This window comes from Bos grunniens, chromosome 23 (assembly GCF_055505025.1).
Source record: "Bos grunniens cultivar Pamir isolate PY7600 chromosome 23, Bosgru_T2T1.0, whole genome shotgun sequence".
In the NCBI taxonomy this organism is placed as follows: Eukaryota; Metazoa; Chordata; class Mammalia; order Artiodactyla; family Bovidae; genus Bos; species Bos grunniens.
In genome coordinates, this window is record NC_141187.1 from 31,136,906 (window position 1) to 31,208,994 (window position 72,089).

A 72,089-nucleotide genomic window follows, 5' to 3' on the forward strand; every position below is an offset into this window, starting at 1 on the left:
TTAGGTTATACAAATTAGAGGTGATAGAAACTATAAAAACTACAATTACTATTATAGGTAGGTTTGTACGTCTCATCTGTATTGTTCATTATGTCTGTTACCTTGTGATAATCTGTAAGTTCTTGACAAGCAATGTTCTCCCATTTAAAGTAGAATAATAAGGCCATCAATAAAAGTATTTTATTGATCAAAGTGCATATAAGAAATGTATAGACTTGTACAATTGTAGTTACTTATTTAATCTTATATTAATAGTATTGATTAATTGGGGGAATTTCTCCTGGGAGATTTTTTTTTAACCATTTATCATTTATTTTTTTTTTTTAACTTTACAATATTGTATTGGTTTTGCCATATATCAACATGAATCTACCATGGGTTTACACATATTCCCCAATCTGAACCCCGCTATCACGTCTCTCCCTGTACCATCCCTCTGGGTCATCCCAGTGCACCAGCCCCAAGCATCCTGTATTTTTTTTTTAATGATCTTCTTCCTTGGATAATTATACAATACACATTTAATTGCTAATGAGTAACCCAATGTCCCCAAGGTCTTTCCAGACTCAACCAATTTTATCACTGCTGGTTTGGGAAAACTACTTGTTATCTTCCACACTGAAGATGTTTTCTTCTCTGAAATGTATAACGGTAAGGGTCTTCTTGAATGGGTACATGAACTGCAAAAGATGACAGGCAGTGGCTGCCTCCTGCCATTATCACATAGGATCTCAATGGCAGGTGGGAGGAATGGTATAATGAAATAAGTAATGAAGAATTACATATTTAGTCTTATTTAGGGAAAGAGAGAAAGAAACATTTCCTACTTTAGAAGAGTTCAATTTTTCTCCTCCAGAAAAGTCTTTGGTTACATCACCACCACAGAAAACTCACTAAGCTTAATTAGGGTAAGTGGGGAAAGAAATTACGCTGTATTTAAAACATTTGATAAGATTTCCAATTTAAAGAATTTGCATAAGAGTTTCTGGTTTCTATAACAATTTTCTTTTCTTCAAAGTTTGAAACATACATTACATCCTAAATTGATTTCACTTGAAAATGTGTATTTGTGTTTTTAATTTCTACCCCCCCCCCAAATTCATAAATTCATTTTAACAAACATTTGTTAAGAACTTAGGAGATACCTTATGAGGTGGCTATATGGATAAAAAGCTTTTGTTTTAAGATATAAAAGAGAATGAATTCAATTTTGCATATATGATTGATATGGGAGTAAAACCCAGTGGAAATCCCACAGATTAGCTAAATTTGTACGTTTGAAGCTGCAAAAGATGAAAGGACCATAAAAAATAGAATTCTTAGTTATGTGTACAGAATTAATTAGTAACTGAAGTCACAGAGGCAGAGGAAATATGGGAGGAAGGGGATTCCATTAGAGAATGTTGTTCATAAATGCAGGAAGAAAGGCGGGAAAGAATGGAAATTCCACTGAGGGAAATGTTAGTGACAAATTGAAAAGAACTATTTATGAAGGCAAAGGCCAGGTCTAATATAGAAGAAATTAACCTGCCATTGAGAATTCAAGCAGGAAAATAATTTTAAAAAGACCACAGGTTTAGAAACTAGGAATCCATTTGTGGGCTTGAGAGACATTTTCTTAGCAGAAATGAGTTTGCAAAAAGACACTAGTTTTGTTAGATAGGAAAAGAAATGTCCATGTGTGGTCATCAAAGTCTCTTTGGACCAACCTCAAATGTTTACATACTTTTTTCTGTGCTAATCCTGAGAAAAGTCAGTAGGGATATAAACATAAAAATAACACAATCCCCCCTCCTGAAGTCGTTTAACATTTTAAATGCATAAGTAGTAGAACTGGACCTCCTGCAAGATGAGGGATAGGACACAAATAAATATTAATGATTGAGATAAAACTAAGAAATGAGTACCTTTTAAAAGAATTACTTCATAGGAAATGATATAATTTGGAATCAAAAGTACAGTTGAACCACAATATTGTAAAGTAATTAGCCTCCAATTAAAACAAATAACATTTTTTTTAAAAAAAGAAAAAAAAGTTGTGTCCGCAATGAAAAAGGGAGAACACTGTTTCTGGGGAGTGATGGAAAAAGAAAAATAATGTTTGGAAGTACAAGTTTTTAGTTGAAAGTTTGCATTTTAAAATATAAGATCAGAAGATTGATATAGCAGAGTGAACATGGACAGCAGGATTGAACCTTCGTGCTTAACTATTAGAAAAGTCGTAACAGTTATGCAGCCTTCATTTTCTATGAACCCTTGGATGAAGGAGGCAAGAATTTGTTGCAGATTCCCAACCCCCTTTCCAGCATCCTGATTTGTAAAGGGAAGTCCATCTGGCTTCATTCAACCATTTTTCTCAGGATTTTCTTCTGAGACTTCTGCAGGTTTTTGCCTTGACACAGAAGGAGACAAAGTAATTGAGAGTATAAACTCTGGAGGCAAAGTGCCCTTTAGATAAATTTTATACCAAATTGGATAAACAGGAAAGTTAGAATAATTATGAGGTTTAAATACTAACTTTTTAATTGTGTGATGTTTATCTTAGCAATATATACATGTGATATTCTTTAAAAATATATTCACTATGGTTTCCAATATGTTAATATTTTATGTTCACAGCTGATATTAAGAAAATAAGAAAATGATCAATGATAGCTACTTTGGTGGTTTTATACTCCTTGGTTTCCCTGGATGGCCTCAACTGGAGATGATCATCTCTGGGGCTGTCTTTTTCTTCTACACTATTGCCTTGATAGGAAATATTGCCATCATCCTGGTGCCATTACTAGATGAGCGTCTCCAAATTCCTATGTACTTCTTCCTCAGAAATTTGGCCATCTTGGATCTCTGTTATACCACAAATATAGTCCCACAGATGTTGGTCAATGTTTGGGGTAAAGACAAAAAAATCTCTTTCAGCAGTTGTGCCTTCCAACTTTTCATTGATGTGACATTATGCACAGTTGAATGTATGCTTCTGGGTGTGATGTCCTATGACAGATTCAATGCTGTCTGCAAGCCTCTACATTATATGACAATAATGAGCCCTCAACTCTGTCAAGGCCTAGTGATCATGACCTGGATAATTGGTATCATTAATGGTGTGATCCTCTCTCCCTATGCTATGAGTCTTCCTCGATGTGAAAACCACCACCTGGATCACTATTTCTGTGAGATATCTGCAATGGTCAAAATTGCATGTGTGGACACCAAAGTCATGGAAGAAATGTTATTTGCATCGTGTTTTTTCATTTTCCTCCCACCACTTCTTCTCATTCTGGTTTCATATAGCTTCATTGCTGTAGCTGTGCTCAAGATCAAGTGTGCAGCAGGGAGACAAAAAGCATTTGGGACCTGTTCCTCCCATCTCATTGTGGTATCCATCTTCTATGGGACTGTTATCTACATGTACATACAACCAGGAAACAGTCCATCTCAGGATGAGGGTAAACTACTCAGTATCTTTTATTCCATTGTTACTCCCAGCTTGAACCCACTGATCTATACACTAAGGAATAAGGAGTTCAAGGGGGCCATGAAGAAGCTGGTTAGAAAAGAAAAACCTTCTGAAGAAACAGTAGGACACTAACATCTTTTCACAAGGCATTTCCAATAAAGAAATTGGCCTCGTGTAACCTTTAATTCATTGTGAAATTATTTTAGTAGTAGCCATTACCTAAAAGTAAAAATAATACCTAGAAAAATGTGCTTATATTTTAATGTCAGTGTCCTATAATGCCAAGGGTTGATTCTAAACTAAAAATGCCTTTCAAAGTCACTAGCCAATGGCCAACAGGCACATGAATAGATGCTCAAAATCATCAATTATTAGAGAAATTCAAATCAAAATTACAATGAGGTATCACCTCACACCAGTAAGAATGGTCATCATTTAAAAGTCTATAAATAATAAATGCTGGAGAGGATGTGGAGAAAAAAAGAACTCTCTTACACTGTTGATGGGAATGTAAGTTGGAGCAGCCCCAATTGAAATCAGTGTGGAGGTTCCTTTAAAAACTAAAAATAGAGTTATTATATGGGCATGTATCTGGAGAAAACTCTAATTCAAAAAAAGAAATATATGCACCCCAGTGCTCAGGTATGTGTATGTGCTCAGTCATGTCTGACTCTTTGCAACCCTATGGACTGCGGTTCTCCAGGCTCCCTTGTTCATGGGGTTTCCCAAGCAAGAATATTGGAGTCGATTGCCATTTCCTGCTCCACCAACCAGTGCTCATAGCAGCACAAGTTACAATAGCCAAGACATGGAAGCAACCTAAATGTCCATTGACAGAAAAATAGATAAAGAAGCTCTGGCATATGTGTTGTAGGTTATTATAATATAGGCTAACATAGGTTATTCTTGTTGTTGTTCAGTCATCCAGTCTTGTCCTACTCTTCGGGACCCCATGGAGTACAGCACACCAGGCTTCCCTATTCAACACCAACTCCCAGAGCTTATTCAAACTCAAGTCCATTGAGTTGGTGGTGCCATCCAACCATCTCATCCTCTGTCATCCCCTTCTCCTGCCTTCAATCTTTCCCAGCATCAGGGTCTTTTCCAATGAGTCAGTTCTTCGCATCAGGTAGCCAAAGTATTGAAGTTTCAACTTCAGCATCAGTCCTTCCAATGAATATTCAGGACTGATTTCCTTTAGGATTGACTGGTTTGATCTTGCAGTCCATAGGTTATTACTCAGCCATAAAAAAATGAGTAAAAACAAATGAATAATGCCATTTGCAGCAACATGGATGACTTAGACATTATAATACTAAGTAAAATAAGTCAGACAAAGATAAACGTTATATGATATCACTTATATGTGGAATCTAAAAAAATGATACAAACACACTTTTTTACAAAACAGAAATATGCTCACAGACATAGAAAACAAACTTATGCTTACCAAAGGGGATGCGGGGAGCTAAAATAAGAGTTTGGGATTAATATATATACACTAATATATATATAATAGATAAACAAAGACCTACTGTAAAGCACAGGCAACTATATTCAATATCTTATAACAGCCTATAACCTCTAATGGAAAAGAGGTTATTTTGTATATATGTATACATATATACGGAGAAGGCAATGGCACCCCACTCCAGTACTCTTGCCTGGAAAATCCCATGTATGGAGGAGCCTGGTAGGCTGTAGTCCATAGGGTCGCTAAGAGTCGGACACGACTGAGCGATTTCACTTTCACTTTTCACTTTCATGCATTGGAGAAGGAAATGGCAACCCTCTCCAGTGTTCTTGCCTGGAGAATCCCAGGGACGGGGAAGCCTGGTGGGCTGCCATCTATGGGGTCGCACAGAGTCGGACACGACTGAAGCGACTTAGCAGCAGCAGCAGCATACATATATACATATGTATACATATATATATATATATATATACACACACATATATATATTTGAATCACTTGGCTGTATACCTGAAACTAACACAACAGTGTAAATTGACTATATTTCAATTTAGTTAAAAATGGATGAAAAGTAAAAGAAAACGTCCTCACTCATCATTCCTAGTCTATAAATCATGTGCCATTCTTTAAGCATTTTCCTTATAGTTCAATTCAAGCTTTATCAAGAGGCTGAAATATTTCAGCACTGACCACACAGTATGAGTCAGATGATTCCATCCTCAATATAGTATCACAGAAACGTGAATTTTGATAAAATTTTCTACGTAGTGTCCTTAATAAAAGAATAAAATGCATTGAGGAGGGCATAAGACATTTTCACAGCTGAATCGGGTTTTAAGTATAAACAATAAATAAACAGATACAAAAATCCAGTAACATTCAAAGGCAGATGAAATAGGTATTTGAATGTTTTTGCAGAATAATAATATTGTTGTTAAAGTATAGGCTATCTTGGTAGAGAGAGAAAAGAATCCAAAAGGTAAATTTAAGCCCGATTGTTAAAAAACTGTGGAGTCTATACTCTCAAATATTTCTCTGATGACTAGTGACTTTTGCTTTTATTGTTCTTATTTGCTCTTTCAAATGCTGTTCTTACTGAATTCTCCTTCTATTCACCTGAAAAGGGGCAAGATTTATAACTTTTATAATAGCCACGTTTTAAGTGCTACTTTTTTCACGTATATCTGAGTTTCTATGGCTACACACTAAAAAAGGCACACATGCAAACATACACAGGTACATATATGAACATACTACTGATTATGGTTTTTATACTGGTGAACATATATTCCTGCCTTCTAGCAGGTCCTATGTTCAGGGCTTCGGGTGGATTACAGGACAATATATAAACAAAACTTACCATGCAACCATCAGAAGGTTCAATCTACCACCATCTACAACACACGTGCCAGAATATGACACTAAATTTCAAAGGAATAGAATGCCTGAATCCATAATATAGCCTGCCTTTTCCTGAATTAGTCACTTATACAAGGAAATATTGATTATCTAGACTATCTATGAAGGAATCAATATTTTCTGACTTTTTTGTGGTTTTATAACAGTGCCTGGGTCTCAGTATATATTCCATACAAATTTGTGATTAGAGTGAAAAAAAATCATATCAACAAAAAAGACAGTACAAAGCTAAGTCCACAGTGCCTCTGATCACTATTTCCTCACTCATCTCCCCAAACGTAAATGCATTTTGATCATCTACATTTTCCATGCTGTTATTCCCATAGTGGAATCCCTTTCCTTTCCCACATGCCTGCCCTTATCCTTCCTAAAACCTTCCAAGCTACCATTGTGATCTCCTATCCCATAATTAATAATTCACCTATATCCTCAAATAATTTACTTAACATTTTCTATACCTCCTAGTTTTAACTGAATTGAGACCCTCTTTTGAAGACAACATTTCAACCACATCTCCCTTATGAGAAAATAATCCCACCCTCACTTCTTCAGAAAGCGGGATTTGAGCTATCGGTTTTATTCTACTTCTAGACCATTCTTCCCTTTGCTCCTATATTTAAAACACATGGATTAATTTGAAACTCATGTCATTTTGGCTGAGCAACTATCTAGACTGGAACTTCCCACAATAGGTCTAGACAGCTTGCATCAAAAAGGGAACCGTCTTACACTGTTGGTGGGAATGCAATCTAGTACAGCCACTATGGAGAACAGTGTGGAGATTCCTTAAAAAACTGGAAATAGATCTCCCTTATGACCCGGCAATCCCACTGCTGGGCATACACACTGAGGAAACCAGAAGGGAAAGAGACACGTGTACCCCAATGTTCATCGCAGCACTGTTTATAATAGCCAGGACATGGAAGCAACCTAGATGTCCATCAGCAGATGAATGGATAAGAAAGCAGTGGTACATACACACAATGGAGTATTATTCAGCCATTAAAAAGAATACATTTGAATCAATTCTAATGAGGTGGATGAAACTGGAGCCTATTATACAGAGTGAAGTAAGCCAGAAGGAAAAACACCAATACAGTATACTAACACATATATATGGAATTTAGAAAGATGGTAACAATAACCCGGTGTACGAGACGGCAAAAGAGACACTGATGTATAGAACAGTCTTATGGACTCTATGGGAGAGGGAGAGGGTGGGATGATTTGGGAGAATGGCATTGAAACATGTAAAATATCGTGTAAGAAACGAGTTGCTAGTCCAGGTTCGATGCACGATACTGGATGCTTGGGGCTGGTGCACTGGGACGACCCAGAGGGAGGGTATGGGGAGGGAGGAGGGAGGAGGGTTCAGGATGGGGAACACATGTATACCTGTGGTGGATTCATTTTGATATTTGGCAAAACTAATACAATTATGTAAAGTTTAAAAATAAAATAAAATTAAAAAAAAAAGAAAGTGAAAAAAAAAAAGAATCACTCATGGTGCTATTTAAAACATCCATCCCAGGGCACAATCAGATGCTTTAAATCAGAAATTCTGAGTATGAAACACAATACTTTAATTTTTAACAAGTATACCATGTGAATCTTATGAATTCTAAAGTCTGGGGAACAGTATATCTTCCCTTCTTACTGCTATCATTAACTGGTATCATGGCCTCTCTCTACATGCATTTACATTTTGGCATCAGAGGCACAGCTTTCCTCTTACTAAAGGCCTTGGTATCATTTCAGGCTGTGTCACAAGTAAGATGAACTTTTGAATATGCCAGCATCCCTGTTTCCATCTCCAAGGTAGATAGGACTTCTCAGTCTCAGGAACTCATTATTATGTCCACATCATAAATCTCATCACTCCTAGAGCTGCTCCAGCTGTACAATCTTAAAGCAAAATATCACAAAACAACCTCTATCCTTTTAGATTTCCTTCCATTTACTCCTTTTAATCTTTGAATTGAGTAAAAAGATAACAAAATTATTATATAACCATTGTTCTCTTATCAACAGTGAGAAATATTATGTTATTTCTAACCAGTTTACTGTTGGTTTGAGCAACAATAGTTTTTTAAGTTTGCAAATAAGAATTTAAGTTTTAAAAAATGTTGATATGAAATCTCCAAATCAGAAACAAGTGGTACAGTTTATCAGTACAGAAAATGGGATGGAATACAGCCTAATACTAATTCCATCTATTATGAATTAGGCATAAGCAGATAGGAGGCATATTTGATTAGACAATCTTACAGGAGAATCAACAATTTATACCTGGATTTCAGTGAAATAAACTAGAGTAGTGAACACTTATAAACAGTAGCTAAAAAGCATCAATAAATAAATTTTGGTGGATAATATTCAAAACGCACGTGGCATAGTGATCAGACATAGGCAGGAGATGAAGAACAAGTCTCTCTATTAAGCTGATAAATTAAAAATACTTTGCTTAATATCTCTTCATACCATTGGACAGTAAGTTCCATGATGTTGATGAATATTTGTATCTTATCTACCATTATATACCCAGGATCTAGTACAAAATAGGAGCCTAATTTAAAAAATCAATAAATATCTCTGAGATGAATGAATAAGAATTGGATCGGATAAAAATTATGACAGAGACTCAGAATGAAGAAAAAAGAAGTCTATTCCCATAATTGGTGGCCCATACTGAGAAACTTGGACACACCGGGTTGTAGAGCAGCAGCAGTACCAGGAACAATAAGTACTGACCTCTGCTTGGCAAGTACATTTGCACTGGGGATTTCTAGTACATTACACATAGACAAAGGACAGACTGAGGCAAGGAGGCAGAAGTAACTCAGAACCAAGAAGCACTGATTAGATGTCCTGAGTGTTTATTAAACAATCTCTGAAAATGTTAGGAGCCTTGTTGGGACGAGATGGTTAGATGAAAGTAGTGGTTGGGTTTGGAGGAAAATAGACCAAAGCAAAAAGAAATAAATGTAAAGGCACGAGACATTTTACTTGGTCTTTTTTTTGCAACCTTATGTTTCTTTTGTTGCCCCAATTCAACTATATTATGTGCTCTTTAATATGACTAATAAATATATTCATTTCTACCACATCAGTTCAGTTCAGTTCAGTCGCTCAGTCATGTCTGACTCTGCGACCCCATGAATCGCAGCACGCCAGGCCTCCCTGTCCATCACCAACTCCCGGAGTTCACTCAGACTCACGTCCATCGAGTCAGTGATGCCATCCAGCCATCTCATCCTCTGTCATCCCCTTCTCGTCCTGCCCCCAATCCCTCCCAGCATCAGAGTCTTTTCCAATGAGTCAACTCTTCGCATGAGGTGGCCAAAGTACTGGAGTTTCAGCTTTAGCATCAGTCCTTCCAAAGAAATCCCAGGGCTGATCTCCTTTAGAATGGACTGGTTGGATCTCCTTGCAGTCCAAGGGACTCTCAAGAGTCTTCTCCAACACCACAGTTCAAAAACATCAATTCTTCGGCGCTCAGCCTTCTTCAGAGTCCAACTCTCACATCCATACATGACCAAATACTGTGCCTAAATCAGCACCATGAAGGAAATAAGGATCTCAGCTGAACAAAATGCAGCTCTTTACTACTTTAAGGTTGGGAGGTATATCTTCCGATTTTTTGAAGACCTCAGAAAGAACGAGGTCATTCTCTCTTCTCAGGTTAAGCAAAAGTCCAACATTTTTAGTTATTCCAAATACCCCAGGTCCTCCTCCCTAGTCTTATTAGTGATCCCTTTACCTCCTTGTTCCTTAGAGTGTAGATGAGCGGGTTAAGAGTCGGGGTTACAACAGTGTAGAAAAGGGTGAGAAACTTGCCCTGTTCATGAGCATAGCGACTCTTGGGTTGAAGATAGACAGCTGTGACAGTGCCATAGAAGAGGGACACTACAAGAAGATGAGAAGTGCAGGTGCCAAATGCTTTCTTCTTGCCTGAAGTTAACTTTATTCTCAGCACAGCTTTAGCAATAGCAATGTAAGAGGAAAGGATAATGATCAAGGGCACCACCAGGAGAATAATACTGGCTATGGACATCTGGATTTCATTAGAGATGGTATCTGCACTAGAGACCTGAATGAGGGCTGGAACTTCACACACAATGTCATCCACCCTCTGGTGGGAGCAGAAGGGTAACTGGAGGGTAGCAGGAGACTGAATCAGAGACTGAATCAGGCCAGTCCCCCATGCAAAGATGGCCAGCTGCAGACAAATTTTTGGGTGCATGAGAGTGGTATATTGCAGTGGATGACACACTGCCACACAGCGGTCCACAGCCATGATGACAAGAAGGATACATTCAGTGGCCCCAAGCCACAGGAAGACATAGAGTTGAATGGCACAGCCAGTGTAGCTGATGGTCTTCTCTGGACCCCAGAAATGAACCAACATTTGTGGAACACAGCTGCTGGTGAAACAGAGATCTAGCAGAGATAGGTTGGAAAGAAAGTAATACATCGGGCTGTGGAGTTTGGGATCCTTCAAGGAGATAAGAATTATGACCAAATTTCCTGTAATAGTCAAGCAATAAAAAATCAGAATCACCCAGAAAAGTGTCTTCTCCAAATATGGCTTGTCAGAGAAGCCCAGGAGGATGAAATCACTATGGCTGTCATTACAAATGGTGAACATAGCTTCTGGAGCAATTGTCTTTTGAGGCAATGGTTCAAAAGTAGTTGCTCAAAGGCCTGCACAGAGATAGGGAGAAGGGCAGTATGATTACTTTCTACTCAAGGGCTCAAGGGTGAGATTTTTCCCTCCTATATTTAAAAAAATACAAAATTTAGTAATCTGTTTTAATCATTCATACCCATAATTCATTTTCTTTATTTTTGTTTCCCACCTTGTTCATATTTTGTATCTGATTAGAATTTTATATTATAAATATTACATAAATAAATACTGAATACCTTCTAGTCAAAATATCTTTGCTAAGTATTATGAGATTATTTTTATCCTTGCTCTCAAAGACTACACATTTATTACCTTTACTACATAGATTTTTATATAACTTACTGTTCAATAACATTCTCTTTCTCTTTTTTCCTTTTGTTCTCATTTCTATCCTTTTGGTTTTTTTTTTATTTTATTTTATTTTTAAACTTTACATAATTGTATTAGTTTTGCCAAATATCAAAATGAATCTGCCACAGGTATACATGTGTTCCCCATCCTGAACACTCCTCCCTCCTCCCTCCCCATACCATCCCTCTGGGTCATCCCAGTGCACTAGCCCCAAGCATCCAGTATGGTGCATCGAACCTGGACTATCTCAATTTGTCTGAATACCTTTCTCCCATCCCTCAGTCTTCATTCCTCTCTCTTCATCCTCCCTTTCTCTTCTTCATTCCACCTTTCCACTATCTCTCTTGATTTTTGAGCTTGAATTATTCCTCAGACACTTTATGATATGTGATCTAAGGAAGTTATTTAAACTTACTGTTCTTATTTATTTCTTTAGATTATCTTTGGAAAAACAGAGGGGAGGTGGAGGAATCATAGAACCTACCGATGCCTGTTGGAGAAACTGAATATGCGGACTTCCCTGGTCATCCAGTGGTTAAGACTCTGCCCTCCCAAGGCAGGGTGTGGGTTCCATGCCTGGTCGGGGAACTAAGATCCCACATGCCATTTGTGGGATGTGGCCAAAAAAATAAACTAATGTGAAGACAGTTCCTGGCCCATAGTAACTGCTCAGTGTTTATTACGTATCATAATCCTGATGATGATACTTTTCAGTTGATCGTTGTAGCAGCAAAACATCAAAATATAGAAGCAAAGTTTTACAGAGAGTACAAGTTATATCATTTAGAAAAAAGAAATCTCATATATCTACATTTTCTCCCTTGAAAAGTAATTGCACCCACTTCTCATCACTTTAAATAATCTATCTTTATATTGCAGTACAGACATATCAGTTTTTAATATGCTTTTCTTCCCATAAAACCTGAGATTACAAAACAAATTTGAACTATGTACTATCTATTACTTATCTTTCCAGCAGATTAAGAAAAGATTTGGGGAAATATTCTTTCCACTCAATCACCGGTGGTATTTTCTTAACATCCTAAAGAAAGATGACGGCCTTTGTGCCTTTTCCTTCTTTCTCCCTTTTTCTGTTGTTAATTTTTAAAGATTCTGTACTCTCTTCCTTCACCTTCATGCTTTTCTGTTCCCTACCAGTTTTCCTATTTGTGTAGCATAACAAAATCTGTCAGCTCTTCAACTTTAATACACTTAAAGCTTGATACACTTTTTACATTTCTAAGTATTTTCATTTACAATAAGCTTTTGCCAAGGGAGTCTCCCATCAAGACTCACAGAAGGAAAATAATCAAAGTTAAAGATTTGAAAAAGATTTTACAAGTCTATGTCTTTCAGTGACTCCCTTTAGCTGCCAGTCCTTCAAGAAATGTAAAATCTTGGACTCCATTCTCTTATCCAAATCAATGTTTGATAAAGTATTACTTATGTCAACATTTAAATAAAAGCATTCCTTTTCCAAAACAGTTACTTCCCTGGTGGCTTAAACGGTACAGAATCTGCCTGTAATGCGGGAGACTTGGGTTTGATCCCTGGGTTGGGAAGATGCCCTGGAAGAGGGCATGACAACCCACTGCAGTATTTTTGCCTAGAGAGTCCACATGGACAGAGGAGCCAGGCAGGCTACAGTCCATGTGGTCACAAAGAGTCAGACATGACTGAGCAACTAAGCACACAAACTAAATTATCATAATTCTGATGGCAAATTTCAGGCACTGTATCTATCTCTTTATTCATAATTTATTACTTATATACCAAATCATTCCACAAACATAGACTTAAGAAAATGTACATATAGTCAATGGATAGAAAGAAATTTTAATCGGAGATCCATAAACTGAACAGACATTGTTAAGCAGTAGCAGCATCAAAGCTCTGCTTGACTGAGTTCTTACCATGTAACTTGATAATTTGATAAGTAGCTTATCTTATTTAATCCTCACACATACAAAAATGTATCAGGTGTTGAAATATGTCTGAGTTATCTTCCTATATTTTGTCAGCAATTGTGCTATATATTTTTATCACTTTAAAATAATTGTAAAAATGAAAATGTGAACTAGAGGAAATCTAGCAGATGCTTTACCCTCTGAGCCATCAGGGAAGCTCCAGAGGAAATCAAATGCATGGAAATGAAATGTGTTGAAAACATTTAAAATCATATGGTAAAGAATCTGCCTGCAAGGCAGAAGACCGAGGTTCAATGTCTGGGTTGGAAGATCCCCTGGAGAAGGGCATGGCAACATACTCCAATATTCCTGCCTGGAGAATTCCATGGACAGAGGAGCCTGGCAGGCTACAGTCCATGGGGTCACAAAGAATCAAACACAACTGGGTGACTAATATTTTCCCTTTCTTTTCAAAAATAATACATTGTGTCAAATGGACCACTCAAGCCAAGATTCTAAGAAAAATTATGATATGCCCTGATATTTACAATCTATTATATGAATTCATAGGGGTGAATTCTTAATCTCAGTCTAATATAGTTTCAACAACATAATATCATGCAGCTTTTTACATCAGTATATGTTTTTACTTTTACACAGCTGCTAGAAGAAATTTCCTGAATATTCTGGTCTTATTGTTTTCTATCTATCCACCTTACTCTTACCCACCTACTGTGAATTACATTTGATTTTATCTAAATACTAGAAGTAGATATATTTCAAGTTTTCTCTCAATCAATAGTTCTCAGTATCTCTTACAGGATAGTAATCTACAAGGACTCACAAACACAAATATTTTGAAAGGAATTAAGATGCACAAGATCCCTCATATCTCATATTTTTAATTTACTTAGCTTTTTTTTTCTTTAAAATGATACCAATTTTTGAATTGGTATCTGAACCTTTGTTCTTTTTTCTGTGCCATTATTCCTTTATTTTTTGTAAACTTTTGCAAACTAGAGTTGATATGTTACCACTTTGATTAGGAATCTGAGTTCAATATTTAGTAGAAGAAAAAGTTAATGTTTTAAAAACTCTGAGTTGATGATTTTCCCATCTCCAAAATCAAAACACCTCCTATTCCATCCTATGATTTTATCTACTTCAGTAACTTTTGGCTTGTGTTCCTTGTATAAAGCTAGGTTGTTCTACTTTTCCTGGTTTTCTTTGTCTTTTAAAAGATATTCTCTGTATGTATATATCTATTTATATTTCTATCTAATACATTTGTGTCTCTGTGCATCTATCTAAGTTCTTGTCTAATTACAAATCATTGGAAGAGGTATCCCCTGCCCTGTTCTGGATCAACTATTCTCAAAAGATTCTTGGGTAGGAAGAGAGAGTCTTAGTTTAGCTCATATTCACTATGCAAAATACCACAAGAATTCTCTTTATTTCTGTTGAGATTGTCTTCTCACAAACGTCAATTTTGTCTGTGCTTTTCTTTTACTTCACCTCCTCTGCTTCTGATACAGCATCTAGAGGAGAATCTGTGGAGAACCAATGCATTCCAATTAATGTGGCTGCTGCTGCTAAGTCGCTTCAGTCGTGTCCGACTCTGTGCAATGGCATAGATGGCAGCTCACCAGGCTCCCCCGTCCATGGGATTCTCCAGGCAAGAACACTGGAGTGGGTTGCCATTTCCTTCTCCAATGCATGAAAGTAAAAAGTGAAAGTAAAGTCCTTAGTCGTGTTCGACCCTTAGTGACCCCATGGACTGCAGCCTACCAGGCTCCTCCATCCATGGGATTTTCCAGGCAAGAGTACGGAGTGGGGTGCCATTGCCTTCTCCAATTAATATGGCCACAAATGTGGAATACAATATTTACATCTCACCTTCTAAAATAGATGCCTCTGGTGAAGTATATCTCAATGCACAGCCCATCTCTGATTTCAGCAGAACTTTAGTGGACAGTTCTGTGTGAACTCAGATTCATCTCACCCACCCTGACAGTGTCTTAGCTCAAGCGTGCTGTATATGTCTTCTTGGTTGGTCCCAGGCCTTGTGTAACACTGTGGGACTGGACTTGGCACAAAGACAAGTGCTGCTCAAAAATGCAAGAGATTTAATGACCCAAGAGGAAACTTTCAAACAAGGGAGAATAGTAGCAAGTGGATAAGTATTCCAGCAAACCTTCCTTCATGTGAAAAAATCTTATGTTTTCCAAGAGGTCCCGGGAGAATTGATCTCCCATTGTACACATTGACTAATATGCCCTAATACTATTTTTCTTACCTGTCTCAATTTTCCTGTCCTTCACGCATTATTCTTGAAGTTAGTTGCCTGAATCTAATTTCTATTCTCAAGCTCTGCTTTCTGTAGGACCTAAATGGAATTGGTCTGAAAGCAGTATTTGAAAGCAGACTCATAGAAGAGTATTCAGGCAGTAAATCACTCACCAGTCAAATTGTGACATGCCCTCCACTGATAGGGGTAAATGGAATAGTGGTAACTCAACATGCTCTAACATTCAGTTGAGTTCAGTCGCTCAGTTATGTCTGACTCTTTGCGACCCCATGAACTGCAGGACGCCAGGCCTCCCTGTCCATCACCATCTCCCGGCATTCATTCAAACTAATGTCCATCGATCAGTGATGCCATCCAGCCATCTCATCCTCTGTCATCCTCATTTTCCTCCTGCTCCCAATCCTACTCAGCATCAGAGTCTTTTCCAATGAGTCAACTCTTCACATGAGGTGGCCAAAGTACTGGAGTTTCAGCTTCAGCATCATTCCTTCCAAAGAAATCCCAGGGCTGATCTCCTTTAGAATGGACTGGTTGGATCTCCTTGCAGTCCAAGGGACTTCCAAGAGTCTTCTCCAACACCACAGTTCAAAAGCATCAATTCTTTGGCACTCAGCTTTCTTCACAGTCCAACTCTCACATCCATACATGACCACAGGAAAAACCATACATTGACTAGACAGACCTTTGTTGGCAAAGAAATGTCTCTGCTTTTCAATATGCTATCTAGTTTGGTCATAACTTTCTCCCAAGGAGTAAGCGTCTTTTACTTTAATGGCTGCATTCACCATCTGCAGTGATTTTGGGGCCCAAAAAATAAAGTCTGACACTGTTTCCACTGTTTCCCCATCTATTTCCCATAAAGTTTTGGGACCAGATGCCATGATCTTCGTTTTCTGAATGTTGAGCTTTAAGCCAACTTTTTCACTCTCCTCTTTCACTTTCATCAAGAGGCTTTTAAGTTCTTCTTCGCTTTCTACCATAAGGGTGGTGTCATCTACATATCTGAGGTTATTGATATTTCTCCTGGCAATCTTGATTCCAGCTTGTGCTTCTTACAGCCCAGCGTTTCTCATGATGTTCTCTGCATATAAGTTAAATAAGCCGGGTGACAATATACAGCCTTGACGTACTCCTTTTCCTATTTGGAACCAGTCTGTTGTTCCATATCCAGTTCTAACTGTTGCTTGCTGACCTGCATATAGGTTTCTCAAGAGGCAGATCAGGTGGTCTGGTATTCCCATCTCTTTCAGAATTTTCCACAGTTTATTGTGATCCATGCAGTCAAAGGCTTTGGCATAGTCAATAAAGCAGAAGTAGATGTTCTTCTGGAACTCTCTTGCTTTTTTGATGATTGCTATTACTAATAGTCTTCCATGTTGTGGTTTGGCATACAGATAGAAGGGAGCATTAGAGTACATCTAGCCTTTGAAAGATATGAGAGTAATGATACTTAGATAATTGTCAACATTGCTGGCTTTCATTCATTATCTTGGAAGCTTTGAAAAAAAAAAAAAAACAGAGTAGTATGCTCCAGTCAGTCAGCCAATTACCAGCCTAAGGCTATGGTTCTCAAACTGTTAAAATTCAGATTTCTGGGCCTCACATCCAGAGTTTATGATTCCTTAGGTTTTGGGTAAGGCACAAGAATTGGCATTTCTAATAAAGTCCTAGTTGATGATAATGAGGCAGGTCCAGGGAGCAACTTTGAGAACCAATAACTAGGGAAAGCTATAAAAGCAAGTAAACTTCCATGGAAGCACTTAAAGAGATTTTCATACCCTACATAGGAAAGACTGTTGAAAATCAGACCCAGGATTTGGTTATAAGACTGACAGGCAAAGAATAAAAAAATGCACATCTCAACAGACTGTTTATATTAAAGTCAGGACCCTGAAAGGGATGAAGCCATACCTTTACACCTAAGATGGTGGATGTGTGTACAATTGCACCTCAAAAACATGAACTTCCTTTCAGATTTCTCTGGACCTCTAAAACTGACAAACGCAGTCTTTTCCCTCTTGTTAGAGGAGAGAAAACTCCACTTGCCAGAGATCATGTAAACTTGTTCCTTGCAAGATGCTTCAGACCTTTTCACAATCTCTCATTGTCCTTACTCAACAACTGCAGAGCAATAACTATGATCCTAACTATAAGAGAAAATAGAGTATTCTAAAATCTGTTGTACCTGGCTAACATGTACTATCAGTAACCTCTCTTAGAGGAGAAACAGAATACAAATCTGGGTATGGAAAAGTTTATAGACATTAGAACAGTTTTGTAGTACTTAGGAATTCAACTTCTTGAAAGGAATGCTAGATTCAGTCCTAATATATTAATACTTCAGGGATATAGTATAAAACTTTTATAGATTTATATGTTCCTTGGTAGGACTGATGTTGAAGCTGAAACTCCAATACTTTGGCCACTTCTTCTCACCTTATGAGAAGAGCTGACTCATTTGAAAAGACCCTGACATTTGGAAAGATTGAGGTCAGGAGGAGAAGGGGATGGCAGAGGATGAGATGGTTGGATGGCATCACCGACTCAATGGACATGGGTTTGGGTGGACTCCAGGAGTTGGTGATGGACAGGGAGGCCTGGTGTGCTGCAGTTCATGGGGTGGCAAAGAGTCAGACACGACTGAGCGACTGAACTGAACTGATGTACAGTGAATATGATAGCATTGCTACAGTTGCCTTGACAGAATAATAAAGTGTAACATGGCTCAGAGTTAGGAATGTTAGAATGGATTTATGATGTACCAACAGAGAATCTATCATCTAACCACACTTCCTGTGATGTCGCAGAGGACACACTCTATTAAGTGACTAGAGAATGTAGTCGTAAAGGGGCAAAGTATTTTTGGGAAGCTTAATGTTCTTTGCAGACCAAGGTTAACAATAGGAGATGTTTTCAAGAAACTGAGATCCTTGCTAAGAATGTGAATGATAAAATTTCAAATAAGCAGAGGCAAAATGGCAGCTCTTCAATACCCGAATCCACTACAATTAACAGAACGGACAGTGGGCTGGCTCAGCAGTGAGAGAACCTTAATACACAAATATTTATGGTGATGGCTAATAGATTATAATTTTCCTACGGTTGAGACATATGTAGAGACGATTACAAAGTTGCTGGAGTAGATATGTCAAAAATATTGAGTTGGTGAAACGGAAATGGGAATGGCAATAAAAATAGTGATCCTTCACCCAGGTCATATCTAGTCTGTTCTCAGACCTGGATTCCATTAATTAAAGGTCCCTTGAAATGCCACTTCAAAAATATACAATAAATATTCTACTTAACATTTCTCCAATGCACTCTAAGGCTTCCCTTGTTGCTCAGCTGGTAAAGAATCCACCTGCAATGCAGGAGGCGTGGGTTTGATCCCTGGGTTGAGAAGATCCCCTGGAGAGGGAAAGGATACCCACTCCAGTATACTGGCCTGGAGAATTCCATAGACTGTATAGTTCATAGGGTCGCAAAGAGTCAGACACGACTGAGGGACTTTCACTTTCACTTTTCTAATGCAACCTATGGCCATTTACCAAATTAACTGAACAAGGGGAAAGACAAGTACTGAGACCAAAGTGTGAGGGCCATCCAATATCGAGTCTTATTTGATGCAGGACATGCAAAATGTCATAATCACCCCCAATGATAGCAAAGGCTTAGAGGCATAGGAGATAATTGGAGTCTTGGCCTAAGTTCAGTTTACAATTAGTCCAGAAGGCTTGTGAACTTGTTCCATGGTATTTAATGGTCTCTGAATGCATAATGAGGACAGATATATTTAGCCAATGGAAGAATTCTCTTATTGATGCCCTAATGGGATAAAAGCCAAGGGAAAATCCATAGACCTGCCTTTCATCAGCCAAGATCAGAAGCAATACTGTGTCCTGAATAAAATGCGTGGATTAGTTCAGACTTTGAACCAGAAGATGGAGAATAAATTGATAATGGCTCCCATCTACTTAGTACCAGAGATACTAAGGCACGTGAAATTGCATAACCTTAAACCTAACAAATGGTTGCCCCATTTGCAGCTGTGTATCTGTTGTAGAATCTTAACAAGAGAAGATTAATATAGGCTCTAGCATATGGTTGATCTATTAAGTATATCATTTTCAATCCCCATCAGTACAGAGAATTAAAAGCAATTCACATTTATGTGAGGACAATAGGACATACTCACTGTTGGATCTAAATCAACTCTCCCTTTTCTGACAAAATACAGTCCGTGAAAATCTTGACTGTCTTGATATTTCACAGAACATAATTATTCCACAATATTGATGGCAGCATCCTAATCAGATCCAAGTGAAAGTGAAATCTGCTCAGTCGTGTCCAACTCTTTGTTTACACAGTCCATGGAATTCTTCTGGCCAGAACACTGGAGTAGGTAGCTTATCCTTTCCCCAGCAGATCTTTCCAATCCAGGAATAAAACTGGGGTCTCCTCTATTGCAGGTGGATTCTCATCAACTGAACTGTCAGGGAAGCCTTAAATCAGATCTAAAGAGCAAGAAATGGCAAGAAGTCTGAATATACTATGGCATGCATGTCAAAGGGTGGAAGATAAACCTTACAAAGATTTAGGGCCCTCCACATTAAGTGAAGTTCCAGAAGTTCAATCATCTTAGGTGTGCTTGTACATTCTCTCTAATATTAAGAAAAACATATTTCATTTTTGCTACTTAATACAAAGAGGCTCAGCATTTGATGGAATCCAGTGGATTTGGAGGCAGCACATGCCACATGGGATATTCTGCTATAAACTATCAGGTGACTGAGAAGGCTGTAAGTTATAAATGGAGCTAAGAGCAAGAGAGAAATTTCTAGCAGGTAGAAGCAGTGGTGAAAGCTATCATGTTGCTTGAAACATGTAACAAAATATATTTGTGGTGCTAGGAGTATCTGTAATAGGTAAGCACTTTTCATATGGTATCTTTGAAAGCCAAAAAAAAAAAAAAGAGTGGCATACAGACTTTTAGAGTCTTGGACCAGGGAAATGCCTCACACAAGAGAAAATTAGATGTATTAGGTTAGTGTAAAAGTAATTGCTGTTTTGCATTGTTGAACTTTGTTGTTGATTTTGAAATACATTCTTAAATAAATGTGGTTATGTTATACATCATTTTAATTGGCATCTCTCACTTTATGATTTTTGCTAATGACATTCCTTGCTATTTACTTTATATTTATTTTACACTATAGAAATGACATTAGACAAAAAGCAAATTTGAGCAATTCACTTTATTCAAGTTCAAAATGGGTTTTAAGTGGTGGAGACAACTCACAACACCAACCCATTTGGCCCAGGAACTTCTAACAAACGTACAGTGCAGTGCTGGTTCAAGAAGTTTTGCAAAGGAGACGAGAGCTTTGGGGATGAGGAGCAAAGTGACTGGCCATCAGAAGTTGACAACAACCAATCGAGAGCAATCATCAAAGCTGATCCTCTTACAACTACATGAAAAGCTGCCCAAGAACTCAATGTCGACCATTCTGTAGTCATTCGGCATTTGAAGAAAATAGGAAATGTGAAAAAGCTCGATAAGTGGGTGCCTCATGAGCTGACTGAAAATCAAAAAAAATCATCGTTTTGAAGTGTCATCTTCTCTTATTCTACACGACAACAAACTGTTTCTCAATCAGATTGTGATGTACAACAAAAAATGGATTTTATATGACAATGGATGATGACCAGCTGTTGGTTGTACTGAGAAGAAGTTCCAAAGCACTTCCCAAAGCCAAATTTGTATCACACACACACACACAAAAGGCCATGATCACTGTTTGGTGGTCTGCTGCTGGTCTAATCCACTGCTATAGCTTTCTGAATCCCAGTGAAACTATTACATCTGAGAAACATGCTCAGCAAATTGATGAGAGGCACCAAAAACTGTAATGCCTGCAGCCAGCATTGATCAACAGAAGAGGCCCAATTCTTCTCCAAGACAATGCCTGATTGCCCGTCACACAACCAACACTTCAAAAGTTAAAGGAATTGGGCTACAAAGTTTCGCCTCATTTGCCATAACCACCTGACCTCTCACAAATCGACTACCACTTCCTCAAGATTTTGACAACCTTTTGCAAGGAAACCACTGGCACAACCAGCAGGAGACAGAAAATGATTTCCAGGAGTACACTGAATCCCGAAGCACAGATTTGTATGCTATAGAAATAAACAATTTGGACTTCCTGATAGTTCAGTTGGTAAAGAATCTGCCTGCAATGCAAGACACCCTGTTTGATTCTTGGGTTGGGAAGATCCACTGGAGACAGGATAGGCTATCCATTCCAGTATTCTTGGGCTTCCCTTGTGGTTCAGCTGGTAAAGAATCCGCCTGCAATGCAGGAGACCTGGGTTCAATCCCTTGGTTGGAAAGATCCCCTGGAGAAGGGAAAGGCTACTCACTCCAGTATTCTGGCCTGGAGAGTTCCAGGGACTGGGTCGCAAAGAGTCGAACATGACTGAGCTACCTTCACTTTCACTAAACAGACTTATTTCTCATTGGCAAGAATGTGTTGATTGTAATGGCTCCTATTTTGGTTAATGAAGATATGTTTAAGCCTGGTTATAATGCTTTAAAAATATTTACATTCCGAAACCATAATTGCTTTTGCATTAACCTAATACTTTCAAACTCCAGTACTCTGGCCACCTAATGCAAAGAGTTGACTCATTGGAAAAGACTCTGATGCTGGGAGGGATTGGGGGCAGGAGGAAAAGGGGACAACAGAGGATGAGATGGCTGGATGGCACCACAGACTCGATGGACATGAGTTTGAATAAACTCCAGGAGTTGGTGATGGACAGGGAGGCCTGGTGTGCTGCGATTCATGAGGTCACAGAGTCAGACACGACTGCGTGACTGAACTGAACTGAACTGAATACTTTCAAAGCTCCTATTCTGATGTAGTATAGACATCAAGTGATTATGCAACTGGGGCTTCCTATTAAGTTTGATATTGTCAGATCCACCATTGCATAAGGTTGGATTCATGCAGTAAAAGTTCAACATACAACTGGAAACCAAACATTTGGATCTGACCAGAGCATGTCCAGAGGACATAAATTATGTGAACTAATAGCACAGATACTTATCACCTACCTCTGTTATCAGTGCTGCACTCTTAAACTATACTTATGGCCTCATGAGGATCCCCAAATGACCAGATATTGGAGCAAAAAAAAAATTCAGGACTTACGGCACAATTGCACTCATCTCACACTCTGGCAAAGTAATGCTCAAAATTCTCCAAGCCAACTTTCAACAGTACCTGAACGATGAACTTCCAGATGTTCATGCTGGATTTAGAAAAGTTTGATTTAGGACATCAAATTGCCAACATCCATTGGATCATCAAAAAAGCAAGAGAGTTCCAGAATAATATTTTTTCTGCTTTATTGACTACGCCAAAGCCTTTGACTGTGTCCATCACAACAAACAGTGGAAAATTCTTAAAGAGATGGGAATACCAGACCACCTGACCTGCCTCCTGAGAATACTGTATGCAGGTCAAGAAGCAACAGTTAGAACCAGACATAGAACAATGGGCTGGTTCCAAACTGGGAAAGGAGTATAACAAGGCTGTATATTGTCACCCTATTTATTTAATTTATATGCAGAATACATCATGCAAACTGCTGGGCTGGATAAATCACAAGCCATAATCAAAACTGCTGGGACAAATAGTAATAATCACAGATATGAAGATGATACCACCCTTATGGCAGAAAGTGAAGAGGAACTAAAGAGCCTCTTGTTGAAAATGAAAGAGAAGAGTGAAAAAGCTGGTTTAAAACTCAACATTGGAAAAACGAAGACTGTGACATCCAGTCCCATTACTTCATGGCAAATAGATAGGGAAACAATGGAAACAGTGAGAGACTTTATTTTCTTGGGCTCCAAAATCACTGCAGATGGTGACTGCAGCCATGAAATTTAAAGACACTTGCTCCTTGAAAGAAAAGCTATGACAGAGCTAGACAACATATTAAGAAGCAGAGACATTATTTGCCAACAGAGGTCTGTCTAATCAAAGCTTTGGTTTTTCCAGTAGTCACGTATGGATGTGAGAGTTGGACTATAAAGAAGGCTGAGCACAGAATTGATGCTTTTGAACTGTGGTGTTGGAGAAGAGTCTTGAGAGTCCCCGGGACTGCAAGAATATCAAAGCAGTCAATCCTAAAGGAAATTCACTGGAATATTCATTGGAAGGACTGATGCTGAAGCTGAAACTCCAATACTTTGGCCACCTGATGCAAAGAACTGACTCTTTGGTAAAGACCCTGATGATGGGAAAGGGCAGGAGGAGAAGGGGACGATAAAGGATGAGATGGTTGGATGGCATCACTGACTCACTGGACATGAGTTTGAGCAAGCTCTGGGAGTTGGCGAAGTACAGGGAAGCCTGGCGTGCTTCAGTCCATGGGGTCACAAAGAGTCAGACATGACTGAAACTGAACTGAACAATAGGGACAAGTGTTAAGAAATGTAATAATTTAGAAAATGATTATATTCTACACGGATGATTTTACAATTTATTAAAAATGCATTATACAAAAGAGAAACAAGTGAAAACAAATACATTAAACTACTAGCATAAGATGTTCTTTGATATTATATCTATGCTTATGCTCAGTTCAACGTCATCATACCATCTTAGGTGAGCACATATCAAGTTATAAATCAACTTATTTTCAAAAACTATTGCTGTTCCAATTCCATACATTTCTACTACAGTTGACCCTTGAACAATGCAAGAGTTAGGAGTGCTGACTCCACACTCAGTCAAAAATCCATGACTTTTAACTTGCCTAACTTAAGTGCTACTAGCCTATTGTTGACTTATTGATAATATAAACAGTTTATTAACACCTGTTATATGTATTCTATAATGTATTCTTTACGACAAAGGAAGCTAGAGAAAAGAAAATGATAAAAGAAAAAGCATAAAGAAGAGAAAATACATTTACAGTATGTACTGTATATATCGATACCATAAGTTTACATCCTCTGGTTACAAGATGAATCATCTATCAGCACCTACATTAATATTGCCTTATATGATACAAAACACTGTATACAATTATGTAGAGTTTAAAAATAAAATAAAATTTAAAAAAAACCACTGTATACATGTATTACTAGAAATCAAAAAATAAAAAAACAATTCAAAAAATAAATTCATATTTATTTAAAGGTATAATGACTTATACACTGATAAAAAAAGGAGCTAGATAATTACTTTATGTTTTATAAATAAATAAATAACATATAATTGCTTCACAGTAGCCTACCTTATACACTAATAAGTGAATCATTATAAAATGTTTATGGTATATGTTATACAGTCATAGTCATAATACAGCATTGAGAATACTGTTGTTTTTTTTTTTAAACTACTTACCTGTGATGATAAGCTGAAACATAGTTTCTTTCACTGTGAAAGAGAGAAAAAAGTATACTGTATGATAATGTAATTCTTTGAAAGCAAAGTTACAAGCAATAAAAAAACTGAATTATTAATTTTATATTAAGTATCACTCATGCCTATATGAGGATATGCTATCCTCTTCCACACAAATCTTACACACGATGCTCTATACATATATTTTTATATATTTATTGAAAAAAAATATGTGTAAAAGTGGATTTTGCAGCTCACGCCCATGTTGTTGGAGAGTCAGCTGTAATTCTGCTCCAGTGAATTCATGCTAATCCTAAATTTATGTGTTAATTTTTATGTTGGAACTTTGTATGATATAGTTTTTTTAATGTGGAGCTCTCTAGCAGATTTCGACCAAACACATTCATCACAAAACCAATAACAATAGAAATACTATTATCCCATATACACCATCTGTGGTCTCAGTATTTGACCCTGAGACTATTTAAAAGAATGGATTAAAAGTTCATGTAGTCTTGTATTTTTCTGATTAAACAATCCCAAGCTTATTTTTCATGATTACTATTATGCTTCATGAGTGGTATTTTGAATCTAGTTTTTAATATGTGTGAACAACCTATGGGCCAGTATTATGCTACCTGTACAGGTGGGACTAGAGTTCACATAGTTTCACTCTGGACACAATGACCAATTAAACCTGAGGGACTCTGGAATCCCTAGGGCTAAAAGAGCACAGAGCTTGGTATGAATGGTAAGCCCTTCAGTTAAAGGTTAAACTCTCTCTCCATGACTCTGTCAGTGTTGCTGGTATTTATAAAATCAGCTTCTCATTGTATTAGGAATTAGGTGAGAAGAGCCAGGCTCAATCAAAAACACCTAAATGACTGAAGACTCTATATCTAATATACTTTTACCTCAACGTGTGAACTTTTCTCATATGTTTTTGAAGCAGTCCAATTATGTGTTAATTACATTTTCAGTCTGTGGGCAAAATGTAGCTGAAGAAGAAATTCACAAGAGGTGAAATGTCAGAAAGTCACTGCATTTTTCATCTTGTCTTTAGACTAAACTTCCTTCAAAACATGACACAAAGAATGGGGTAGACATCTTTTCATCACAAGAAAAAAGAAAAGGTGAGTGATGTCTACTGAAGAGAATTATGTTACTGCCATTGAGTGGGAAAGATCTCTCAAGGTCATTTCATATACTTCCCTGCCTTTAGGTTGCTTCACATTAAATGACCAGAGTTCAATTTGCTTCCTGGGAATCTTGAAATAAAGGTCAAATATTTTCAGTGGCTCCAAAAATACTTGCTATCATTTCACTCCTTTGAATGAATGTTTGCCCATTATATTGTCATACCAAAAAAAAAAAAAAGAGTCAGCAGGATTTTTAAGCCAAAAAAATAAATAAAATTAGGAGTATTTCATGATTCTTTTAATTAGTAGAGTATATAGAAATGGGAGAAGTGTTATGATAACAGTGGGATGAAAATATCATTTTCAAAGGGCAAGTTCATTTTTCTGATAATGTAAAAAGGGAACTAAAGAATGAGCTGACATTAGTGGCATACAGAATGTGGGGAAGAGTACTGAGTAGAAGATGTGAAAAACAGAAATAGGAAAAAAAGCAGCTGATGAGTAAAGCATTTTTATTTCTCATGCCCAAAGGCAACTCAATGTCTCCTACTAAACATTGACTTGACTATCATTTAAATGGAAACGATGTTCTCAGTATTACACTAGAAACAGAGAAAAAATGATTTGTACATTTAATCATTTCATACTATAATATTATAAAGTTACAATAAGTTTTGGTTCCACCAATAGTAATTTGGTTGTCTGTTTTTTCATTCACATGAAAAGTGGAGATAATGATATATTATTTCTATTAATACTTACTGATAATAATTAATGCTCTTGATGCTATTAGTGATAACTAGTTCACATTCACTAAATGCTTACTATGTTCCAGAGCCGTCCTAAGTTCAGATGTGTAGGAATTGCTGCGTTAGATATACAATAACTCTCATTATCAATACAGAATCTTTGAATTTTGACCACAAGGATGTTCACCAATTTGCCCAGAACCATATTCAGACAGTAAAGAATCTGCCTGCAATGCCAGAGACCTGGGTTTGATCCCTGAGTTGGGAAGATGCCCTGGAGAAGGGAATGGCTACCCACTCCAGTATTCTTGCCTGGAGAATCCCATGGACAGAGGAGCCTGGTAGGCTACAGTCCGTGGGGTTGCAAAGAGTGGGACTCAACTGAACAACTAACACTTTCACTTTCGCTTATACAGATCAGATATAAAATGTTGGGAGATTCTAGCTACAGAGGCAATGTTCTGAAAAGCTAACTTCTAAGATGATTTTTTTAAAACATTACCTAGTGAGTAGACGTAGCATTTTCCTGTTTGATTTTTATTTATTGGTGAAAAAGTTGCACATTTTTTCTAATTTCACCTTTGCGTCATATTTTTTCTTCTCCAACATGTTTATTTATATCTATTGCTCTTTTTTACTAGAGTTTTAGTCTTTTCTCATAATTATTAGGTACTATTTTTGCCGTAAACACTGCACATTTTTCATCTTGCATTTATCCTTTATCACTGCATGAACTTAGTCATGTGAAAATTTAAATGTACACACAAATAAGTCAAGTCTTACATCCTTTTCTATTTTTCAACTGAAAGTGTATTATTGGTATTTACTAAATAACAATGTATCTGTAGCAAAAAGCCAAAATTAAAACTACATCTAATGGAAAGAACTACAGATCTTAGCACCATTTCTATTCATTCTTATGTAGGCATCCCATGCTAAAGTTATAGTTTATATATCAGTGTTACTAACTTGGGGGGAAGTATTCCATTCTGGTATAAAATTTGTCAATTCTTCTTATTTTATCTTCTTTCTTTTTTTAAAAATTATTTTATTGAAGTATGTTTAATTTTTAATGTGTTAATTTCTGCTGTACAGCAAAGAGATTTAATTATATATATATACATATATATTCTTTTTTTATTTTATTTTTTAACTTAACAATAATGTATTGGTTTTGCCATATATCAAAATGAATCCGCCACAGGTATACACATGTTCCCCATCCTGAACCCTCCTCCCTCCTCCCTCCCCATACCATCCCTCTGGGTCCTCCCAGTGCACCAGCCCTAAGCATCCAGTATCGTGCATTGAACCTGGACTGGCAACTTGTTTCATATATGATATTATATATGTTTCAATGCCATTCTCCCAAATCATCCCACCCTCTCCCTCTCCCACATAGTCCAAAAGACTGTTCTATACATCAGTGTCTCTTTTGCTGTCTCGTATACAGGGTTATTGTTACCTTAAGTCAATCTAGCAGCACTATCTATTTTTATGCTTGTAAATTCAAATGGGATAGGTCTAACCAATGACAATTTAAACTCACAAAGTAGGCCGAAGGACTTTAGGTGCCCTTGGGTTATATAACTAAATAACTGATAACTTCCACAGACTGAAGAAAATCAACTTTCTTTGAGTTTTCATTCCTTGATTCCATTGACTACCACTGTTGTGGCTTCCTTTTGTGCTTTCTCTATATTTAGGTGGAATTAAGGTATATATAAAAAAGAGAATGGCCTTTAAATCCTGGTTTTGAGTCTTGGCTTCAAGATTACAGAGTGTGCAATTTATTTATTCTCAATGAGTCACAGTAGCAGTAAAATGTAGATCATATCTATTACTAGGGTTTTGGTGAGAATTAGAATTATTTTGGTCTCTAACCGATGCCTGTCACATGGTAGCAAGTCAACAATTAGCTTATGCACATTACAATTTTCATCAAGGTATTTAAAGATGCCGGAAGATGTCAACTCTGAATATCATTATAAATCACAAGTTAACCATAATTTTTTTTTACCATGAATCAAAGCATCTCATACTCATGATAGCTCTTTGTGGGAATGGATGTTCATATATGTCATTTAAGAGAGGCAGCTCAAAATATACCAAGAAATTACTACTAAAACAAGTATAATTTCTTTAGATCAAGTTCAGATTTACATGATACTCTTATAACCTCTATATTACTCAGCATTTTGAGCTTGAATTAAAAATTATTCAATTAAAACAGCTTTTATTCTTAAAATACTTATTAAGGTAAGTTAGAAGTTAAGAAAAGGAAGAAGAATGAATTGAGCACATGTAACTGTCCATGTTTTACAATACAAGTTCATATTGTTGGCATTTAAATGTGATGATTGCTTCATAAAGTCAAACATAAATATAAAAATAGAAGACTTCTTTTCTAACCATACTATACACATATTATATTTCACAGGATTCTATTTAATTGACTATATATTTGACATTGAATGATTCACTATAATTATCCTAAATTCAGTCCTGTTACCATAAGAGTAGTCAATAATTATCTATTGACCACTTTCCTATTTTATATTTTTTAGGAAGTAAAAATAAGTACATCATGAATTGGGCAAATGAGAGCTCCATGAAAGAATTTGTACTACTTGGCTTTTCAGACAAGCCCTGGCTGCAAAAGCCCCTTTTTGTGTTACTATTAATATCATACACAACCACCATCTTTGGCAATGTGTCCATCATGATGGTGTGCATTCTGGATCCCAAGCTTCACACCCCCATGTATTTCTTTCTTACTAATCTGTCCATCTTAGATCTCTGTTACACCACAAGCACAGTCCCTCATATATTGACGAATATTTCTCACAACAAGAAGACCATCAGCTATGCTGGCTGTGTGGCCCAGCTCATCACCTTCCTGGCCCTGGGTGCTACTGAGTGTCTCCTCCTTGCTGTTATGTCCTTTGACAGGTATGTGGCGATTTGCAGACCCCTCCACTATGTTGTCATCATGAACCCTTGGTTCTGCTTGAGGATGATAGCCTTCTCCTGGTTCACTGGCTTCAGCAACTCAGTGCTGCAGTCCTCCTTGACCCTTAACATGCCACGGTGTGGTCATCAAGAAGTGGACCACTTTTTCTGTGAGGTTCCTGCCCTTCTCAAGTTGTCCTGTGCTGACACAAAGCCTATTGTTGCTGAGCTTTTTTTCTTCAGTGTGTTAATTCTGCTAATTCCAGTGACATTGATCCTCATCTCCTATGGCTTCATAGCTCAAGCAGTATTGAGAATCAAATCGGCAGAAGGACGACGGAAAGCTTTTGGGACGTGTGGGTCTCACATGGTTGTAGTCTCTCTCTTTTTTGGAACAAGCATATACATGTATCTACAACCGCCTTCTTCCACCTCTAAGGACTGGGGGAAAATCGTTTCCCTCTTCTATGGGATATTCACACCCATGTTGAACCCCCTCATCTATAGCCTTAGAAATAAAGATATGAAGGAGGCCTTTAAGAGGCTGATGCTATTAACATTTTACTATAAGAAGTAAGAAGTGTCCCATCATGATGAGAATCTTCAAGTCTCATTTTCTCTTGAAAATAGTAATAATGTTTGAACTGATTTTTCTATTTTTCAGGCTCTTATTAGTTTATGGAATTAGGCCAACAGTTAGAAAAGTCTTCCTTGCTTCAGGAAGTAATGCTTAGACCATAAATATATTTTTCTAAATTAAAAATTCCTTTGCTTTCTATAAAGTTCCTCAGTGTACTTTGTTTGAGGCCAAGTCATGCTAATCCCCTCCTGTCAATGCCTGACTATTCAGAACACTTGGATGGTTTACCTTCCCACTTATATACTATATGTTAGAGAACTATCTTCTCTATCACCTTGGTTAGGGATTTCCACGTCTTTCTGACTAAATAACGAGCAATCATAAGCAAGAAATTTTCCCATTGCACACAAGTTCTCATATGCACCCTTCAGTAATGTTCCAAGCATGTAGTCTGTCTCAAATCTAGTAATAGCTGGCTTTAAACCAGCTAAGTGTGTGCATCTCATCTTAGAAACTGGACATATCAGTTGATTTTTTAAACATTTCTTTTTCACTGTGCTGGGTCTCCGTTGCTACTCACAGGCGTTCTCTAGTTGCAGCGAGCAGTGCCTACACTGCAGTTGCGATGAGAGGGCTTCTCACTGCAGTGGCTTCTCTTGTTGTGGAGCACAAGTTCTCGGGCACGTGGGCTTCAGTAGGTGTGGCACACAGGCTTAGTTGCTCTGTGGCATATGGGATCTTCCCAGGTCAGGGATCAAACCAGTGTCCCTTGCATTGTGAGGTGGGCACTGAGCCATCAAGGAAGCCCTCAGCTGAATTTTATTTCCAACCCTCTTTTTAATTCATTCCTTTATTTCTGATGAATTGCATTTTTTTCCTTTCTTCCTTCATTCCCCAAATTCTTACTTCTCCCAAGCTCTGCACCAAGCACACAGATCTCCCCTAAATTATGATGCTGTTTATAAAAAATGTTAACAGGAATTTTTTTCTAATATTGATCTGAATTAATTCAATCTTTATTTGGGTAGTCACTCAATAAGTATTTATTGATCACTAGGTAGCACTAGACCAGAGAGAAAACAATCAGAGTTCCTCTACTAAAAATTATTCTATTTAGCAGAGGAAATGACTCTTTTTTTTTTTTCAAATTAAGAATTTTTATGTTTTTTTGCTTTTGGAGATAATCTTTTTTTTATTATTTTATTTTATTTTTAAACTTTACAATATTGTATTAGTTTTGCCAAATATTGAAATGAATCCACCACAGGTATACCTGTGTTCCCCAACAATCAGAGTTCCTCTACTAAAAAATATTCTATTTAGCAGAGGAAATGACTCTTAAACTCAAATACTTAAATGATTACTTGCAGTTAATAATGTAAGGGCATAGATGGGACAATATTTTAGGCAACAGAGAAAAGGTTACAAAACACATACAAAAAGAGGCTGGAGATGATAACTGAAAAGATTGGACTTTATCCAGTTATGAAAGCAGAATACTTAGAGCACAGAAGGTAGCAGTAGCACAAACTATCTAAAAACACAAGTACAGTCTACGGCAGAATATATAATAAGCATGTGTTTACTAAATGTGACATTTCAAATAAATGGGAAAGGGGAAAAGTTTAAATATATGGAAGTTTAAAATGTTTACTTAGCACAAAAAGAAAGCAATAAGCATTTCAAGACACCGTAAATGAATGAATACAATTATATCTCAGTATAGGTGTCTTTTTTTTTTTTTTTTTGATAGAAATGTGTTTGTTTATTTGAAATTTAAATTACACTGGTGAACCTGTATTTAATCTAGCCATCCTGCTGCTGCTAAGTCGCTTCAGTCGTGTCCGACTCTGTGCGGCCCCATAGATGTCAGCCCACCAGGCTCCCCCATCCCTGGGATTCTCCAGGCAAGAACACTGGAGTGGGTTGCCATTTCCTTCTCCAATGCATGAAAGTGAAAAGTGAAAGTGAAGTCGCTCAGTCGTGTCTGACTCTTAGCGACCCCACGGACTATAGCCCACCAGGCCCCTCCATCCATGGGATTTTCCAGGCAAGAGTACTGGAGTGGAGTGCCATTGCCTTCTCCAGCATATAGGTGTCTTTTAAAAAATTTCCCAACCATTTAGTACCACTGCCATCTCTTTTTGAATATATGATAGACATTTCCAACTCAACACAATCAAAAGCTGAACACCTGCTCTCTCCACCACAAAGCCTTCTTCTAAAGCTCACTATTTTATGCACGATACTGGATGCTTGGGGCTAGTGCACTGGGATGACCCAGAGGGATGGTACGGCGACGGAGGAGGGAGGAGGGTTCAGGATGGGGAACACATGTATACCTGTGGCAGATTCATTTTGATATTTGGCAAAACTAATACAATTATGTAAAGTTTAAAAATAAAATAAAATTAAAAAAAATTAAATAAATAAAGCTCACTATTTTAGTAAATGGATTCACTTGTGAATTTGCAAATCAGAAACCATTTGCCATATCTTAAGCCATCCCCTGCATAATTTTCCATATCAAAACCATTACCAAGACAAATCAGTCATTCCTCTTTTGTACCTCCCACCCCTCCATTCCTTTCCATCTTCACACTCCTGGTTACATCCTCTTTTATCTAGACCTACCTTATTACCCAGTCTATCTTTATGCACTCCTGCCAACTCTGCAACACACTTTAGGAAATACAGCCAGGGTCATTTCAATACACATATGATCATTCCACTCTTCCTACTTGCACTAGAGATACTCCATGGCTTTCCATTGCTCATGAGTTAAACATAAATGTTTATTTCCCAGCCATAGAGCCTTCTGTCTTGCACTGAGCATTTTTCCTTAAAGCACAGACTATTTGAGCATTCTTATCCTGCCATGCCTGGCATGCTGCAGACCATGGGGTCGCAAAGAGTTGGACACAACTGAGCAACTGGACTACAACAAATCCTTCCCCCTAAAATACTCTTCCCACCCATCTGTATCTAATTACTAATTGCTCAGACCTCATCATTTATCAGATCTTTTTGTGGTCTCCTTGATTTAGTCAAATACCCACAAATTTACTTGCTCACCATGTACCTCTCATTTATGGCATTTATCCTGCTAAGTGATCATTTGATAATTACTTTTATCTACTACTAGACTGTAACAAAGAGCAAAGTTTGGTTTTCCTCACCAAGACCCTCACAAAACTTAATTTTGGAGACAAAAATTAAAATATCAGTTGTCAAACCTATGGATAATTTTAGCTAATATCCAAATTTTCATTTATTCTTTTACAACAATTTTCAGAGATATAAAACTCTCTGGGGTGAGGAAAGTGGTCCTATGAAATCCCACAGTGGGATATAAACTTAAATTCTCAAAAGCTAAAGAAATTGAATTTCTCTGTAGAAAATGAAAACCTAGTGATTGTCACATATAGTTATTAGTACTCTTTTCTCTTTTAAAAATTACATAAATGCATTACCTGAATTTTGGGAAAAGCAAACAGTTTTATGGAAGAGAATTCATCCTTAAATTTACTATATTTAACTTCATCATTGTTGGCATATTAGTTTATCCCTCTAGGTATAATGGTTACGGTTTCTTTTTACATGCATTAAATCTTACTAGTATACCAAGATTCTTTTATTAAAAGAAAGTTTCTTTAAATTTTGTAGTACTTTACAGTTTTCAAAAGTTTCACAAATACATCATTCCATAAAATCCCATAAAAACCCTGTTCATCCCTATGCCTATGTTGCACTTTCCACTTTCCTCTCCTCACTGATAACTACTAGTTTGCCCTTTGTATCTGTGAGTCTGCTTCTTTTTTGCTACAGTCACTAGTTTTCATGTTTTTTAGGTCCCTCACATAAGTGATATCATACAATATTTGCCTTTCTTTATCTGACCTATTTCACATAGAATAATGCCCTCCAAGTCCATCCATATTGCTGGAGATGGCAAATTTTAATTATTTTTGCTATATCTCCTCAAGCAAGGGAAACAAAGGCAAAATTTAAGAGGGAACTACATCAAAGAAAAAAATCCTTTCCACAACAAAGGAAACTATCAACAAAACAAAAGACTGCCTACTGAATGGGAGAAAATATTTGCAAACAATATATCTGACAAGAAGTTAATATTCAAAATATACAAAGAAAGCATAACTCAAAAAATCTGATTAAAAAAATGGGCAGAGAACCAAAATAGACATTTTCCAAAAAAACTCCATACAGATGACTTACACCCACTCAGAACCACTAGTCATCAGATAGAGGCAAATCAAAACCACAATGAGATATCTCCTCACACCTATCAGAATGCTACTGCTACTGCTAAGTCACTTCAGTCGTGTCCGACTCTAATGGCTATTATCAAATGTACAACAAATAATAAATGTTGGTGAGGATGTGGAAAAAAGGGAACCCTCATGTACTCTTGGTGGAAATGTATATTGGTTTAGCCACAGTGGAAAACATATGGAAGTACTTCAGAAACTTAAAACCAGAAAATTAAAATTAAGAAAAAAATTCTAGAGCAAAACATTGTCTCAGAAAATAAATAGAACTACCATATAATCCAGAAATTCCACTGCTGGGTATTTATCCAAAGGAAAAAAAAATAACTAATTCAAAAAGATATATGTAAAACTGATTCACTTCGCTGTACAGTAGAAACTAACGTAATATTGGAAATCCAATAAAAGTTAATTTAAAAATTAAAAACTAAAGAAGTACCTCCAACCACTCAACTGCCAAAAAAAGATATATCCACCCTTATGTTCATTTGCAGATTAATTTACATTAGCCAAGAAATGGGATCAACCTACATGCCCATCAGTAGATGGATAGATAAATAAGATGTGGAATATATATATACAATGGACTATTACTTAGACAAAGAATGAAATCTTGCCATTTGTGACAACACAGATGGGCCTAGAGGGTATTATGAGAAGTGAAACCAGTCAGATAGAGAAAGACAGTGTGATTTCACTGACATGTGAAATCTAAAAATAGTACAAATGTACAGACATGACTGAACAGAAACAAAGTCCTAGATACAGAGAACAAATAGGTAGTTGCCAGATGGGAGGGGGTGGAAGGGAGGAAAAAGTAGCTGAGGGAAATTAAGGCACAAATTTACAGTTATAAAATAAATGCATCATGGGTATAAAATGTACAGTGTGAAGCCTATAGTCAATAGCTGTGTAATAGCTTCATATGATGATAGATGGTAACTAGATTTACTGTGGTGAATATTTTGAAATGTATAAAAATATGCTGTGCACCAGGAATTCATTCAGTGTTGTAGTTCAATTATACTTCAACAACTAACTCATAGAAACAGAGATCAGATTTGTTGTTATTAGGGGCAGGGTATGGGGTAGGAGAGAATTGAATAAAATGCTCAGTGTGTACACATTTCCAAGTATAAGATAAATAAGTTATAAGGATGTAATGCACAACAGGATTAATATAATTAATATCGCTGTATGTTATATATTAAAGTAGTTAAGAGAGTAAATCCTCAGAGTTCTCAAGACAAGAAAAAGTATTTTTAATTTCTTTTAATTTGTATCTTTGTGAGATAATGAATGTACACTAAATTTACTGTGGTCATCATTTCATGATATATCATTAAGCTGTACAACTTAAACTAATACAATGCTCTATGTCAATTATATCTCAATAAAACTGAAAAAAATTAGAATATAGATGTTAAAATCAGAAAAAATCAGAAGTTATTGTTTTATTTAATATTAATGACTTTGTTTCTTAATGGACTCTATATAAAAATAACTATATTTTAAAAGATAAAACAAAGTTACTGATTTAAATACTTCATCTTCTTCTATGCTATATTATGGGCACAGAGAAAATTCTTCCAGTGAAGAATCATATTAAATGACATTAAATTGAGCAAAATTCTCTTTTATACACTCCAGTCATTGATGTAGAGTTCTAGGTTTTATCAATTTCTCCATTATAATCTACATTTGGACATTTCATTTGATATTCAAAAATTTATATAATGATATATCACTTAACTATCATACCTTAAATTTTATTTTATTTGTACCATTGAAAAAATACATTTATGTGTTTGATAATAAAACTGTTATCTATATCATTCATATAATCCTGATTTGAATCTGATAGTGAAGTTTCTGAATATACCCATATGATTTCTACTATATTGATTATTCTACTTTCAGAATTGCTATTAAGAAAAAAGAAAAAGAATGATCAATGACAGCTACTTTGGTGGATTTACACTCCTTGGATTCACAGGGCAGCCTCAGATGGAGATGATTATTTCTTGGGTTGTATTTTTCTTCTACATCATTGCTCTGATTGGAAATGTGGCCATCATCCTGCTATCTTTTCTCGATGACCATCTCCAAACTCCCATGTACTACTTCTTTAGAAGTTTGGCCACTTTGGATCTCTGTTATATCACAAACATAATCCCTCAGATGTTGGTCAGTATCTGGGGCAAAGACAAGAGAATTACCTTTGGTGGCTGTGCTTTCCAACTTTTCACTGATATGGTTCTCTGCTCAGTTGAATGTATCCTTCTGGCTGTGATGTCTTATGACAGGTTCAACGCTGTCTGCAAGCCTCTGCACTATATGACCATAATGAACTCCCAACTTTGCCAGGGCCTTGTAGGCACTGCGTGGGTAGTTGGTGTTATTAATTGCATGATACTTTCCCCCTAGCCATGAGTCTTCCCCAATGTGGAAATCACCACCTGCATCACTTCTTTTGTGAAATGTCTGCAATGATCAAGATTGCATGTGTGGACACGACAGCCATGGAGGTAACCACATTTGCCATGTGCCTGATTATAGTTCTTGTTCCTCTTCTCATTCTGGTTTCTTATGGCTTCATTGCTGTAGCTGTGCTCAAGATCAAATCTGCAACGGGAAGGCAAAAAGCATTTGGGACCTGTTCCTCCCATCTCACTGTGGTATCCATCTTCTACGGAACTGTTATCTATATGTACATCCAGCCAGGAAACAGTCCAAATCAAAATAAGGGTAAACTTCTCAGTACCTTTCATTCCACTGTTACTCCCAGCATGAAACCACTGATCTATACTCTAACGAATAAGAAGTTCAGGGGGACCATGAAGAGACTGATTAGGAAAAAGAAAGTTCTGTGGAAACAATAGGACACTGAGTCTTCCTCCCAGAAATTTCTATTATGGAAATGTGTCCTTTGCAACCTTTATATGTGGACAATTTATGTTGTGGAAATATATAAAAATTATCATCAAATCTAATGCATTAATGAATAACTAATGTATGATGACACATGTACAAAAAACAAATTTAAAATAAGTTTTAAATGGAGGCACCAAACTGTGGTGTTGGAGAAGACTCTTGAGAGTCCCCTGGACTGCAACGAGATCGAACCAGTCTGTCTTAAAGGACAGCAGTCCTGAATATTCATTGGAAGGACTGATGTTGAAGCTGAAACTCCAATACTTTGGCCACCTGATGTGAAGAACTGACTCATTTGAAAAGTCCCTGATGCTGGAAAGATTGAAGGCCGGAGGAGAAGGAGACGACGGAGGATTAGATGGTTGGATAGCATCACCTACTCAAAGGACATGAGTTTGAGTAAACTCCAAGAGTTGTGAGGGACAGGGAGGTCTGGCATGCTGCGGTCCATGGGGTTACAAAGAGTCGGACATGACTGAGTGACTGAACTGAACTGAACTGAAGCAACACTAAGAATAATTTACAGTATGCACTATATACTTAGATCATACATGACCAAATTTTACTTACATTCCTCAGTTAATTGTAATATTTTCCTTTCATTATGCTAACTAGATATTCTCATAATTTTAAGGGGTTAAAAGCAGTTCTTTACTGACAGCAGTAAAACCACTATTAACCAAGAAGACCAAGACTTCTAGTTATCAATCATCTTCATACTGGTGCAATGTTAATTGACCACACCAAAAATTTCTTTCCTCTGATATGTTCATCTACCCGTATAATTACTCAAAAAAGTAATTGTGATCACAAAATGAAAGATATTTTATGTCACACACCAGTAACCATCTTTAAGATATCAAGACTAATGCTTTTATTTTTCCCCCTGATTTTCCAAATTTCTTATTTTAGGAGTCAGCATGGGGGTATTACCATGGCACCTGTTTTGAGAAAAGGTAAAATTCTTGCTCTGGAAATGGAAAAATTGGCACAAAGAAAGGTGATTTTAGCAGTCACTAAAATGTCCTCTTTTCTTTATTTGGAGAAGTATCTATTTAGGCCTTCCACCCATTTTTGGATTGGGTGTTTGTTTTTTTGATATTTAGTTGCATGAGGTGTTTGTATATTTTGGTGATTAATCCCTTGTCAGTTGCTTCATTTGCAAATATTTTCTGCCATACTGAAGGCTGTGTTTTCATCTTGTTTATGGCTTTCCTTTGCTGTGCAAAGCTTTTATGTTTAGTTAGGTCCCATTTGTGGAAAGGAAGGCCTCTAGACTACGAGCTCAGGCAACCAACAGGCAGAGGGTTAAATCTGAAAAAGTGAGCCTATGTGCCTACAAAAGGTATTTAAAGGAAGAACAGGATTTTTCTCAGCAGAATGTCCTCTCCCATATGACCTACTTTTCCCATGACCAATATCTACAATTACCTTTTCTGTCAACTACTTTCATATCTGTTATCCTGTTAACTCTTTGCAATAAATCTAGGAGATATCATTAGCCCCATCACTTGGATCATGCATTGAAAAACAGAAACTCCTTTTGGTGGAGAATGTTTTTCTGCTTCCCAGGTCCTAGGGTCAACCTCCATGTGGGTGGGGACACTGGCTCCTGTTGAAGGAGGGTACACAGCTATTACAGTCGTGGGCCTCAGGGCCCTTGGAGGCAGGTTTGGGGACCATAGTGTCTTTCCTGTAGGGTTGTTGTGAGGCAGTGTGCTGAATTTTTAAACCACATATTCATAAAGATATTTTGTAATTACTGAATGAAATCTTACTATGTCTCCTACTTTGCAATCTACTTTTTATACTTAAAAATATTAACCTACATCATAATTTAAAATGCCTATGAAATATCCCTGTATACAGATATAACAAGATACTAAATGTATTCCTGTTTCTGAGCATGTGTTTCCAGTCCCTCACTATTCTACACACTTCCATGAGTGTGCTGTTACGTCATATACCCCTGAGATGATGTGACAAGAATATCAAGACAGGTGGCACTCTGCAGTGTTCTTTCCAAAAACCCACAGCCCCACTCTAATCATGAGACAAATACTAAATCAACACAAACCGAGGGGCATTCTGTAAAATACCTCACAGTATGTCTCAAAACTGTCAACATCATTTCAAAAATGGAAAAAAGGAGACAGAAACTGTCACAGACCAGAGGATAGTGAGACATAACAGCAAATGCAGTGTGGCATCCCAGATTGGATCCTGGGACAGAAAGAGGACACTAAGGGAATAACTGGTGAAATCTAAATGAAGTCTGGAGTCTACTTAAAGGTAATGTGCCGGGGTCCAGCCCTGGCTGATTCAGGGAATTAGAAGGGGAGACAGCTTCGGCGAGTTCACTGGCTTTAATTAAATATTAATTTGAGATATAAAGAGTAATAGAATGAGGATAGCTTAGTAAGAAAATTCAGTGGAGAAAAGAGTCTGAGTAGCTTGGTTTATGCAGAAAATCAATATAACCTGTGACATCAGGTTAGCTCTGACCATGGAGGCCGGAGGCGCCCTCTCGAACAGTGGAAGGTGCCCCACCTTAGGCACCTTCTCGAGTGGGTCTTAGAAGCCCAGGCAAATAAGTGGTCACAGAGGACCTCCACGCCCCAGATGGAAACTCAGCCAGAGGCTGAGAGAAAGAATGACATGGGGAGACCAAGCTTTGGTGAGCAAGGCCCATAGCTTTATTTTCAACAGGGGCTTTTATACCATAAGTTGTACATAAAGGATAATAGGGGGTGTGAAATCATGCAAAGTCAGCAGTCTTTGATCCTTATCGAAACCAGGGTTTCTTTGCTGCAAATATATCGTATACAAATGGTTTAGGTTATTTACATCACCTTCTGGCCAGAAGGCCTATTAACATTTTATGACTCTTGACAAAGGTTTGTCAATCCATAAGACTTATTTTCTCTAAGAGTAATTATTTTAAGGTTTGGTGCCATCCTCCGAAGGTATTAGATAAAGTTGCATTCCTATAGGGCAGAGGTGCAGTGGGTTTACAACAAAGGAAAGAATTTATTACCTTAGGGGTCTAAAGTTGCTAGCACCAAGGCCACTACTTATTTTTTCTACATACCAACTATATTAATTAATACACATTCAAGGATACAAAACAGGGGATGTGGAAACTTGGCAGCAAGCATTGGATCATCTATGAAATCTTTCACTAGTTTTATTCTGACAGTTTCTAACTCTCTGAGAGACTCTAAGCTATTTGAATATCTTAAGCTTTCTGTGCCTCTTGTGGCTGGGAGACTGTAAACAATCCTATGCATAGCTGTAGGAGTCTCAGTAAACTTGTCAGGCTAGTTAGAGAGCCATCTGAGGGGTTTGGATTTAAACACTCCTAATGCCCAATGAACAGTATGAAAAGGCAAAATGATAGGATACTGAAAGAGAAACTCCCCAGGTCAGTAGGTGCCCAATATGCTACTGGAGATCAGTGGAGAAATAACTCCAGAAAGAATGAAGGGATGGAGCCAAAGCAAAAAGAATAACCAGCTGTGGATGTGACTGGTGATAGAAGAAAGGTCCGATGCTGTAAAGAGCAATATTGCATAGGAACCTGGAATGTCAGGTCCATGAATCAAGGCAAATTGGAAGTGGTCAACAAGAGATGGCAAGAGTGAATGTCGACATTCTAGGAATCAGCGAACTGAAACGGACTGGAATGGGTGAATTTAACTCAGATGACCATTATATCTACTACTGCGGGCAGGAATCCCTCAGAAGAAATGGAGTGGCCATCATGGTCAACAAAAGAGTCTGAAATGCAGTACTTGGATGCAATCTCAAAAATGACAGAATGATCTCTGTTCGTTTCCAAGGCAAACCATTCAATATCACAGTAATCCAAGTCTATGCCCCAACCAGTAATGCTGAAGAAGCTGAAGTTGAACGGTTCTATGAAGACTTACAAGATCTTTTAGAACTAACACCCCAAAAAGATGTCCTTTTCATTATAGGGGACTGGAATGCAAAAGTAGGAAGTCAAGAAACACCTGGAGTAACAGGCAAATTTGGCCTTCAAATACAGAATGAAGCAAGGCAAAGACTAATAGAGTTTTGCCAAGAAAATGCACTGGTCATAACAAACACCCTCTTCCAACAACACAAGAGAAGACTCTATACATAGACATCACCAGATGGTCAACACCGAAATCAGATTGATTATATTCTTTGCAGCCAAAGATGGAGAAGCTCTATACAGTCAGCAAAAACAAGACCAGGAGCTGACTGTGGCTCAGATCATGAACTCCTTATTGCCAAATACAGACTGAAATTTAAGAAAGTAGGGAAAACCACTAGACCCTCCAGGTATGACCTATTTCAAATTCCTTACGATTATACAGTGGAAGTGAGAAATAGATTTAAGGGCCTAGATCTGATAGAGTGCCTGATGAACTATGGAATGAGGTTCGTGACATTGTACAGGAGACAGGGATCAAGACCATCCCCAGGAAAAAGAAATGCAAAAAAGCAAAATGGCTGTCTGGGGAGGCCTTACAAATAGCTGTGAAAAGAAGAGAAGTGAAAAGCAAAGGAGAAAAGGAAAAATATAAACATCTGAATGCAGAGTTCCAAAGAATAGCAAGAAGAGATATGAAAGCCTTCTTCAGCGATCAATGCAAAGAAATAGAGGAAAATAACAGAATGGGAAAGACTAGAGATCTCTTCAAGAAAATTAGAGATACCAAAGGAACATTTCATGCAAAGATGGGCTCAATAAAGGACAGAAATGGTATGGACTTAACAGAAGCAGAAGATATTAAGAAGAGGTGGCAAGAATACACAGAAGAACTGTACAAAAAAGATCTTCACGACCCAGATAATCACGATGGTGTGATCACTCACCTAGAGCCAGACATCCTGGAATGTGAAGTCAACTGGGTCTTAGAAAGCATCACTGCGAACAAAGCTAGTGGAGGTGATAGAATTCCAGTGGAGCTATTTCAAATCCTGAGAGATGATGCTGTGACAGTGCTGCACTCAATATGCCAGCAAATTTGGAAAACTCAGCAGTGGCCACAGGACTGGAAAAGGTCCGTTTTCATTCCAATCCCAAAGAAAGGCAATGCCAAAGAATGCTCAAACTACCGCACAATTGCACTCATCTCACTCGCTAGTAAAGTAATGCTCAAAATTCTCCAAGCCAGGCTTCAACAATATGTGAACTGTGAACTTCCTGATATTCAACCTGGTTTTAGAAAAGGCAGAGGAACCAGAGATCAAATTGCCAACATCTGCTGGATCATGGAAAAAGCAAGAGAGTTCCAGAAAAACATTTATTTCTGCCTTATTGACTATGCCAAAGCCTTTGACTGTGTGGATCACAATAAACTGTGGAAAATTCTTCAAGAGATGGGAATACCAGACCACCTGACCTGCCTCTTGAGAAATCTGTATGCAGGTCAGGAAGCAATAGTTAGAACTGGACATGGAATAACAGACTGGTTTCAAATAGGAAAAGGAGTACGTCATGGCTGTATATTGTCACCCTGTTTATTTAACTTTTTTGCAGAGTACATCATGAGAAATGCTGGACTGGAAGAAACACAAGCTGGAATCAAGATTGCCGAGAGAAATATCAAGAACCTCAGATATGCAGATGACACCACCCTTATGGCAGAAAGTGAAGAGGAACTCAAAAGCCTCTTGATGAAAGTGAAAGTGGAGAGTGAGAAAGTTGGCTTAAGGCTCAACATTCAGAAAATGAAGATCATGGCATCTGGTCCCATCACTTCATGGGAAATAGATGGGGAAACAGTGGAAACAGTGTCAGACTTTATTTTTCTGGGCTCCAAAATCACTGCTGATGGTGACTGCAGCCATGAAATTAAAAGACGCTTACTCCTTGGAAGGAAAGATATGACCAACCTAGATAGCATATTCAAAAGCAGAGACATTACTTTGCCAACAAAGGTTCGTCTAGTCAAGGCTATGGTTTTTCCTGTGGTCCTGTATGGATGTGAGATTTGGACTGTGAAGAAGGCTGAGTGCCGAAGAATTGATGCTTTTGAACTGTGGTGTTGGAGAAGACTCTTGAGAGTCCCTTGGACTGCAAGGAGATCCAACCAGTCCATTCTGAAAGAGATCAGCCCTGGGATTTCTTTGGAAGGAATGATGCTAAAGCTGAAACTCCAGTACTATGGCCACCTCATGTGAAGAGTTGACTCATTGGAAAAGACTCTGATGCTGGGAGGGATTGGGGGCAAGAGGAGAAGGGGATGACAGAGGATGAGATGGCTGGATGGCATCACTGACTCAATGGACATGAGTCTGAGTGAACTCCAGGAGTTGATGATGGACAGAGAGGCCTGGCGTGCTGCGATTCATGGGGTCACAAAGAGTCGGACACGACTGAGTGACTGATCTGATCTGATATGATCTGAATGCCCAAGAACTTTATTAACTGGAGCCGTAAATTAACTCTTTTTCAGAGAGAGCGAGATGGTGGTGGGGGACAGCCCCCATAGGGTCAGAGGTGAGAGCACAAAGCAGTAAAGTAGGCAGACTCTGGTTCGGGGGTAGATGCTCGAGAATATCCAGGGGGACTCCTGAGGCTCGATCCCACCTTTGCGTATGCCTAGCCTCCTTCCTCATGACCTTTGCCACGGGCGGAGTTCCTCACGCTGGCTCCCGACAGTAATGCATTTTTTTTTTTTTTTTTAAGATTCTACATACAAGTGATACAAATGAACTTATTTACAGAACAGAAACAGACCCATAGACAGAGAAAACAAACTTATGGTCACCAAACACAAAAGCAGGGGGAGGAATGAATAGGAGTTTGGCATTAACGTATATACACTACTATATATAAAATAAATAATCAACAAAGACCTACTGTACAGCACAGGGAATTCTATTCAATATTGTAAATTAACAATACTCCAATATGAAATAAAAATTAAATTAAGAAATGAATGTTTCTTCAGACCCAGGATTGTGTGTAGAAGTGAGCTTTTTAGGCTATAATTTTATGTTGTCAACTAAGATTTTCTACATTAAGTCTTTTCACAGTGCAGTCTCACTCAAGTCCAGTGATCAAACAATAGACTGTATCTTTCAAATATCATTTAGCTCAGTGGTTTCTTCTTAGCTTTTTCTATAAGTCATTTCAGGATTAGGAATTCTCCCATTGATAATGCCTCAATTCCCGTTCCTGTTGTTTTAATGAGTCAGATAATTCACCACAGGCTATATTCACAGAGAGATAGGGGTTCTTTCAGCTATTTGCAGTAGTGGGCACCCTTTTCCTACATTGTTCCACACCTGTCTGGCCTTCTCTAATTCCAGAGTCTTTTTCTATTTTATGATCTATATTTCAGAGATCAGATTTTAAAATGAAGTTTGCATTTGTGCTTTTATTATTTTCCTTGTTGAAGAAGTTTCTCAGACAAGGAGAAGTAATGATTTTTCATTATACTATAATAGAATTTTAATCTGCCATTATAAATAACCTAAGGATCACTGACAAGGCTTACATTTTCTGATGCAGTTACTAAAACTATTCAACAGCAAAAACTGCTGAATATTATTTGGAACTACATACATATAAAATGGCAATTTGGAGCTCGGGCGGCGGGAGGAGCAGCAGAGGTCAGGCTACTCAGCTTTGCGAAGGCTCTAGGCTCACCGCGGCCCTCAGGCAGGTTCTTGCCTGCCCCTACGCCAAGATGCCCAAGAGGAAGGTCAGCTCCACTGAGGGGTCAGCAAAGGAGGAGCCCAAGAGGAGATCGGGGAGGTTGTTAGCTAAACCAGCTCCTGCAAAAGTGGAAGCTAAGCCAAAGAGCATATTAAAAAGCAGAGGCATTACTTTGTCAACAAAGGTCCGTGTAGTCAAGGCTGTGGTTTTTCCAGTAGTCATGTATGAATGTGAGAGTTGGACTATAAAGAAAGCTGAGCACCGAAGAATTGATGCTTTTGAACTATGGTGTTGGAGAAGACTCTTGAGAGTCCCTTGGACTGCAAGGAGATCCAACCAGTCCATCCTAAAGGAGATCAGCCCTGGGTGTTCTTTGAAAGGACTGATGTTGAAGCTGAAACTCCAAAACCTTGGCCACCTGATGCAAAGAGCCTTCTCATTTGAAAAGACCCTGATGCTGGGAAAGATTGAGGGCAGGAAAAGAAGGGGACAACAGAAGATGAGATGGTTGGATGGCATGAGTGGATGGACCGACTGGATGGACATGAGTTTCGATAGGCTCCAGAAGTTGGTGATAGACAGGGAGGCCTGGCGTGCTGCGGTTCATGGGGTTGTAAAGAGTCAGACACGACTGAGCGACTGAACTGAACTGAACTGAAGCCAAAATGGCGGCAGGAAAGGTTAAATCTTCAGACAAAAAAGTGCAAACAAAAGGGAAAAGAGGAGCAAGGAGAAAACAGGTGAAAGTGGCCAACCAAGAGACTAAAGAAGACTTACCTGCAGAAAATGGAGAGACTAAAAACGAGGAGAGCCCAGCCTCTGATGAAGCAGAAAATAAAGAAGCCAAGTCTGATTAATACCACACACCCAGTCTTGTCAGTGGGCCCTATTTCCCTTCTTGTACAATCCTGAGGAATATTTTTATCAACTATTTTGTAAATGCAAGTTTTTTAGTAGCTCTATAAAAAATTTTTAAAGGAGGGAATCCCACCTCATCCCATTTTTTAAGTGTAAATTCTTTTTTTTTAAGAAGTGAAATCATTTTCTGGTTGTTTATTTTTTGGTGTAACCAGAAAATAGTGGGATATTGAATATGGGAGGCTTTGATTGTCTTGGATCCTATAATACAAAAGCATACTAAATGGCAATTTGGAGTCAGTTGTGCTTTTAATGCCTTGAACACTTTAAATTCTCTTCCCATATTGTTTTGGTAGAATTGTTTCCTACAGCAAACCACTCTTTGATCTTGGCTCTCCTGGTCAGGATTTTGTGCACACTAAAACATCTATGGTCCTGGTAGTCCAGTTTTCCTAGTAACTTCGTTAATGTGCTGTGAATGATTGACAGTTTGAGTATGTAGTGTATATGATATTAAATTGTGAATTAGTGGGACTTATGATGTAACAGAATATCAATATTTGAATATAATTTATACTTGATATCCTGTTAAGAAAAACTTGCTCCAAATTTTAAGCTGAAAAGTCACAGAGCAACTATTAAGAATCACAACTACATGATTTTTTAGATTTTTGGTACAAATGTGAAGAATTGTGTACAAACTGAAATGTCTATATAGTGATCCTCAAAACAACCAATAAAATCTCAGTTATAAAAAAAATGGCAATTTCCAAGGAGTGTGTAATTGATCAGTGTGCCCTCAATGGGAGTAACAGGCAAATGTTTAAATAATAAATTACGGTTTTCAATCATAAAGCTATCCAATGATTGTCACTATAATTCTCTCACCCTTTCTATCTGTGGTAGTGAGTCTGGTACACTTCTATGAGGTTCACCTACTGTTGACGTTGTCCTTTTTTGCCAAAACTAGGTATTTCATTGTTATGAAAATATATTTGAAAGTTTAGGTGATACAAACTAGAGGTGATAGAAAAGATAAAAAGTACAGTTACTATCGTATGTAGGTTTGTGTGTCTCATCTGTATTGTTCATTATGTCTGTTACCTTGTGATAATCTATAACTTCTAGACAAGCAATGTTTTCCCATATAAAGTAGGATAATAAAAAAGCATTTTATTGATCAAACCACTTATAAGAAATGTATACTGACTTGTAAAATTGTTGTAGTTATTTATTTAATCATATATCAATATTATTGGTTAACTAGGGGAACTTCTCCTGGGAGATTTTTTTTTTTAATGATCTTCTTTGGATAATTATACAACGCTCATTTAATTGCTATTGAGTAACCCAATGTCCCCAAGATCTTCCCAGACTCAACAAATTTTATCTTGGCTGATTAGGGAAAACTACTTGTTATCTTTCACACTGAAGATGTTTTTTTCTCTGAAATGTATAATGGGAAGAGTCTTCTTGAATGGGTACATGAACTGCAAAAGATGACAGGCAGTGGCTGCCTCCTGCCGCTATCATGTAGGATCTCAATGGCAAGTGGGAGGAAATTGTATGAACTATGTAATGAAGACGGAGAAGTTGATGGCACCCCACTCCAGTACTCTTGCCTGGAAAATCCCATGGACGAAGGAGCCTGGTGGGCTGCAGTCCATGGGGTCGCTAAGAGTCGGACACGACTGAGTGACTTCACTTTCACTTTTCACTTTCATGCATTGGAGAAGGAAATGGCAACCCACTCCAGTGTTCTTGCCTGGAGAATCCCAGGGACAGAGGAGCCTAGTGGGCTGCCATCTATGCGGTCGCATGGAGTCGGACACAACTGAAGCAAGCGACTTAGCAGCAGTAGCAGCAGCATGTAATGAAGAATTACATATTCAGTCTTATTTAGAGAAAGAGAGAAAGAAACTTTTCCTACTTTAGAAGAGTTGGATTTTTCTCTTCCAGAAAGTCCTTGGTTAAATCACCACCACAGAAAAGCTCACTAAGCTTAATTAGGGTAAGTGCGGAGAGAAATTATGCTGTTTTAAAAACATTTGATAAGATTTCCAATTTAAAGAATTTGCATAAAAGCTTCTGGCTTTTATACCAATTTTCTTTTCTTCAAAGTTTGAGACGTATATTAAATCCTAATTGATTTCACATGAAAATGGGTATTTGTGTTTTTAATTTCTGTCCCCCAAATTCATAAATTCATTTTAACAAACATTTGTTAAGAACCTAGGAGATACCTTATGAGGCAGCTATATGGATAAAAAGCTTTTGTTTTAAGATTTAAAACAGAATGAATTCAATTTTGCATATTGCTTGATATGGGAGTAAAATCCAGTGGAAATCCCCACAGATTAGCTAAATTTGTAAATTTGAAGCTGCAAAAGATGAAGGGGCCATAAAAAATAGAATTCTTAGTTAGGTGTGCAGAATTAGTAACTTAAGTCATAGAGGCAGAGGATATATGGGGGAAGGGAATTCCATTAGAGAATGTTGTTTATAAATGCAGGAAGAAAGGAGGAAAAGAATGGAAATTGCACTGGGGCAAATGCTAGTGAAAAATTTAAGAGAATTACATCTGAAGGCAAAGGGCAGGTCTGATACAGAAGGCATTAACCTGCCATAGAGAATTCAAGTAGACAAATAATTTAGAAAAGACCATTGGTTTAGAAACTAAGAACCCATTAGTGTGCTTGACAGACATTTTCTTAGTAGAAATGCATTTGTAAAAAGACACTAATTTTGTTAGATAGGAAAACAAACATCCACATGTGGTCATCAAAGTCTCTTTGGACCAACATCAAATGTTTACAGATTTTTTTTCTGTGCTAAATCTGAGAAAAGTCACTAGGGATATGAACATAAAAATAACACAATTTCCCCCCTCTTGGAGTGGTTTAACATTTTAAATGCATAAGAACTGGAGGTTCTGTAAGATGAGGGATAGGATATGGACAATTCATATAGTCACATAGTCATTTGTGAATATTAATGATTGAACATAAAACTAAGAAATGGGTCCATTTAAAAGCATCACTCCATAGGAAATGATAGAATTTGGAATCAAAAACACAGATGAAAAATATGGTACCTGCAATGAAAGAGGGAGAATGCTGTTTCTGGGGAGGAGTGGAAAAAGGAAAATAATGATTGGGATACAAGTTTTTAGTTGAAAGAAATTTTGCATTTTAAAATATAAGATCAGAAGATTTATATAGCAGAGTGAAAATGGATAACAGGATTGAACCTTTGCAGCTTAACTAAGAAAAGGAATAAGAGTTATAAAACCTTCATTTTCTATGAACCCTTGGATGAAGGAGGCAAGAATTTCTTGCTGATTCCCAACCCCCTTTCCAGCATCCTGATTTGTAAAGGGAAGTCCATCTGGCTTCATTCAACCATTTTTCTCAGGATTTTCTTCTGAGACTTCTGCAGTTTTTTTGCCTTGACACAGAAGGAGACAAAGTAATTGAGAGTATAAACGCTGGAGGCAAATTGCCCTTGAAATAAATTTTATACCAAATTGGATAAACAGGAAAGTTAGAATAATTATGAGACTTAAATACTAACTTTTTAATTGTGTGATGTTTATCTTAGCAATATATATCTGCAATACTGTTTAAAAACATACTCACTATGGCTTCTAATACTTCATATTTTATTTTCACAGTTGATATCAAGAAAATAAGAAGAAATGATCAATGATAGCTACTTTGGTTTCCTGGGTGGCCTCAACTGGAGATGATTATCTATGGAGTTGTCTTTTTCTTCTACACTATTGCCTTGATAGGAAATATTGCCATCATCCTGCTGCCATTACTAGAGGAACATCTCCAAATTCCTATGTACTTCTTCCTCAGAAATTTGGCCATCTTGGATCTCTGTTATACCACAAATATAGTCCCACAGATGTTGGTCAATGTTTGGGGTAAAGACAAAAAAATCTCTTTCAGTGGTTGTGCCTTTCATCTTTTCACTGATGTGACATTATACACAGTTGAATGTATGCTCCTGGGGTGTGATGTCCAATGACAGATTCAATGCTGTCTGCAAGCCTCTACATTATATGACAATAATGAACCCTCAACTCTGTCGAGGCCTAGTGACCATGACCTGGATAATTGGTATCATTAATTGCATGATCCTCTCTCCCTATGCTATGAGTCTTCCTCGATGTGAAAACCACCTGGATCACTATTTCTGTGAGATATCTGCAATGGTCAAAATTGCATGTGTGGACACCAAAGTCATGGAAGAAATCTTATTTGCATCGTGTTTTTTCATTTTCCTCTCACCACTTCTTCTCATTCTGGTTTCATATAGCTTCATTGCTGTAGCTGTGCTCAAGATCAAGTGTGCAGCAGGGAGACAAAAAGCATTTGGGACCTGTTCCTCTTATCTCATTGTGGTATCCATCTTCTATGGGACTGTTATCTACATGTACATACAACCAGGAAACAGTCCATCTCAGGATGAGGGTAAACTACTCAATATCTTTTACTCTATTGTTACTCACAGCTTGAACCCACTGCTCTATCAGTTCAGTTCAGTTCAGTTGCTCAGTCATGTCCTACTCTTTGCGACCCCATGAATCACAGCATGCCAGGCCTCCCTGTCCTTCACCAACTCCTGAAGTTCACTCAAACTCATGTCCATCGAATCAGTGATGCCATCCAGCCATCTCATCCTCTGTCTGATCTATACACTAAGGAATAAGGAGTTCAAGGGGGCCATGAAGAGGCTGATTAGAAAAGAAAAACTTTCTGTAGAAACAATAGGACACTAACATCTTTTCACAAGGCATTTCCAATAAAGAAATTGGCCCCATGTAACCTTTAGTTCATTGTGAAATTATTTTAGTAGCAGCCTTTACCTAAAAATGAAAATAATGCCTAGAAAATGTGCTTATATTTTAATGTCAGTATCCTATAATGCCAAGTTGATTCTCAACTAATCAAAGTCACTAACTAATGGCCAACAGGCACAAGAAAAGATGCTCAATATCATCAATCATTAGAGAAATCCAAATCAAAATTACAGTGAGGTATCACCTCACAACAGTCAGAATGGCTGTCATTTAAAAGTCTACAGATAATAAATGCTGAAAAGGCTGTGGAGAAAAAGGAACCCTCCTACATTGTTGGTGAGAATGTTAGTTGGAGCAGCCAGTATGGAAATCAGTATGGAGGTTCCTTTAAAAGCTAAAGATAGAGTTACTACACAATCTTGAAACCCCATTCCTTGGCATGGTTCTCCCATGAGTTTTTAAACTCTACTTAAAAAAGATATATGCACCCCAATGCTCATAGCAGCACAACTTACAATAGCCAAGACATGGAACTGTACGTACCTTCCAGATGTTCAAGCTGGATTTAGAAAAGGCAGAGGAACCAGAGATCAAATTGTCAACATCCGTTGGATCATCGAAAAAGCTAGAGAGTTCCAGAAAAATATCTATGTCTGCTATCATGGCATCTGGTCCCATCACTTCATGGAAAATAGATGGGGAAACAGTGGAAACAGTGTCAGACTTTATTTTTCTGGGCTCCAAAATCACTGCTGATGGTGACTGCAGCCACGAAATTAAAAGACGCTTACTCCTTGGAAGGAAAGTTATGACCAACCTAGATAGCATATTCAAAAGCAGAGACATTACTTTGCCAACAAAGGTTCGTCTAGTCAAGGCTATGGTTTTTCCTGTGGTCATGCATGGATGTGAGAGTTGGACTGTGAAGAAGGCTGAGCACCAAAGAATTGATGCTTTTGAACTGTGGTGTTGGAGAAGACTCTTGAGAGTCCCTTGGACTGCAAGGAGATCCAACCAGTCCATTCTGAAGGAGATCAGCCCTGGGATTTCTTTGGAAGGAATAATGCTAAAGCTGAAACTCCAGTACTTTGGCCACCTCATGTGAAGAGTTGACTCTTTGGAAAAGACTCTGATGCTGGGAGGGATTGGGGGCAAGAGGAGAAGGGGATGACAGAGGATGAGGTGGCTAGATGGCATCACTGACTTGATAGACGTGAGTCAGAGTGAACTCCGGGAGTTGGTGATGGACAGGGAGGCTTGGCCTGCTGCAATTCATGGGGTCACAAAGACTCGGACACGACTGAGCAACTGAACTGAACTGAACTGATACCTCCTAGTGTTAATTGAATTGAGACCCTCTCTTGAAGACAGCATTTCAACCACAACTCCCTTATGAGGAAATAATCCCACACTCACTACTTTAGAAAGTGGTATTTGAGCTATTGGCTTTATTCTATTTCTAGATCATTCCTTTTGCTCCTATTTTTAAAATACATGGATTCATTTGAACCTCATGTCATTTTGGCTGAACAACTATCTAGACTAGAACTTTCCACAGTGTGGTCCTAAGCAGCCTGCATCAGAATCACCCATGGTTTTATTTAAAATGCCCATCCCAGGGCACAATCAAATGCTTTTAATCAGAAATTCTGAGTATGAAACACAAGTACTTTAATTTTTAACACCTATACCATGTGAATCTTATGAATTCTAAAGCCTGAGGAACCATGTACCTTCTTCCCTTCATACTGCTGTCATTTACTGGTATCATGACCTCTCTCCACATGCATTTACATTTTTGCATCAGATGCACAACTTTTCACTTACTAAAAGACCTGGTATCATTGCAGCCTATGTCAAAAGTAAGATGAACTTTTAAATATGCCGGCATCCCTGTTTGCATCTCCAAGGTAGATACCACTTTTCATTTCAGGTACTCATTACTGTGTCCACATCATAAACCTCAACATTCCCTAGAGCTGCTCCAGCTTTACTATCTTAAAGCAATATGTCACAAAACGACCTCTGTCCTTTTAGATTCCTTCCCATTTGCTTCCTTTAATCTTAGAATAGAGTGGAAAGATAACAAATGCTTATGCAACCATTGTTCTCTTATCAACAGTGAGAAATGTATTTTTTTTTATCGTGCTCCTTTTATTACACTCAGTAAACCATCCTTAGTATGAAATGAATGGTTAGATATATAAATATAAGACATAACATGAGAAAATCTAGGGCAAAAATCCTCATTTTAATCCAAGACCACAAATATCAGCTCCAGTTAGTCTTCATCAGCAACTTACCCATTTTTTTTTTCTTACACAAAGACAAGCTTGATAATTTAACTCTTCCTAGTTGGTGGTTAAGGCTCTAGAATGTCCTTACCTTTTTTAAAGATCATTTTAAAACCAAAGCACTAATTTGACACAGTAAAAGCACAATACAAAGATCCAAATTTCAAATCTGGCTTTTGCTAGATAGAGTTTAAGAATAAAGAAACATTCTTCCCTTTCTTGATAATAATTTAAAATATAAATAATTGTATTAAGTCCCAAGACCCATTGAATAGAGAATGTGAAAGTTTCTGGTATAAAAACTACCTTAGAAGTCTGATAGTCATTTCATTCTACAGAGGGACAGAGACTGGATTTTGTTTGCTTTCTGTAATTACTTCACAATCTCCCTCCATTTCAACATTGAGATTCACAAATGAACTGGATGCCAGCGTTTCTGGTTGATCGGACTGAACAACGGAATCAGCCTGCAGCTTATTTTGTTGGTATTGTCTTTCTGCTTCTTCTGACATTCTATTTTCTTCTTCTTCTTCTTCTTCCTCCTTCTTCATCCGGTAATACTCATCAATTGCATACTGGTATTTTGGGGTGCTGATGCCCAAAACAGATGCAATCTTCTCTCCAAGAAAGTCACAAACTGAGAGGGTGGATGTGGCAGCACGAAGCATGTGAAACCATAAGTAGGGGCCCCAGGTAAGTTTTGTCGGATCAACAGGAGGCAGAACGTCTTTCTTCTCCAGGCTGTCCACTTCATCTTCGTCTATGCTGTACTCTTCCATTGTTTCACCGCTAACAAAGTGGATGACTCTCCTTGGGACTTTCTTCTTTTTTCCTATGACTCCCAGTTCTACATTTTCAAAGCCTCTTTCATTACTCATCTGCTGTGCCGATTCCCTGAACGCCGAGGCGGCCGCAGCTCCCGAGGCATTCAGGGCTTCTCCCTCCTCACAGCTCGCTGGCTCCCGCTCCATCGCTGTCGACGCCACAGGACTGCTGGCGCGGCAGGGCCCGCCTAGCGCCAGGCCGAGAAATGTATTGTTATTTCTTACAAGTTTAGTGTCGGTTTGAGTAACTTAATGCTTTTTTAAGGAGGGAGGTGGGAGAAGGGTTCAGGATGAGAAACACGTGTACACCCGTCGCGGATTCATGTTGATGTATGGCAAAACCAATATAATATTGTAAAGTAATTATCCTCCAATTAAAATAAATAAATTTATATTTTAAAAAAAGATCACAAATAATAATTCATTTTAAAAATTTGATATGAAATCTCCAAATCAGAAACAAGTGGTACAGTTCATTAGTATAGGAAAATGGGATGGAATAGGGCCTCATACTAATTCCATCTCCTCATGCAATAGGCATCAGCAGATGGGAGGTATAGTTGATTAGACAATCTTACAGGAGAATCAAGTTTATACCCTTGATTTCAGTGAAACAAACTAGAGTAGTGAACACTTATAAGTGGTAGATAAAAATCATCAATAAATAAATTTTGGTGGATAATATGCAAAAGTCAAAAGGCATGAGGCATGGTAATCAGACCAAAGCAGGAGTTGAAGAGCAAGTGTCTCCCCATTAAGATGATAAATTAAAAATATTTTGGTTAATATCTCTATATAGCTTTGGACAATAAATTCCATGATGTTAGTGATTTTTTGTGTCTTGAAAAGTGAAAGTTGCTCAGTCATGTCTGACTCTTTGCAACCCTATGGACTATCAGTTCAGTTCAGTCGCTCAGTCGTGTCCAACTCTTTGCGACCCCATGAATCGCAGCACACCAGGCCTCCCTGTCCATCACCAACTCCCGGAGTTCACCCAGACTCACATCCATCGAGTCAGTGATGCCATCCAGCCATCTCATCCTCTGTCGTCCCCTTCTCCTCCTGCCCCCAATCCCTCCCAGTATCAGAGTCTTTTCCAATGACAATGGACTATACAGTCCATGAAATTCTCCAGGCCAGAATACTGGAGTGGGTAGCCTTTCCTTTCTCCAAGGGTATTCCCAATCCAGGGATCGAACCCAGGTCTCCCACATTGTAGGCAGATTTTTTACAAATTGAGACACAAGGGACTTATCTACCATTACATACCCAGAATCTATTGCAAAATAGATGACTAGTAAAAAAAAAAAAAAATGAATGAATAAGAATTGGATTTGATAAAAAGAAAGCCATTTCATTATGACAGAGACTCAGAATGAGGAAAAATGAAGTCAGTTCCTATCATTGGAGGCCCAGAATATTGGAGCTCAAACTAAGAAACTTGGATACAGGTTTGTAGAGCAGTAGCACCAGACAGCAGTAAGTACTGACCTCTGCTTGGCAAACACTGGTGCAATGGGGATTTCTAGGCACATCACACATCAACAAAGGACAGACTGAAGCAAGAAGGCAGAAGTAACTCAAAACTAGACCAACTGATTAGATTACCTAAGTATTTCTTGAACACTCTCTAAAAATGTTAGGAGCCTTGTTGGGACTAGATGTTTAGATGGAAGTAATAGTTGGGAAATAGAAACACTATAGTGGAGGAAAATAGAACAAAGGAAAGAGAAATCATGGAAAGGCATGAAATGTTATACTTAGTCTTTTATTTTGCAAGTTTGTGTTTCTTTTGTTGCCCCAATTCAACTATATTATGTGCTATTTAATATGACTAATAAATATATTCATTTCTACCATATACTGTACCTAAACCAGCACCATGAAGCAAATAAGGCTTAATCAATGATTGATGAATAGGACTGAAATCTCAGCTTGAGCAAACTGCAGCTCCTTTTCTACTACTCTAAGGTTGGGAGGTATATCTTCAGCTTTTTATGATAAAGTTATTTTCTTTCTCAGGTTAAGCAAACATCCAATATATGTCAACATCTTTAGTTATTCTGAATATTCCAGGTCTTCCTCCCCAGCCTTATTAGTGCCCCCTTTACCTCCTTGTTCCTTAGAGTATAGATGAGCGGGTTAAGAGTCGGCGTTACAACAGTGTAGAAAAGGGTGAGAAACTTGCCCTGTTCATGAGCATAGCGACTCTTGGGTTGAAGATAAACAGCTGTGACAGTGCCATAGAAGAGGGACACTACAAGAAGATGAGAAGTGCAGGTGCCAAATGCTTTCTTCTTCCCTGCAGTTGACTTTATTCTCAGCACAGCTTTAGCAATAGCAACGTAAGAGGAAAGGATAATAATCAAGGGCACCACCAGGAGTATAATACCAGCTATGAGTATCTGGATTTCAATGTCGGTGGTGTCTGCACTAGAGACCTGAATGAGGGCTGGAACTTCACACACAATGTCATCCACCCTCTGGTGGGAGCAGAAAGGTAACCGGAGGGTAGCAGGAGACTGAATCAGAGACTGAATCAGGCCAGTCCCCCATGCTAGGACGGCCAGCTGTAGACAAAGTTTTGGGTGCATGAGAGTGGTATATTGCAGTGATGACACACTGCCACACAGCGGTCCACAGCCATGACCACAAGCAGGACACATTCAGTGGTCCCAAGCCACAAGAATATATAGAGTTGAATGGCACAGCCAGTGTAGCTGATGGTCTTCTCTGGACCCCAGAAATTAACCAACATTTGTGGAACACAGCTGCTGGTGAAACAGAGATCTAGCAGAGATAGGTTAGAAAGAAAGTAATACATCGGGCTGTGGAGTTTTGGATCCTTCAAGGAGACAAGAATTATGACCACATTTCCTGTAATAGTTAAGCAATAAGAGATCAGAATTACTGAAAAGAGCATCCTCTCCAAATATGGCTTGTCAGAGAAGCCTAGAAGGATGAAATCACTGTGGCTGTCATTGCAGATTGTGAACATAGCTTCTAGAGCAATCGTTTCTTCAGGGAATGGTTCAAAAGAAGTTGCTCAAAGGCCTGTGAGGTTCCAGTACAGAAACAGGAGGAGGGGCAGTATGAATTATTTGATTCCTTTTTACTCAAGAATGAGAGTTTTGCATCCTTATTTTGGGAAAACAATACAAGATTTAGTGATCTGTTTTAATCTTCAATACTCATCACTCTGTTTTTCTTCCTCCTTTACATCTTCTTCATATGTTGCATTTTTAGAACTCTGCATTAGAAACAATACTTAAAATAAATATTAAACATATGTATTAGTAAAATTAACTTTATTACATATTATAATATCATTTCATCTTTGCTCTCAAAGATCATACATTTATAACATTTATCATAAAGTTTTGATACACCTTAAAGTTCAATCGTATTCTCTTTCAACTTCTTTATTCACTTTGTGCTCTTATTTCTGTGTCTTTGTATTGCAATTTGTGTGAATACCTTGCTCCCATACCTCAATCTTCATTCTTCCTTTTCCCTTTCTCTTCCTCATTCAGCCTTCCTACCACTCTCTTGATTTCTGAGCTTGAATTCTTCCTCAAATCCCTTGCATTCCTATACACTAACAATGAGAAAACAGAAAGAGAAATTAAGGAAACAATCCCATTCGCCATTGCAACGAAAAGAATAAAATACTTAGGAATATATCTACCTAAAGAAAAAAAGACCTATATGTAGAAAACTATAAAATACTGGTGAAAGAAATCAAAGAGGACACAAATAGATGAAGAAATATACTGTGTTCATGGATCAGAAGAATAAATATAGTGAAAATGAGTATACTACCCAAAGCAATCTATAGATTCAATGCAATCCCTATCAAGCTACCAGTGGTATTTTTCAGAGAATTAGAACAAATAATTTCACAGTTTGTATGAAAATACAAAGAACCTTGAAGCCAAAGCCATCTTGAAAAGAAGAATGGAACTGGAGGAATCAACCTGCCTGACTTCAGGCTCTACTACAAAGCCACAGTCATCAAGAAAGTATGGTACTGGCACAGACAGAAATATAGATCAATGAAACAAAACAGAAATCCCAGAGATAAATCCACGCACCTATGGAAAACTTATCTTTGACAAAGGAGGCAAGAATATACAATGGATTAAAGACAATCTCTTTAACAAGTGGTGCTGGGAAAACTGGTCAAACACTTGTAAAAGAATGAAACTACAACACTTTCTAACACATATACAAAACAAACTCAAAATGTATTAAAGATCTAAGCGTATGACCGGAAACTATAAAACTTCTAGAGGAAAACATAGGCAAAACACTCTCTGACAAGACCACAGCAGGATCCTCTATGACCCACCTTCTAGAATATTAGACATAAAAGCAAAAATAAACAAATGGGACCTAATTAAAATTAAAAGCTTCTGCACAACAAAGGAAATTATAAGCAAAGTGAAAAGACAGCCTTCAGAATGGGAGAAAATAATAGCAAATGAAGCAACTGACAAAGAATTAATCTCAAAAATATACAAACAATTCCTGCAGCTCAATTCCAGAAAAATAAAAGACCAAATCAAAAAGTGGGCCAAAGAACTAAACAGACAATTCTCCAAAGAAGACATACAGATGGCTAACAAACACATGAAAAGATGCTCAACATCACTCATTATCAGAGAAATGCAAATCAAAACCACAATAAGGTATCATTTCACACCAGTCAGAATGGCTGCTATCTAAAGTCTACAAGCAATAAATGCTGGAGAGGGTGTGGAGAAAAGGGAACCCTCTTACTCTGTTGGTGGAAATGCAACTAGTACAGCCACTATGGAGAACAGTGTGGAGATTCCTTAAAAACCTGGAAACAGAGGAGGAGCTAAGATGGCGGAGGAGTAGGATGGGGAGAACACTTTCTTCCCCACAAATTCATCAAAAGAACATTTAAACGCCGAGTAAACTCCACAAAACAACTTCTGAAAGCCGGCAGAGGACATCAGGCACCCAGAAAAGCAACCGAAGTCTTCGAAAGGAGAGAGAAGAAATACAGCTCCACTCACCAGAACACCGACGCAAGCTTTCCTAACCAAGAAACCTTGACAAGCCACCTGTACAAACCCACACAGAGCGAGGAAACGCCACAATAAAGAGAACTCCACAAACTGCTAGAATACAGAAAGGACACCCCAAACTCAGCAATTTAAACAAGATGAAGAGACAGAGGAATACCCAGCAGATAAAGGAACAGGATAAATGCCCACCAAACCAAACTAAAGAGGAAGAGATAGGGAATCTACCTGATAAAGAATTCCGAATAATGATAGTGAAATTGATCCAAAATCTTGAAATCAAAATGGAATCACAGATAAATAGCTTGGAGACTAAGATCGAGAAGATGCAAGAAAGGTTTAACAAGGACCTAGAAGAAATAAAAGAGAGTCAATATAAAATGAATAATGCAATAAATGAAATTAAAAACACTCTGGAGGCAACAAATAGTAGAATAACAGAGGCAGGAGATAGGATTAATGAATTAGAAGATAGAATGGTAGAAATAAATGAATCAGAGAGGATAAAAGAAAAACGAATTAAAAGAAATGAGGACAATCTCAGAGACCTCCAGGACAATATTAAACACTACAACATTCGAATCATAGGGGTCCCAGAAGAAGAAGACAAAAAGAAAGACCATGAGAAAATACTTGAGGAGATAATAGTTGAAAACTTCCCTAAAATGGGAAAGGAAATAATCACCCAAGTCCAAGAAACCCAGAGAGTCCCAAACAGGATAAACCCAAGGCAAAACACCCCAAGACACATATTAATCAAATTAACAAAGATCAAACACAAAGAAGAAATATTAAAAGCAGCAAGGGAAAAACAACAAATAACACACAAGGGAATTCCCATTAGGATAACAGCTGATCTTTCAATAGAAACTCTTCAAGCCAGGAGGGAATGGCAAGACATACTTAGAGGGATGAAAGAAAATAACCTACAGCCCAGATTATTGTACCCAGCAAGGATCTCATTCAAATATGAAGGAGAAATCAAAAGCTTCTCAGACAAGCAAAAGCTGAGAGAATTCAGCACCACCAAACCAGCTCTCCAACAAATACTAAAGGATATTCTCTAGACAGGAAACACAAAAACAGTGTATAAACTCGAACCCAAAACAATAAAGTAAATGGCAACGGGATCATACTTATCAGTAATTACCTTAAATGTAAATGTGTTGAATGTCCCAACCAAAAGACAAAGACTGGCTGAATGGATATAAAAACAAGACACCTACATATGTTGTCTACAAGAGACCCACCTCAAAACAGGGGACACATACAGACTGAAAGTGAAGGGCTGGAAAAAGATTTTCCATGCAAATAGGGACCAAAAGAAAGCAGGAGTAGCAATACTTATATCAGATAAAATAGACTTTAAAACAAAGGCTGTGAAAAGAGACAAAGACGGTCACTACCTAATGATCAAAGGATCAATCCAAGAAGAAGATATAACAATTATAAATATATATGCACCCAACACGAGAGCACTGCAATATGTAAGACAAATGCTAACAAGTATGAAAGGAGAAATTAACAATAACACAATAATAGTGGGAGACTTTAATACCCCACTCACACCTATGGATAGATCAACTAAACAGAAAATTAACAAGGAAACACAAACGTTAAATGATACAATAGACCAGTTAGACCTAATTGATATCTATAGGACATTTCATCCCAAAACAATGAATTACACCTTTTTCTCAAGCGCACATGGAACCTTCTCCAGGATAGATCACATCCTGGGCCATAAATCTAGCCTTGGTAAATTCAAAAAAATAGAAATCATTCCAGGCATCTTTTCTGACCACAATGCAATAAGATTAGATCTCAATTACAGGAGAAAAACTATTTAAAATTCCAACATATGGAGGCTGAACAACACGCTGCTGAATAACCAACAAATCACAGAAGAAATCAAAAAAGAAATCAAAATTTGCATAGAAACTAATGAAAATGAAAACACAACAACCCAAAACCTGTGGGACACTTTAAAAGCAGTCCTAAGGGGGAAAGTTCATAGCAATACAGGCATACCTAAAGAAACAAGAAAAAAGTCAAATAAATAACCTAACCCTACACCTAAAGCAACTAGAAAAGGAAGAAATGAGGAACCCCAGGGTTAGTAGAAGGAAAGAAATCTTAAAAATTAGGGCAGAAATAAATGCAAAAGAAACAAAAGAGACCATAGCAAAAATCAACAAAGCCAAAAGCTGGTTCTTTGAAAGGATAAATAAAATTGACAAACCATTAGCCAGACTCATCAAGAAACAAAGGGAGAAAAATCAAATCAATAAAATTAGAAATGAAAATGGAGAGATCACAACAGACAACACAGAAATACAAATGATCATAAGAGACTACTATCAACAATTATATGCCAATAAAATGGACAACATGGCAGAAATGGACAAATTCTTAGAAAAGTACAACTTTCCAAAACTGGAACAGGAAGAAATAGAAAATCTTAACCGACCCATCACAAGCACGGAAATTGAAACTGTAATCAAAAATCTTCCAGCAAACAAAAGCCCAGGTCCAGACGGCTTCACAGCTGAATTCTACCAAAAATTTAGAGAAGAGCTAACACCTATCCTGCTCAAACTCTTCCAGAAAATTGCAGAGGAAGGTAAACTTCCAAACTCATTCTATGAGGCCACCATCACCCTAATACCAAAACCTGACAAAGATCCCACAAAAAAAGAAAACTACAGGCCAATATCACTGATGAACATAGATGTAAAAATCCTTAACAAAATTCTAGCAATCAGAATCGAACAACACATTAAAAAGATCATACACCATGACTAAGTGGGCTTTATCCCAGGGATGCAAGGATTCTTCAATATCCGCAAATCAATCAATGTAATACACCACATTAAAAAATTGAAAAACAAAAACCATATGATTATCTCAATAGATGCAGAGAAAGCCTTTGACAAAATTCAACATCCATTTATAATAAGAACTCTCCAGAAAGCAGGAATAGAAGAAACATACCTCAACATAATAAAAGCTATATATGACAAACCTACAGCAAACATTATCCTCAATGGTGGAAAATTGAAAGCATTTCCTCTAAAGTCAGGAACAAGACAACGGTGCCCACTTTCACCATTACTATTCAACATAGTTTTGGAAGTTCTGGCCACAGCAATCAGAGCAGAAAAAGAAATAAAAGGAATCCAAATTGGAAAAGAAGTAAAACTCTCACTGTTTGCAGATGACATGATCCTTTACATAGAAAACCCTAAAGACTCCACCAGAAAATTACTAGAACTAATCAATGATTATAGTAAAGTTGCAGGATATAAAATCAACACACAGAAACCCCTTGCATTCCTATACACTAATAATGAGAAAATAGAAAGAGAAATTAAGGAAACAATTCCATTCACCATTGCAACAGAAAGAATAAAATACTTAGGAATATATCTACCTAAAGAAATTAAAGACCTATATATAGAAAACTATAAAACACTGGTGAAAGAAATCAAAGAGGACACTAATAGATGGAGAAATATACCATGTTCATGGATTGGAAGAATCAATATAGTGAAAATGAGTATACTACCCAAAGCAATTTATAGATTCAATGCAATCCCTATCAAGCTACCAACGGTATTCTTCACAGAGCTAGAACAAATAATTTCACAATTTGTATGGAAATACAAAAAACCTCGAATAGCCAAAGCGATCCTGAGAAAGAAGAATGGAACTGGAGGAATCTACCTGACTTCAGGCTCTATTACAAAACCACAGTTATCAAGACAGTATGGTACTGGCACAAAGACAGAAATATTGATCAATGGAACAAAATAGAAAGCCCAGAGATAAATCCACGCACCTATGGATACCTTATCTTTGACAAAGGAGGCAAGAATATACAATGGATTAAAGACAATCTCTTTAACAAGTGGTGCTGGGAAAACTGGTCAACCACTTGTAAAAGAATCAAACTAGAACACTTTCTAACACCTTACACAAAAATAAACTCAAAATGGATTAAAGATCTAAACATAAGACCAGAAACTATAAAACTCCTAGAGGAGAACATAGGCAAAAAACTCTCCGACATACATCACAGCAGGATCCTCTATGACCCACCTCCCAGAATATTGGAAATAAAAGCAAAAATAAACAAATGGGACCTAATTAACCTTAAAAGCTTCTGCACAACAAAGGAAACTATTAGCAAGGTGAAAAGGCAGCCTTCAGAATGGGAGAAAATAATAGCAAATGAAGCAACGGAAAAACAACTAATCTCAAAAAAATACAAGCAACTCCTACAGCTCACCTCCAGAAAAATAAATGACCCAATCAAAAAATGGGCCAAAGAACTAAATAGACATTTCTCCAAAGAAGACATACAGATGGCTAACAAGCACATGAAAAGATGCTCAACATCACTCATTATCAGAGAAATGCAAATCAAAACCACTATGAGGTACCATTTCACGCCAGTCAGAATGGCTGCGATCCAAAAGTCTACAAGCAATAAATGCTGGAGAGGGTGTGGAGAAAAGGGAACCCTCTTACAGTGTTGGTGGGAATGCAATCTAGTACAGCCACTATGGAGAACAGTGTGGAGATTCCTTAAAAAACTGGAAATAGAACTGCCTTATGATCCAGCAATCCCACTGCTGGGCATACACACTGAGGAAACCAGAAGGGAAAGAGACACGTGTACCCCAATGTTCATCACAGCACTGTTTATAATAGCCAGGACATGGAAGCAACCTAGATGCCCATCAGCAGATGAATGGATAAGAAAGCTGTGGTACATATACACAATGGAGTGTTACTCAGCCATTAAAAAGAATGCATTTGAGTCAGTTCTAATGAGGCGGGTGAAACTGGAGCCTATTATAGAGTGAAGTAAGCCAGAAAGAAAAACCCCAATACAGTATACTAACACATATATATGGAATTTAGAAAGATGGTAACAATAACCCTGTGTACGAGACTGCAAAAGAGACACCGATGTATAGATCAGTCTTATGGACTCTGTGGGAGAGGGAGAGGATGGGAAGATTTGGCAGAATAGCATTGAAACATGTATAATATCATGTATGAAATGAGTCGCCAGTCCAGGTTCGATGCACGGTACTGGATGCTTGGGGCTGGTGCACTGGGACGACCCGGAGGGAGGGTGGGGAAGGGAGGAGGGAGGAGGGTTCAGGATGGGGAGCGCGGGTATACCTGTGGCGGATTCATTTCGATATTTGGCAAAACTAATACAATATTGTAAAGTTTAAAAATAAAATAAAATTAAAAACAAAAACAAAAACCTGGAAACAGAACTGCCATATGACACAGCAATCCCACTGCTGGGCATACACACTGAGGAAACAAGAATTGAAAGAGACATGAGTACCCCAATGTTCATCGCAGCACTGTTTATAATAGCCAGGACATGGAAGCACCTAGATGTCCATCAGCAGATGAATGGATAAGAAAGCTGTGGTATATATACACAATGGAGTATTACTCAGCCATTAAATGGAATATTTGAATCAGTTCTAATGAGGTGGATGAAACTGGAGCCTATTGTACAGAGTGAAATAAGCCAGAAAGAAAAACAACAATACAGTATCAGTTCAGTTCAGTCACAGTAGTGTCTGACTCTTTGCCACCCCATGAATCGCAGCACGCCAGGCCTCCCTGTCCATCATCAACTCCCAGAGTTCCCTCAAACTCATGTCCAACAAGTCGGTGATGCCATCCTTTCATCTCATCCTCTGTCGACCCCTTATCCTCCTGCCCCCAACCCCTCCCAGCATCAGAGTATTTTCCAATGAGTCAACTCTTCACATGAGGTGGCCAAAGTATTGGAGTTTCAGCTTTAGCATCAGTCCTCCCAATGAAAACCCAGGACTGATTTTCTTTAGAATGGACTGGTTGGATCTCCTTGCAGTCCAAGGGACTCTCAAGAGTCTTCTCCTCACCACAGTTCAAAAGCATCAATTCTTCGGTGCTCAGCTTTCTTCACAGTCCAACTCTCATCCATATTTGACCACTGGAAAAACCATAGCCTTGACTAGACAGACCTTTGTTGGCAAAGTAATGTCTCTGCTTTTGAATATGCTATCTCGGTTGGTCATTTGGGAAAACCAATACAATATTGTAAAGTAAAATAAATAAATAAATATTTAAAAAAAGAGAATACTTCATGGTTTGTGATCTAAGGAGGTTGTTTAAACTTACATTCTTATCTTAGTTTTTCCTTAGATTATATGTTTGAAAAATGGAGGGGAGGTAGGGGAATCTTAGAACCTATCTATGCTTGTTGAGAAACTAAATGTGAAGGAGTTCCTGGCCCATAGTAACTCCTCAACGTTTGTTACTTATCATAAGCCTGATGAAGATACTGTTCAATTGATTTTTCCAGGGACAAAACATCAAAATATAGGAGCAAACTTTTATAGACAGTATTAGTTATATACTTCCCAGGTGGCACTAGTGGTAAAGAATCAACCTACCAATGCAGGAGACATAAGAGACACTGTTTTGACTCCTAAGTTGGGAAAATCCCCTAGAGGAGGGCATGGCGATCCACTCCAGTATTCTTGCCTGAAGAACACCACGGGCAGAGGAGCCTGGTAGGCTACAGTCCATAGGGTCGCACAGAGTTGGACATGACTGAAGCTACTTAGCACACACACACATAAGTTATATCACTTAGAAAAAAGAAATGTCATATATCTACATTTCTTCCTTGCAAAGAACTGAAAAGTAATTGTACCCACTTCTCACCACTTTAAATTATCAGTCTTTATATTGCAGTATAGACATATCTATTTTTAAAATGTTTTTCTTCCTATAAAACCTGAGATTACACAACAAGTTTGAAATATGTACTATTATTTATCTGTCCAGTAGATTAAAAATGATTTGCGGAAATATTCTTTCCACTCAATCACTGGCAGTATTTTCTTAACATCCAAAAGAAAGATGGCATCCATAGTTCCTTTTCCTTCTCCATTTTTCTGTTGTTAATTTTTTTACTTCTGTATTCTCTTCCTTCACTTTCCTGTTTCTCTGTTTCCTACCAATTTTCCTATTCATATATCATAACAAAATCTATCAGTTCTTCAACTTTTATATAGCATTTTTTACAATTCCAAGCATTTTCACTTACAATAAGTTTTTGCCAAGGGAGTCTTCCAACAAGACTCCTTGAAGGAAAATAATGATTTGAAAAGGATTTTACAAATTTATGGCCTTCAGTGACTCCTTGAACTGCATATCCTTCCAAGAAATGTAAACTCTTGGGCTTCCTTCTCTCACCCAAATCAATGTTTCATAAAACCTTACTTATGCCAACATTTAAATTAAAATATTCCTTTCCCAGAACAGTTTTCAGTTTACCAAATACTAGAGAACTAAACACGGAGAAGGTGATGGCACCCCACTCCAGTACTCTTGCCTGGAAAATCCCATGGACGGAGGAGCCCGGTAGGCTGCAGTCCATGGAGTCGCTCAGAGTCGGACAGGACTGAGCGACTTCACTTTCACTTTTCACCTTCATGCATTGGAGAAGGAAATGGCAACCCACTCCAGTATTCTTGCTTGGAGAATCCCAGGGACAGGGGAGCCTAGTGGGCTGCCATCTATGGGGTCGCACAGAGTCAGACACAACTGAAGCGACTTAGCAGCAGCAGCAGCAGCAGAGAACTAAACCAAATTATCAAAACTCTGATGGGAAATTCCAGATGTTTCCATCACTTTATTCATAATTTATTCCTTATTTACCAAGTCATTCTACAAATATAAATTTAAGAAAATGTACATATAATCAATGGATTAAAATAAATTTTAATTGGAGATCCATAGATGAAACTGACATTGAAAATCAGGAGCAGCAGCATATCTCTGCTTGACTGAGTTCTTCTCAGGTAACTACCAATTTTCTAAATAAATTAGCTTATTTAATCCTCACCAAAAAATTATCAGATGGTTAAATATTCCTGGGTTATCTTCCTATATTTTATCAGCAGTCATGCTTTGTTTTTTATCATTTTAAATAATTCTAAAAATGATAATGTGAACTAGAGAAAATCAAAAGCTTGGGAATATCATTGAAACATTTAAATTCATATAAAAATAATACATTGCATGAAATGGAACACTCAAGCTAGAATTCTAAGAAAAAATATGACATTATCTGATATCTACAATCTATTATATAGTCACAGGGGTGAATTCTTAATCTCAGTCTAATGCAGTTTCAACAATGTAATGATATCATGCAACATTTTACATCAGTATATGTTTAGGGATTACCTGGTAGCTCAGTCAGTAAAGAATTTAACTGCAGTGCAAGAGACCTGGGTTCAATCCCTGCATCAGGAAGATCCCCTGAAGAAGGAAATAGCAACCCACTCCAGTATTCATGCCTGGAAAATCTCATGGACAGAGGAACCTGTCCATGGCTACAGCCCATGGGGTCACAAGAGTCGGACATGACTTAGCAAATGAACCACCAGCACATATTTTTGCTTTTACACAGCTTGCTGGAAGATATATCCTGAATATTTTAGTCCTATTGATTTTTATCTATCCACCCTACTCTTACCCACCTATCATGATCACATTTGACTTTATCTAAACACTAACAGTAGATTTATTTAAAGTTCTCACAATCAGTAGTTCTCATGCTTACAGTATATTAATCTACAAGAAACTCACAAGCACAACTATTTTGAAGGGGCTTAAGATGCAAAAGGATCTCTCATGTCTCATATTTTTATTTTTATTAGATTTTCTTCTTTTTTTAATATTTTTACAATGACATGTATTTTAGAAAGTCCGCATATACTCTCTGATCCTCTGTTCTATTTTCTGTGCCATTGTTCCTTTATTTTATGTAAAATTTTGCAAATTAGAGTTGAAATGTTAGCACTTTGATTATGATTCTGAGCTCAATGCTTAATAGAAGAAATTAGTTGAAGTTTTAAAGAATCTCAGAGTCTTACAGATTTTCCCATCTCCAAAATCAAGATACCTTTTATTCCAATCTGTGACTATTATCCACTTCCAGTAACTTTCGGTTTGTGTTCTTTGTATAAAGCTAGATTGTTTCACTATATGTATATATCTACCTATATTTGTATCTACATATTGGTATCTTCATGAATCAACCTTTTTTCTCTAAGCTCCTGTTTAATTACAGATCATTGGAAGAGGTATATCCCCTGACCAATCCTTATTCTGGGGTAAGAGGAGAGAGTCTTGGTTTAGCTCATATTCACTATGCAAAATATTACAAGAATTTTCTACTTCTGTTGAGACTGTCCTCTTCTCACAAACATCAATTTTGTCTGTACTTTTCCTTTAGCTCATTTCCTCTTCTCAAAATAGCATCTAGAGGAGATCCTGTGGAGAGCCAATGCATCCCAATTAATGTGGTTACAAATGTGGAATACAATATTTACATCTCACCTTCTAAAACAGATACCTCTGGTGAAGTATATCTCAATGCACAGCCCACCTCTGATTTCAGCAGAACTTTAGGGGACAGTTTTGTGTGAACTCAGATTCATCTCATCTACGCTGACAGTGTCTTAGCTCAAGCGTGCTGCATATGCTTTCCTGGTTGGCCCCAAGGCCTTGTATAACACTGTGGGAGTCTAATTGGCACAAAGACAAATGCTGCCCCAAAACGCAAGAGATTTAATGACCCTAGAGGAAACTTTCAAACAAGGGAAAATGGTAGCAAGTGGATAAGTGTTCCAGCAAACCTTCCTTCATGTGAAAAAATCTTATGTGTTTTCCAGGAAGTCCCGGGAGAACTGATCACCCATTACACACAACCTGACTAATATGCCCTTACATTCTCTGTTTTTCTTACCTGTCTCATTTTTCCTGTCCTTCACTCATTATTCTTGAAACCAATTATTTGAATCTAATTTCTATTCTCAAGCTCTGCTTTCTAGAGGACCTAAATGTAATTAGTCTGGAAGCAGGATTTGAAAGCGGACTCTTAGAAGAGTATTCAGGAAATAATTCACTCACCAGTCAAATTGTGACAAACCTTTCACAGGTAGGGATAAGTGGCATAGCGGTAACTCAACATGTGCTAACATCACTACTACTAATAGTCTTACATGTTGTGGTTTGGCATACCATACAGGTAGAAGGAGAAGCATTGAAGTACATCTAGCCCTTGAAAAATATGAGGGTAATGATACTTAGATAATTGTCAACATTGCTGGCTTTCATTGACTATCTTGGAAGCCTTGAAAAAAAAGAGAGTAGTATGCTCCAGTCAGTCAGCCAGTTACTAGCCTAAGGGTATGGTTCTCAAACTGTTGGTGAAAATGCAGATTTGTGGGCCACACATCCAGAGTTTATGATTCCCTAGGTTTGGGGTAAGGCCCAAGAATTGGCATTTCTAATAAAGTCTTGGTTGATCATAATGAAGCAAGTCCAGGGAGCAACTTTCAAAATCAATAACTAGGGAATGCTACAAAAGCAAGTAAACTTCCACGGAAGCACTTAAAGAGATTCTCATATCCTACATAGGAAAGAGGGTTGAAAACCAGACCCAGGACTTGGTTATAAGACTGACAGGACTGAAAAGAAGAAAAAATGCACATCTCAACAGACTGTTTATATTAAAGTCAGGACTCTAAGAGGGATGAAGCCAGACCTTGCCACCTAAGATGGTGGATATATGTATAATTGCACCTCAAAATGTGAACTCCCTTTCAGATTTCTCTGAATCATTAAAACTGACAAAATCAGTCTTCTCCCTCTTGTTAGAGGAAATAAAACTCCACTTGCCAGAGATCATGTAAACATGTTCCTTGCAAGATGCTTCAGACCTTCTCACAGTGTCTCATTGTCCTTACTCAACAACTCTAGAGCAATAACTATGACCCCTACTATAAGAGAAAATAGATTATTCTAAAATCTGTTGTACCTGGCTAACACATACCATCAGTAACCTCTCTTAGAGCAGAAACAGAATACAAATCTGGGTATGGAAAAGTTTATAGACATTGGAACACTTTTGCAGTGCTTAGGAATTCAATTTCTTGAAAGGAATGCTGGATTCAGTTCTAATATATTAGTACTACAGGGATGTAGTATAAAACTTTCATAGATTTATATGTACAGTGAATGTGATAAATAATAAATAATAAAGTGTAAAGAATAATAAAGTGTAACAGGGCTCAGAGTTAGGAATGTTAGAATGGATTTATGATGTACCAAAAGAGAATCAATCATCTAACCACACTTCCTGTGATGTCCCAGAGGACACACTATATTAAGTGAGTAGAGAATGTATCGGTAAAGGGACAAAGTATCTTTGGGAAGCTTAATGTCCTCTGCAGGCCAAGGCTAACAATAGAAGATGTTTTCAAGAAACTGAGATCCCTACTGAGAATGTGAATGATAAAATTTCAAATGAGCAGAGGTGACATGGCAGCTCTTCAATACCTGCATCCAGCTACAATTAACATAATGGATAGCAGGGCTGGCTCGGCACTAATAGTGTCTTAATCCACAAATATCTATGGTGATGGCTATTAGATTATAATTTCCTAGGTTTGAGACATACATAGAGACAATTACAAAGTTGGTGGTGTTGATTTTCCAAAAATATTATGTTGGTGAAATGGAAATGGGAACTGCAATAAAAATAATGATCCTTCACCCAGGTCTCATATCTAAGTCTGTGCTCAAACCTAGATTCTATCACTTAAAGGGAATGGCAGGTCCCTTAAGAAAGAACTTTGAAATGCCATTTCAAGAATACACAATAAATATTCTACTTAGCATTTCCCCAATGCACCCTAGGGCTTCCCTTGTGGCTCAGATGGTAAAGAATCCTCCTGCAATGTGAGAGATGTGGGTTCAATCACTGGGTTGGGAAGACACTGGAGAAGGGAAAGGCTACCCTGCCCAGTATTCTGACCTGGGGAATTCACAATTAGTCCAGAAGGCTTACGGACTTACTCCATGTTTCACCTCAAAACAATGAATTTCACATTTTTCTCAAGTGCACATGGAACATTCTCCAGGATAGATCATATCCTGGGCCTAACTGTAGCTTTAGTAAATTTTTAAAAACTGAAATTATTTCAAGCATCATTTCTGATCACAATGCAGTAAGATTAGATGTCAACTACAGGAAAGAAACTATCAAAAATACAAACATGTGGAGGCTAAATAAAAAGCTTCTGAAAAAACAACAAATCACGGAAGAAGTAAAAAGGGAAATCAAAATATGCATAGAAACAAATGAAAATCAAAACACAACAACCCAAAACCTAAAAAAAGTAAAAGCAATGCAAAGGGGAAGGTTCATAGCAATACAAGCTTACTTCAAAAAACAAGAGAAAAATCAAATAAATAATCTAACGTTACACCTAAAGCAACTAGAAAAAGAAGAAATGAAGAACCCCTGGGTTAGTAGAAGGAAAGAAATAATAAAAATTAGGGCAGAAATAAATGAAAAAGAAACAAAGGAGACCATAGCTAAAATCAACAAAACTAAAAGCTGGTTCTTTGAGAAGATGAATAAAATAGACAAACCATTAGCCAGACTCATCAAGAAAAAAGGGAGAAGAATCAAATCAACAAAATTAGAAGTCAAAATGGAGAAATCACAACAGAAAACACAGAAATACAAAGAATCACAAGAGACTACTATCAGCAACTATATGCCAGTAAAATGGACAACTTGGAAGAAATGGATGAATTCTTAGAAAACTATAATCTTCCAAAACTGAACCAGGAAGAAATAGAAAATCTTAACACACCCATCACAAGCACAGAAAGCAAAACTGTAACCAAAAATCTTCCAACAAACAAAGCCCAGGACCAGATGGCTTCACAGCTGAATTCTACCAAAAATTTAGAGAAGAGCTAACACCTATTCTACTCAAACTCTTCCAGAAAATTGCAGAG

At 37.6% G+C, this 72,089-nt stretch overlaps 4 protein-coding genes and 3 pseudogenes across 5 annotated transcripts; 4 read left to right on the forward strand and 3 right to left on the reverse strand.

The window, feature by feature from the left end:
* The first annotated feature begins 2,641 nt into the window (after positions 1-2,641).
* LOC147347241 (olfactory receptor 2W1-like) lies at positions 2,642-3,589 on the forward strand. The gene has a single exon (XM_086370537.1). It carries the CDS (start codon positions 2,642-2,644, stop codon positions 3,587-3,589), a length of 948 nt encoding a protein of 315 aa, XP_086226663.1.
* Positions 3,590-10,053: 6,464 nt separating this feature from the next.
* LOC147347242 (olfactory receptor 2H2-like) lies at positions 10,054-10,998 on the reverse strand. Its single transcript, XM_086370538.1, has one exon. The coding sequence runs from the start codon at positions 10,996-10,998 to the stop codon at positions 10,054-10,056; it is 945 nt and encodes a 314-aa protein (XP_086226664.1).
* An 18,505-nt stretch (positions 10,999-29,503) lies between these two features.
* LOC147347243 (putative olfactory receptor 2B3) lies at positions 29,504-30,445 on the forward strand. The gene has a single exon (XM_086370539.1). The coding sequence runs from the start codon at positions 29,504-29,506 to the stop codon at positions 30,443-30,445; it is 942 nt and encodes a 313-aa protein (XP_086226665.1).
* Positions 30,446-36,684: 6,239 nt separating this feature from the next.
* On the forward strand, positions 36,685-37,619 carry LOC147347244 (olfactory receptor 2W1-like). Its single transcript, XM_086370584.1, is given in 2 exon segments — positions 36,685-37,165; positions 37,168-37,619. Coding segments are annotated over 2 exon segments (933 nt in total).
* Positions 37,620-49,889: 12,270 nt separating this feature from the next.
* LOC147347245 (olfactory receptor 2W1-like) lies at positions 49,890-50,786 on the forward strand (annotated as a pseudogene).
* Positions 50,787-53,135: 2,349 nt separating this feature from the next.
* Positions 53,136-54,310, reverse strand: LOC147347246 (protein FAM177A1 pseudogene; annotated as a pseudogene). The gene has a single exon (XR_015152205.1). The product of XR_015152205.1 is annotated as a protein FAM177A1 pseudogene (transcript).
* Positions 54,311-56,174: 1,864 nt separating this feature from the next.
* LOC147347247 (olfactory receptor 2H2-like) lies at positions 56,175-57,118 on the reverse strand (annotated as a pseudogene).
* Positions 57,119-72,089: the final 14,971 nt, after the last annotated feature.

Excerpts from the sequence above, each read along its gene's own strand:
- LOC147347241 (XM_086370537.1), top strand. The coding sequence starts at position 2,642 with ATGATCAATGATAGCTACTTTGGTGGTTTTATACTCCTTGGTTTCCCT.
- LOC147347242 (XM_086370538.1), bottom strand. The coding sequence starts at position 10,998 with ATGTTCACCATTTGTAATGACAGCCATAGTGATTTCATCCTCCTGGGC.
- LOC147347243 (XM_086370539.1), top strand. The coding sequence starts at position 29,504 with ATGAATTGGGCAAATGAGAGCTCCATGAAAGAATTTGTACTACTTGGC.